The 72,089-nt window shown below is 37.7% G+C and overlaps 1 pseudogene; it reads right to left on the bottom strand.

Moving 5' to 3' along the window:
• Positions 1-52,571: 52,571 nt before the first annotated feature.
• LOC136317652 (major facilitator superfamily domain-containing protein 6 pseudogene) lies at positions 52,572-60,579 on the bottom strand (annotated as a pseudogene).
• Between the last annotated feature and the right edge of the window lie 11,510 nt (positions 60,580-72,089).

The following is a 72,089-nucleotide window of genomic DNA, read 5'->3' as shown; positions in this document are numbered from 1 at the left end:
GGTGGGGATGAGATGATTTCTAGAGCTAGGATTTTAAACTAAATTAAATCAATGCCACAAGGACCTTAGCTTTTAGCTTCATAGTTGGTATATTACCCTTCCTGGTAATTATTTTTGTTGGAATCCATGGGAGTCTGAAAGACCAGAGTAATAGGCTTTATTGAAAGGAAGAAAGAAACCCTGCCAGGCACTTCTCCTGGGGAAGAAGAGCATTGGTTACAGACTAGGGGTGAGTTATATAGTGTTTGGGAGAGCCTGAGGGGATACTGAGGCAAAAGTCCTGGTATGTCCAGAATGCTCCTCCTTGGGGGGCTTTGAGCATGTGTGTGTTGAATCAAAAGTCCTGGTATGTCCGGAGCCCCTCCATGGGGTGGCTTGTCAGCTTTTTGGAATTCCTCTGTCTCAGGGGCGATAGTCCAGTAAGGGTGAGTTCTGACAGATAAGTGAAACATCAGGAGGGCAGTTTGGAATACACATATCTATCATTTCTCAACTCTGTGGTTACATATAAAAGAAAGGCAGTTATTAATTTTATAATATATGGTGAGGGGTGATGAGGAGAAAGAGGAGAAAAAATTGGAAAATTATTGCTTCTTCTGGAGTGAACTCAAGAAGGGGACCTTGCCAAGCTCAGTCCCTCATCCAGTTAAGGAGGTTGTCAATTTCCATGCTGTAAGGTTTGAACCAGGCGATGTCTCTGAAAACCTGATTGAGGAAGTAAAAAAAAAATTTGCGAAGAAATAATTGTGAATTCCTTGCTGTGAGTGTCCAGTGGACAGAGTGACATGGTGATACATGGTCTCCTGAATGAGCCTCATGAGACGAGCTGGTCTGGTTCCTCTCAAATGGGAGGACATATGGAGATTTTTAGAGACAGGGAACCTGTTGGTGTAAGTTTTTAGAAGGACTGAATATGTGTGGTTGAAAAGGAAGGAGGTTTGTAACATTCAGGAGGAAACTTCTCGGGCTGAGGGGTGACTTCTTCCTGCTGTTATCCCTACCTATTTGATATTTCCCTCGTGAAGTTTTCCTTGGGTTATTGGGCAATAGGAGTGTAGGAGCATTTGATTGTAGGAAATCCTAGAGATTTCTTTCATCCTGGCCTGTAGGAACTTAATAAAGAAGGGGGCAAGTATTTGGAGATCAGGAATGCAGAGATAAGGAGGGTTATATAGCGGGGGTGAAAGTTCTTCCATGGTAAAGTTAGAGATATTTTTTCCCGGCAGCCCTGGAGAGAGCAGTTAGCTTGAGCTAAAAGAAATGTTTCAGAGACAAGATGGAGCTGGAGTAGGCGGATGTACCAACATCTACCTCCCAGAACCAAAGTGGAATACAAACTAATTTTAAGAACTATCATCTGGAAAAACCAACTTTGGACTAAACTAAGAGGACTCTTCAACCAAGGAACACTGAAGAAGCCACACTGAGACTGCTTAGTGTATCCCAAGGTTCTCTTTACCAAGCCACAGTCACAGAGCTCCAGGGAAAAGCTACCTGGTCTCATCTCTCCAGGCAGAGAAGAACAGAAGCTCCATATCCACACATGCTGCAAATGGCTTCTCCAGTCTACCTGAATCAGTACCAGCTAGAAGCAGCGGTCATTGGGACTTGGACATGAGCTGCAAAGTATAGAATGGTGACAACAATTCCAGTGCCATGCGGACTTTTCCTGGATGTGGACATTTCCTGGACTCCTGCTCCCTGTGACAGATCCTAACAGACTGAACTGTGGTTGGGTTGCATTTTTCAGGGACTTGGCATGGTGATGGGGCCAACTTGGACTTGGTGAACATTTAAGGACACTACTCTTTTATGGATTCTTGCTGTATTGGCCAAGAGTTTGCTTAAAGGCTTTTAATCACTGTAAAAAAAATAGAAGGCTGGATAAAGAAGCACATATACATGGGGCACATATACACCATGGTATACTAGTCAGCTAGAAGAAATGATGACATCGGATCACTTACAGCAGAATGGTGGAATCTTGATAACATTATGCGGAGTGAAATAAGTGAATCAGAAAAAAACAAAAACTGCAGGATTCCATACATTGGTGGGACATAAAAGTGAGACTAAGAGACACGGACAGGAGTGTGGTGGTTATGGGGGGTGGGGGGAGGGAAGGAGGGAGAGGGGGAGGGGTACAAAGAAAACTGGATAGAGGGTGATGGAGGACGATCTCTCTTTGGGTGATGGGTATGCAACAGAACTAAATGACAAGATAACCTGGAAATGTTTTCTTTGAATATGTGTACCCTGATTTATTGATGTCACCCCATTAAAATAAAACTTTATTTATTAAAAATAAATAAATAAATAAAAAATTAAAAAAAGCAATGTTTCATATTCATTTGTAGGCTCTTCTTTAGCCAAGAAGATCCAGCGATCTTGTCCCCTTACTATGTGAAGGGTTAAAAGACTGAGAAGCATTAAGAGGTGGATGCTATTCATTCTCGAAGTTCTTCAAGGATACAGGAGAGCTTTAGGATTAGGGGAACTGTAGGAGTTGAAAGATAGGATTTAGGAGGTTTTCTGGTATAGGGTTTCAGATTTTTCTGTTTCACTAGGGCAGGTTTTAGGATTGGTGTGTAGGGTTAGGTAGATTTTTCCAATCTTCTGATTGGCAAAGGTCTGTATGAGGTTCTGTAAGAAACTAGTAAACAAATGTATGTGCCAGGGTCCAAAAGTTAGAAAAATAAATAGGAGAGTGAGTGGACCAATGAAAGGTAATAGTCAAGACGCCCAGTTTGTGTGAAACCACTGATTCCATGTATACAAATTCGCTAGGCTTCCTAAAGCAACAAGAAGAGAAATTACCTGTATAGCTCGTTTGGTCCTTAGATTGATGGGTAGTGTACTAGAAATTGAAAAAGGCTCATGGGCTGGGATTAGGTTGATATTTGGGGTGAGATAGATTAGGGTACAGGTTTCTGTTCAATTAGTAGAAAGATACATATACTTGTGGTCCCTCATGAGTAGAAAGCACCTGATTGGTTGAGGCAGGTTGAGGGGTAAATAGAGAATGGAAGGACAAGGGGAATAGAGGAATGGTAAAGGAGGCATTCTTGAGGTCTAGGATTGTGAATGAGTGGTGTTTGAGAAAATGTGTGACAGTAACTTGTAGAGATTAGGGACCACTGGATGGAGGGGAATTACTGCCTCATTGATTAGGTGTAAGGCTTGTACAAGGCGATAAGCCCCTGAAGGTTTTCAAACAGGAAGGGTGAGGGTATTGCAGGGAGAGTCCATGGGGATGAGTAAGCCTGGTTTAAGAGGTGGGTAATTATTGGTTTAAGGCCTTAGAAACAGACACAGTTACACACTAAACAAAGACTTTACATAAAAGTTATGTATTAAGGAATTTAAATGAGCCTGCTTTACTTGTTTCTTTTTTTTTTTACTTGTTTCAATTCAAATTATACTAGAGATATTTTCTGAAAAACAAAGAGACAAGATGGATTATTCACTCACACAGTTCAATAGACAATTTTGGTTTTTTTAAAGCTTTTCAAGATGGCAGGATGTTGCCAGCATAGAGGGGAGAAAGAGAGAAAGCAGATGGATAGACGGTGTGAGCAGCTGGATGAAAAAGAAGAAGGGTCAGAATCTGCAGGAGGAGGAGGAGGAGGTTAAAGTATTGGTGTGGTGCCACATAGTCAGAAGAGTAAAAGAGATTTAGAGCTTTGAGGAGAGGGGAGGGGGCAAGGACGAAAGAGGCACAGTCACAATTTGTAAGGAAGGAGGAGGGGTTGGAGAGGAGACAGACAGAACTGCAGTTTGTAAAGGGGGAAGAGAGGTCAGAGATGAGAAAGGCACTGCAAGCCAGAGCCACAGCTTCTAAGGAGGTGGGAGGGGATGAAGAACACAGTGGAGAAGGGAGAGGCCCCCGGCCAGCAGGGGAGGAGAAAGAGAAACTGGTGAATGAGAAAACAGGATTTAGTGAAGGGAAGAGGTTTTCTGGATGGAAGAGACTCCAGCAAAAATGATTTGCTGAGGGAGTAGAGAGGGGTCCCGAGAGAGGGGTGCCCTCAGGGGTCAGGCAGGAGAAGGAGAGAGTTGGGAGTTCACGGAGAAGGAAAGATTAAGAGCAGAGGTTTTAGATGAAGTTTCTTTGGCCAAAAACAACATGCGTGTAGAACAGAAGGCACAGAAATTAAGGACAGGAGAGAAGGGAGAAGAAAGCCTGCACGTAAGGAATTTCTGATGCCCTCCCCGTCCGGTGGCAGAAATTGTCAAGATCTCTTAGGATATTGTAATCGAATGTCCCATTTTCAGGCCAATGGGAGTCAATTTCTAGTCTGTACTGAGGCCATGCCATGTTACAGAAGAAGATTAATTTCTTTGGTTTGAGGTCTGAGAGACCGAGTTTGGTGAGGTTTTTTATGAGACATCCTAGAGGGTTCTGGTCAGAAGGCTTAGACCTGAAGAGCCCATAATGGAGACAGGTGAGCAAGAGGGGCATCCCTGCTTTTTGTCACTGTCCCAAGAGGAGAGAATCTCTGTGTGGGGGAGTCATCCCTGAAAGGTCGTCACCACCTGTCAGGGAGCTCCGAGGACAAGAAGTCAGAGAGAGTGGAGAGGTTGGCTAGGCACCTAGTCTTTTGTGCAATCCACTGAGACTGAAAGGCAAACCCCTCAAAATGTGAGGCATGTCTGAGAAAATCGTCCGACCAGGAAGGGGTGTTTTTAGAGAGAAATTTGGAGGCCAACCAGGGAAGGGGAAGGGAGAAACTCCTTACCTTTCTGGTCCACCAGGGGTTCAGGACAGGGTTAAACTGCCGGCCAATCGACCTACAATTACAGGGCCAAACAGAATCAGAGAGTAAGCCCAGGAAGAGCTGCCGCTGCCCATTGCTTCCCTGGTTGTAAGTTTGGACAGCAAAGAGGGATCCGATCATCTAGGCAGTTAGTACCCTGTCCCGGGTTTCGGCACCAAATGTTGGAATCCATGGGAGTCCGAAAGATCAGAGTAACAGGCTTTATTGAAAGGAAGAAAGGAACCCTGCCGGGCACTTCTGGGGTGGGGAGATCGCCGGTTACAGACTAGGGCAGAGTTATATAGTGTTTGGGAGAGCCTGAGGGGATTCTGAGGCAAAAGTCCTGGTATATCTTGAATGCTCTTCCCTGGGGGGCTTCGAGCATGTGGGTGTTGAATCAAAAGTCCTGGTATGTCCGGAGCCCCTACTTGGGCTGGCTTGTCAGCTTTTTGGAATTCCTCTGTCTCAGGGGCAATAGTCCAGTAAGGGCGAGGTCTGACAGATAAGCGGAACATCAAGAGTGCAGCTTGGAATACACATATCTATCAATTTTGTATTGCATTAAGCAAGTAATATGTATTATCTGACTAAAGTTTGATACCTCAATTTAGAACTAGTTTGGATTTACATGTGAGAAAGGATATCAGTAATTTTCTCACATTTACCTAATCTTTCCGGATGGATTCAGGACATGCTTCTCATTTATTCCAGATGTGATAACCAAACTGTCAGCGATGTTTTCACCTTTTTTAAAATCTTTCCCAAGATGCAATATTAAACTATTAATAATTGCCAGTGTAGTCTAGGATAAGGGCAACACTTATTTAAAACTTCACAAGCATGCCTGCATTCTTGGGAAGGATAATTTGAACAGAAAATTTGATTATTTTGTTATATACATAACAAAACTATTAAATGTTTAAAAAATATCTAGCAGAACTTAAATTACAAATCGAAAAAAAAAGAAATTTCTCAGGATTGGTAATAAAGAAAACATAGCAAAGTAAAAAATAAAAAAATATTTAGAAATTTAAAATACTTATGAACTTAATAAAATCATGCACTTCAAAAATATTTCATACTAATGAAAATAATTTTCTTGCCTGACCAGGCAGAGGTGCAGTGGATAGAATGTCAGATTGGGATGCATAGGGCCCAGGTTCAAAATCCCAAAGTTGCTGACTTGAGCACAGGCTCATCCTGCTTGAGCGCGTGTTCATCTGGCTTGAGCACAGGCTTACCAGCTTGAGTGTGGGGTTGCTGGCTTAAACGTGGGATGACAGATATGACTCCATGGTAGCTGGCTTGGGTTCAATGTCGCTGGCTTGAGCAAGGGGTCACCTGCTCTGCTGTAGCCCCCCCCTTCATTAAGGCATATATAAGAAGCAATCACTAAACAGCTAAGGAGCTATAGCAAAAAGTTGATGCTTCTCATCTCTCTCCCTTCCTGTCTGTCTTTCCCTATCTGTCTCTCTCTCTGACTCTCTCTCTGTCTCTGTCAAAAAAGAAAATAGTTTTCTTCATAAAATATATGCTTTACTAGATGAAATGAGATAAATTATATTAATATTATTTATCAATTAGGTGTCACTGTATTACTGAAAAACAAACAAACCTAGAACTAAATTGTTATCACAAACTCAATAGACAGCATATTGAAGATAGAAATATTTAAACTTGGACGTCAGAGTAATGGCATGGTAGGAAGCGATACCGATAAATCTCCCCCAAAACTCAACAAGATCTTCAACCAGAAACAGAAAAACCTATCATTGGAGCTTCCAGATGTTTCACAATACACCCGAAGGTATGGTCGAGTGAAAAATTGGCTAAATAGATAATCAAACCCCGAAGGAAATAGGGAGTAAAAAATGCTCCACCTTCCTCACTAACCTAAACAGGGCAGCTTTCACTGGAAACTGAGAATATAGAAACTGAGGCAGGCAAAGGGGGTGAATAGATCCAGGCCGTGGCACAAATGGCCGAACCAGGCTGTGGCAGAGAGATCCAGGCCGAGGAAAAATTGTTCCTGTGGCAACCCGGACAATACAAGCTAACACTCGCGCAAACCCAGACAAAGAAAGACAAGCGGGGCAGCCATTTTCCCCGATCTCCGGGTCGGCGAGCGCAGATAGTGGGCGAGAGATTCCTTAAAAAACCCCAAGAGTGTGCACCTGTGTTGTCCCACAGAGAGGCAGAGTCAGAGGCCTTTGTGTGGGCCGAAAGCGGAATCTCCAGGCTGACCCAGCGCCCTGGGAAAGCTGCGCACGGGGACGGAGCGAGAACTAATTCCAATGCTGGAACTTTTCCATGCGGGAGGGGGATTCACTCAGAGGGTGAGGCGGCTGGCCTGATATCCTGGACGGTGCGCATGGAGAGTGAGCAAGAGATTCCTCTCAGCACCTCAGGAGTGGGCCCTCATGTTACCCCACAGAGGGGCAGAGTCAGAGGCCTCTGTGTGGGCTGAAAGCGGAATCTCCAGGGTGCCCCAGCACCCTGGGAAAACCATGCACAGGGATGGAGCGAGAGCCAATTCCAATGCCAGAACTTTTCCGTGTGGGTGGAGGTTTCACTCAGGTGAGACTGCTGGCCTGATATCCTGGTCTGCGTGCGCAGATAGTGAGCGAGAGATTCCTCTGAGTGCCTCGACAGTGCCCGCCTGTGTTATCCCACAGAGGGGCAGAGTCAGGGGCCTTTGTGTGGGCCAAAAAGTGGAATCTCAGGCCGCCCCAGCGCCCTGAGGGAGCCGCGCACGGGAAGGGAGCGAGAGCCAATTCCAAAGCTGCAACTTTTCAGTGTGGGTGGGGGGTTTCACTCAGAGGGCGAGACTTCAGGCCTGACATCCTGGTCTGTGCACACAGATAGTGGGCGAGAGATTCCTCCAAGTGCCTCGGCAGTGTGCGCCCATGTTATCCCACAGAGTGGCAGAGCCAGAGGTCTTTGAGTGAGCGGAAGCCCTGCCTGATTATGCTAGCAGCTCTGACTGACTAAGCCTTACCCAGAGCCCTGTGCTGAGTGGGAATAGAGTGGGGAGTTGCCAGCTCTTTGAGCCTCTTACTATCCAGGCAGAGGCAGCAGCAACCCCATAGCTGGATTATCAGGCTACTAATTGAGGAAGGAAAGACTAGGAGAAAGGCTCCAGGAACACGGACTCTCTCACTGGAGGAGCCTATAAATGCTAATGAGCCTCGACTGCCAATGAGACTGAAGCATAATACATGACATCACCATAGAGACTTATCAACTGCAAACCTCTACCTGAGCGTGCCAAAGGGGCAGAACCCGAGGTACAGTCACCGACCAGGAAGAGGAAGAGAAAAGAAAAAGAAGATAACCTCTCAAAATCAAGAATAACACGCAGACTTTATAGCCTAACCCATTTTATTATATTTGTTCGTTTGTTTCTCTTATCTTCATTCTTGATATTTTTTATTCCTCCTCCAATTTGGTCATTTAACTCTCTGCCAGTCTTACTCTTTCCTTTCCTTGAACTACACTACCCATAAGTGTTACATCTCCTATTATCTTTTCTTTCTTCTTCCTTTCTCTCTATGAGGATTGCACTCCAAAACCCTTAACTCTCTCTCTCTTTCCTTTTTTCTTCTTTTAGTGGTTCCCTCTTTCTTTCTCTCTCTCTCTCTCTTTCTTTTTTTCCTCTATATTAGTTTCTTCCTTTCTCCTTTACATCTCCTCTCATTCAAACCTCAATAACGAACAATATTTTATCTGGGACTCAAACTTATGTTTGTGGCATTTTGGTTTTTTTTTTACTTCATCTTTTTAACACACCAGCAGTGCTCACATCCCTGGCTCTCCATTTTATCTAGTTCTTGTTCCACTAAATACAATATTAATTTTTTAATTTGACCCCCATTTTCCTGTTTCCCTCTTATTTCGCTCATCATAACTCTTAATCAACTAACACCTAAAAGCAAATCATTTTATTCTTGACCCAATTTTTTTTCTTATTTGCTTTTTGTGGGTCCATATGCCCTTTTTTCTCTCTTTTCTTTTTTTTTTTTGCCCCTTTATTACTTCTCCCCATTTCAGGCCCTCCATGACAGGCATTGTTTGTTCTATTTAGTACAATATAACTGACAGTTAACCATAAGATTTTCTCAAGAAAGAGGAGAGAGGAGAGGAGAGAAAAAAAGGAGGGGGGGTTTCCTTTTTTTTAATTTTTATTTTATTTTTCTTTATTTCATTATTAATTTTCTTAAAAAACACTTCAATTTTTTATTTTTTTAACTTTTTATTCTTTATTAAATCTCATTAATACTATCAACAAAACCACCCTCAGATGCCATTAAAGAAGAGAAAATCAAATATCATGGATACAAAAGATAGAGAGGTAACACAGCTAGATGAGGAAAAATCTATGGAGAAAAATTTAATATATTGGAAACCTTGGAGCTAAATGACAGAGAATTTAAGAGAGAAATCCTAAAAATCCTCCGAGATATGCAAGAAAACACAGAAAGGCAATTTTGGGAGATCAGAAAACAACTCAATGAACATAAAGAATATATGTCCAAGGAAATTGAAACTATAAAAACAAATCAAACAGAGATAAAAAGCTCAATTTGCAAGCTGAAAAACGAGGTAACAAGCTTAGCTAATAGAACAGGCCAGATAGAAGAGAGGGTTAGTGAAATAGAAGGCAAGCAACTTGAGGCACAACAGAGAGAAGAAGAAAGAGACTCAAAAAAAAAAATGAGATAGCCCTATAAGAATTATCTGACTCCATCAAAAAGAATAACAAAAGAATAATAGGAATATCAGAGGGAGAAGAGAGAGAAAATGGAATGGAGAAAATACTCAAACAAATAATAGATGAGAACTTCCCAAGCCTGTGGAAAGAACTAAAGCCTCAAATTCAAGAAGCAAACAGAACACCGAGTTTTCTTAACCCCAACAAACCTACTCCAAGGCATATCTTAACGAAATTGGCACAAACCAACAGCAAAGAAAAAATTCTCAAGGCAGCCAGGGAAAAGAAGAATACAATATATAAAGGAAGGCCTATTAGATTATCATCAGATTTCTCAGCAGAGACTCTACAAGCTAGAAGAGAGTGGACCCCAATATTTAAAGTCCTGAAAGAGAGAACTTCCAGCCACGAATACTATACCCATCAAAGCTATCCTTTAAATATGAAGGAAAATATGAAGGAGAAATAAAAACATTCACAGATACAGAAAATATTAGGGAATTTATCATCAGAAAACCCCTACTCCAGGAATTACTAAAGGGGGTTCTCCAATCAGATACAAAGAACAACAAAAAAAAACATAGCCACAAGTAAAAGCTCCAAGAAGAACACAATAAAACCAAATTTTAACTGTGACAACAACAAAAAGAAAGGGGGGGAGAGGATGGAGATTAACAGTAGCAAAGGATGATGGAGTGCAAAAGTACTCATAAAATAGTGCACTACAATGAACAGGGTAGGAACCTTTTTCATTACTTAAAGGTAACCACCATTGAAAAAACCACCACAGAAGCACATGAGATAAAAAAAGATAGCAACAGAGGAAAGATGTATGGAATACAATCAAATAAAAACAAAAGATAGAAAAACAAAAGAGAAGGATCAAACAAGACACAAAACTTACAGAAAGCAATATATAAAATGGCAATAGGGAACTCACAAGTGTCAATAATTACACTAAATGTAAATGGATTAAACTCACCAATAAAAAGGCACAGAGTAGCAGAATGGATTAAAAAAGAAAATCCAACTGTATGCTGCCTACAGGAAACTCATCTAAGTAACAAGGATAAAAACAAATTCAAAGTGAAAGGCTGGAAAACAATACTCCAAGCAAATAACATAAAAAAAAAGCAGGCATAGCAACACTCATATCTGATAATGCTGACTACAAGACAGCAAAAGTACTCAGAGACAAAAATGGCCATTTCATAGTGGCTAAGGGGACACTGAATCAAGAAGACATAACAATTCTTAATATATATGCACCAAAACAAGGAGTACCAAAATATATAAGACAGCTACTTATTGACCTTAAAACAAAAACTGACAAAAATACAATCATACTTGGAGACCTCAATACACCGCTGACGGCTCTAGATTGGTCATCCAAACAGAGAATCAACAAAGATATAGTGGCCTTAAACGAAACACTAGAACACCTGGATATGATAGACATCTACAGGACATTTCATCCCAAAGTGACTGAGTATACATTTTTCTCCAGTGTACATGGATCATTCTCAAGAATTGACCATATGTTGGGCCACAAAAACAATATCAGCAAATTCAGAAAAATTGAAGTTGTACCAAGCATATTTTCTGATCATAAAGCCTTGAAACTAGAATTCAACTGCAAAAAAGAGAAAAAAAATCCCACAAAAATGTGGAAACTAAACAACATACTTTTAAAAAATGAATGGGTCAAAGAAGAAATAAGTGCAGAGATCAAAAGATATATACAGACTAATGAAAATGACAATACGACATATCAGAATCCATGGGATGCAGCAAAAGCAGTGATAAGAGGGAAGTTCATATCACTTCAGGCCTATATGAACAAACAAGAGAGAGCCCAAGTAAACCACTTAACTTCACACCTTAAGGAACTAGAAAAAGAAGAACAAAGACAACCCAAAACCAGCCGAAGAAAGGAGATAATAAAAATCAGAGCAGAAATAAACGAAATAGAGAACAGAAAAACTATAGAAAAAATCAATAAAACAAGGAGCTGGTTCTTTGAAAAGATCAACAAAATTGACAAACCCTTGGCAAGACTCAAGAAGGAAAAAGAGAAAGAACTCATATAAACAAAATCCAAAATGAAAGAGGAGAAATCACCACAGACACCGTAGATATACAAAGAATTATTGTAGAATACTATGAAAAACTTTATGCCACTAAATTCAACAACCTAGAAGAAATGGATAAATTCCTAGAACAATACGACCTTCCTAGACTGAGTCAAGAAGAAGCAGAAAGCCTAAACAGGCCTATTAGTAGAGAAGAAATAGAAAAAAAAACATTAAAAACCTCCCTAAAAATAAAAGTCCAGGCCCTGATGGCTATACCACCGAATTTTAGCAAACATTCAAAGAAGACTTGGTTCCTTTTCTACTGAAGGTCTTCCAAAAAATTGAAGAAGAAGCAATATTTCCAAACACATTTTATGAGGCCAATATAACGCTCATACTGAAACCTGGCAAGGACTGCACAAAAAAAGAAAACTACAGACCAATATCTTTAATGAATACAGATGCTAAAATACTAAACAAAACACTGGCAAACCGAATACAACAACATATCAAAAAGATAATACATCATGATCAAGTGGGATTCATCCCAGAATCTCAAGGATGGTTCAACATACGTAAAACGGTTAACGTAATACACCATATCAACAAAACAAAGAACAAAAACCACATGATCTTATCAATAGACACAGAAAAGGCTTTTGATAAAATACAACAGGATTTTATGTTTAAGACTCTCAACAAAATGGGTATAGAAGGAAAATATCTCAACATGATAAAGTCCATATATGATAAACCATCAGCTAACATTATATTAAATGGCACTAAACTGAAGGCTTTCCCCCTTAAATCAGGAACAAGACAGGGTTGTCCAATCTCTCCACTCTTATTTAATGTGGTACTAGAGGTTCTAGCCAGAGCAATCAGACAAGACAAAGAAATAAAAGGCATCCATATCAGAAAAGAAGAAGTAAAGGTATCACTTTTTGCAGATGATATGATCCTATACATTGAAAATCCCAAAGGATCCACAAAAAGACTACTAGAAACAATAAGCCAATACAGTAAGGTTGCAGGATACAAAATTAACATACAGAAGTCAATAGCCTTTCTATATGCCAATAATGAAACATTTGAGAATGAACTCCAAAGAACAATCCCCTTCACGATTGCAACAACAACAAAAAAAATACTTAGGAATAAACATAACAAAGAATGTAAAGGACTTATATATGAAAACTATAAACAATTGTTAAGGGAAATCGAAAAAGATATAATGAGATGGAAGAATATACCTTGTTCTTGGTTAGGAAGAATAAATATAATCAAGATGGCTATATTACCCAAAGCAATATACAAATTTAATGCAATTCCCATCAAAATTCCAATGACATTTTTTAAAGAAATGGAGCAAAAAATCATCAGATTTATATGGAACTATAAAAAATCCCAAATAGCCAAAGCAATCCTAAATAAAAAGAATAAAGCTGGGCCATTACAATACCTGACTTCAAACTATATTATAGGGCCACGACAATCAAACCAGCATGGTATTGGCAGAAAAATAGACACTCAGACCAATGGAACAGAATAGAAAACCCAGAAATAAAACCACATATATATAGTCAAATAATTTTTGATAAAGGGGCCAACAACACACAATGGAGAGAAGAGAGCCTCTTCAATAAATGGTGCTGGGAAAACTGGAAAGCCACATGCAAAAGAATGAAACTGGACTACAGTCTGTCCCCCTGTACTAAAATTAACTCAAAATGGATCAAAGATCTAAACATAAGACCTGAAATAATTAAGTGCATAGAAGAAGACATAGGTACTAAACTCATGGACCTGGGTTTTAAAGAACATTTTATGAACTTGACTGCAATGGCAAGAGAAGTGAAGGCAAAAATTAATGAATGGGACTACATAAGACTAAGAAGTTTTTGCTCAGCAAGAGAAACTGATAACAAAATAAACAGACAGTCAACCAAATGGGAAATGATATTTTCAAACAACAGCTCAGATAAGGGCCTAATATCCAAAATATACAAAGAACTCATAAAACTCAACAACAAACAAACAAACAAACAATCCAATAAAAAAATGGGAAGAGGACATGAACAGACACTTCTCCCAGGAGGAAATACAAACGGCCAACAGATATATGAAAAGATGCTCATCTTCGTTAGTTATTAGAGAAATGCAAATCAAAACTGCAATGAGATACCACCTCACACTTGTTAGATTAGCTATTATTAACAAGACAGGTAATAACAAATGTTGGAGAGGCTGTGGAGAAAAAGGAACCCTCATCCACTGTTGGTGGGAATGTAAAGTAGTACAATCATTATGAAAGAAAGTATGGTGGTTTCTCAAAAAACTGAAAATAGAATTACCTTATGATCCAGCAATCCTTCTACTGGGTATATACCCCCAAAACTCAAAAACATTGATACGTAAAGACACATGCAGCCCCATGTTCATTGCAGCATTGTTCACAGTGGCCAGGACATGGAAACAACCAAAAAGCCCATCAATAGATGACTGGATAAAAAAGATGTGGCACATATACACTATAGAATACTACTCAGCCATAAGAAATGATGACATCGGATCATTTACAGCAAAATGGTGGGATCTTGATAACTTTATACGAAGTGAAATAAATAAATCAGAAAAAACCAGGAACTGCATTATTCCATATGTAGGTGGGACATAAAAGTGAAACTAAGAGACATTAATAAGAGTGTATTGTTTACGGGGGGATGGGGGAGAGGGAGAGGGAAAGGGGGAGGGGGAGGGGCACAAAGAAAACTAGATAGAAGGTGACAGACAACAATCTGACTTTGGGTGATTAGTATGCCACATAAGTGAACGACAAGATAACCTGGAGTTGTTATCTTTGAATATATGTATCCTGATTTATTGATGTCACCCCATTAAAAATAAAATTATTGAAAAAAATATTTAAACTTTTATTTGCTTTTATGTAATATATGTTTCATTTAAAATTCTTGTTTAAATAATATAAGGTCTACCAATAAGGTCTGTCTGTTTTTTTTAAATATATTTTTATTAATGGTAATGGGATGACATTAATAAATCAGGGTACATATATTCAAAGAAAACATGTCTAGGTTATTTTGTCATTAAATTATGTTGCATACCCCTCGCCCAAATCTGTCTGTTTTTGGAATAAAACAAATACAAATTTTTCTTACTGTCAATAAACTTTATTAAATAATATAATTGCTGTTATTATTAATGATTTCTTGCCAGCATGAGGGCAATTTGTATATCCCATTTTTGAAAAATGTTTTATCTTTTGATGCGAAAAATTTAACCAGTGCTTGTTTGATATCTGCTTCATTTTTGAATTTTTTGCTCTTCAAAAAAATTTTGTAGGGACAAAAACTAGTGATAGTCGGAGGGTGCTACGTCCGGGGAATATGGTGGATGAGACAGATATGCTTCTGTACCATTTCTTCCTTGTTGAAATTCGTAAAAATTACAGTGGCATAAATTAACTTTATCAGTATCCATGGGTACACTATCGCTTCACACATAAGACTAACGTGAATCAACTTTGTTTTAGCTAATTTGCTACATCAGTATATGTACATTAAGTGATAAAAATAGAGAGGCACACATGCACCAAATAAACATGTGCTTACTTGTCAAAACTTGTTGTGATAGAAACAGCAGAACTTTTTGGTAAACTTTATATTTTGTTTAGAATTGTAGTAGTCTATAACTCATAAAATTATTTTTTAAATTACTAACATTTTCTTTTCTGTATTTTTCTTAACTTTGGCTGATTTTTAGTAGGAGCAGAGGAAATGAGAAAAATGAAAAGTGACCCCCAAAATTAGAGAAATGACAGTAGCTATTGGCTATGTAATAGAATATCAGAGAAGACTGTGAAATTCACAATGGCATATACAGGATGTCCCAAAAGTAGGATTACAGTTGTGAGTACATGAAACAAAGTTTAAAGTTACATTATTTAATAATTATTATATTATTTTCCATACTAACAACTGTAAATCTACTTTTGTCTCATCCTGTATAATAGAAAATATAAAAGGTTAAAGAGGACACAAGGAAAGTGAAAATACAAAAAAAAAAATTATAAGTATTTGGATAAAATTAGAAAGGCTGCTTGCCTTTGGAGACTATAGTGTCATTTATACGGATTTTCAGACTCTTTCAGTCATTTATTATACTTAAAACACTATCATAATTTAAAGTGGCATCTGATATCTAAATGTGGCATATTTTAAATCTTGATATTTTCCAATTTTTGTTTATATAAACAAGTTTTACAAATATTTTAATTATTATAATGGTATAGTTATGAATGTCAAAGAATATTTTTATTTAACTGTTGGTTAGCTTAATTTATACTTTTATAACATTTGGACATATGATATACACAGGCTTCCATTTATATTCTTACCCCAGACCGCATAAATGCTAGGAGAGTGGCCTTGCCTTAAATCGATAGGTAGACACTTAAAGAATTTTGGATTAACCTGAGGATTTAAAACACTGACATTGCCCAGAGATGAAATAGGCTGCAGGGGAAACACTGGAGCTCTCTCATTGGACGTGTTTGTACACAGAATAAATGATGGAATAGGGCAGAAACATGCACAGATTTCAATCACTTTAAGGCATTTGGATAGGAGCAACTGCAAAATGCTGCTAAAGTCCTAAAAGCAAATAAACTCATAATGCCTATGCTATTCCATTTGACAAGAGGACTGAGATCATATCACTAACACTTTGGTATGGCTGATCATATACATTACTAGCAATGCAGTACACATTGATCATGTACATTACTTGTAATACAGTACACATAAGTGAGCTGAAATATGAATGACAAAAAATAAAATAGATATAATGTATTCAAATTGTCTATCCAAAAAACCTTTTATTTTTGAGGCTGAAGCTGTTGAAGTAAATGTTTTATGGCAACATTATATATATTAAAACTTCATGAACACTTAAAGTGTCAAACGATGAGTTGATGCTTCTCTTGTCTCTCTGTTCCTGTCCGTTTGTCCTTGTCTGTCCCTTTCTGCCTCTCTCTAAAGGAAAAGCAAGCAAACAAAATAAACTTCAGAAAAATATTTTAGAAAAGAAAAATAAAGATGTTATTCAACAAAGAAATAAAGAATTGACTCCAAGAACATCAACATAAATGTTGTACAGAGGAAGGACAAGGAAAGCTACTCTGGAGAGCCTGAAAAAACTGTATGCTTGTTTTAAAATTCAGAGTGAAAACCGAAGGTCATTTATTCAAGCAGGAGATAAATTTTCTTTGGGACAAGAAAGTAAAATAGTAAATGTTTTATGTTCACACTGTAGCGGGTATTTTGGAAACGAGAACAAAATGGTGCATAAAGTATGAATACAAGAGGATTTATAATGTAGAATTCTAAAACTAAATAAGAAAGCAGAAAAAAACCCAGCTATTAATTATGATAGTGGGAAAAGAAGAAGAAAATTGGAGAAGACTGGATAATAGATTATTTCCACTCAAGTAAAACAACTAAATAGAAACTCTTCCTGTGTTTATTTAACTGCCTGTGGCTCCTTCCTGAGTTGGCTTATGGGCAGTAGGTTTTTGATTGCCTGTTTGTTTATATTGTTTTATTTTTAAACAAATCTAGTTATCTAAGCCTGCTGGTTTTGAAGCAACCATAATACTTGAAGATTTGTGCAGAACAACAACATTTTTTTTTTCTTTTTGTATTTTTCCAAGTTAGAAGCGGGTAGGCAATCAGAAAGACTCCCGCATGTGCCCGACCTGGATCCACCTGGTATACCCTCCAGGGGACGATGCTTGGCCCCTCTGGGATGTTGAGCCACTGTAATCAGAGCCATTCTTGTGCCTGAGGCATAGGCCATGGAGCCATCCTCAGTGCCCAGGACAACTTTGCTCCAATGGAGCCTTGGCTGTGGGAGGGGAAGAGAGAGATAGAGAGGAAAGAAAGGGGGAGGGGTGGAGAAGCAGATGGGTTCTTTTCCTATGTGCCCTGATGGAGAATTGAACCAGAATTGAACTGCTGAGCCAACCGGCCAGGGCCAGAAAAACATAAAATTTAAGGCTACTCTAAGAAATTGTCTTTGATATAAGATAATTAATGAGGAATAAAGCAAAAAATACTAGAAATGTTTGCATTTTCTACATGAATTGCATTATATGCCTTATTTGAAATCTACTAGGATTATATTCTTTTGTATTTAACAGAAAATTCAAAATTATAGTAGTTGTAAACATAAGTTTACTTCTTGCTTGACTGGTGGTGGTACAGAGGATAGAACATTGACCAGGGCCTCTGAGGTCTCAGATTTGAAGCCTGGAGGTCACTGACTGGAGCAAAGGGCACACTCACCAGCTTGAGTGCATGATTACTGGCTTGAACATGGGATCTTTGACATGATACCATAGTTGTTGGTTTGAGTTTAAAGGTCACTGGCTTGAAGCTCAAGGTCACTGGCTTGAACCCAAGGTGTCTGGCTTGAGCAAGTGGTCACTGGCTTAGCTGTAGTGCCCCCCCCCCCAGTCAAGGTGCATATGAGAAGCAATCAATGAACAACTAAGATACTGCAACTATGAGTTGAAGGTTCTTATCTATCTATCTCCTTTCCTGTATCTCTCTCTCTCTCTCTCTCTCTCTCTCTCTCTCTCTTAGAAATAAAACAAAACAAAATATTTACCTCTCTGTCACATAGTAGAAATTTTGAGGTGGGCCATATAAAGCTAGTATGAAAGTTCCACAGTAATCACAATCTTTGCATGTCTACATACTTTTTGCTTCCAGCCCTTCAGGTGTTACCTTCTATATCTTCAAAGCTCCATCATGGCTCAAGTTATGTGCTTTTGGAGACATAAAGAAAATAAAGAAGAGAGAGAGAATTGCAAGAGGAATGTAGCTTCTAGCTCCCTTTAAAATTCTTCCCAAAGTTTCACAAATTATGTTGCCTACATCTTATTGATTACTATTTAATCATATTTACACATTTTGCTACAAGAAGTTGAGGACTCTTTTACTGAGAAAAACAGAAGAGAATAGACACTAAACAGGTAACATTTTCTATAACAGCATATACTAAAACAGTGATTTCTCTGGTGGTAAATTTGAAAACTATAAGGGATACTAATAGATTGTTTGAGGGGTAGTTGAAAATGGAGAATAAATAAAGTAAAAGGATGGAAGGGATTTTTACATCTGGTTTTATTAAGAAAAGATATATTAAGCAATCAAGTATTTTGTGTGTGTGTGTGACAGAGACAGAGAGAGGGACAGATAGGGACAGAGAGACAGGAATGGAGAGAGATGAGAAGCATCAATCATCAGTTTTTCGTTGCGACACCTTAGTTGTTCATTGATTGTTTTCTCATATTTGCCTTCACCAGGGGGCTACAGCAGACTGAGTGACTCCCTGCTCAAGACAGTGACCTTGAGTTTTATGCCAACAACCTTTGGGCTCAAGCCAGCAACCATGGGATCACATATATTATCCCATGCTCAAGTTAGTGACCCCGCACTCAAGCTGGTGAGCCTGCATTCAAGCTGAATGAGCCCTTGCTTAAGCTGGCTACCTCGGGGTTTCAAACCTAAGTCCTCTGCTTCTCAGTCCGGTGCCCTATCCACTGTGGTATCACCTGGTCAGACAAGCAATTAAGTATTAAATATAATTTGAGATAAAATGAGAATTCCCTTGGTCAAAATTTATTTTACTAAAATTAACAATAAGGTTTTCTGAAAGAGAAGCAATCTTGTTTTCCACTATATAGTCCCCATTGAATATGGCTTAGGTAGTATATTATGTGTTAAAATAAGCAAATTATTTAGTAAACTCATTAGGGAATATTAGTTAACTAAACCTTAAAAACATATTTTTTGAGAGAATGGAATATTACATGTCTAAGGATTGTGAATGGGTAAGCAGAAAAATATGTAACATGGAGAGGACTCTCTGGGTATTGATAAGTTAATGAAATTTCTAGGTAACTAGAAAAGGATCTGATATTTATTAAACATCTATTTGTCAAATGTTTATCTCTTTAATAATATATTTTTTACAACATTCTTTATGTTAGTGGAGGAAACTGGGGTCCAGAGAAGTTAATTGTATATTCCTATATCATTTATTGCCTACTTATTGGAGACTTTTTTTTAATTTAAGTGAGAGGAAGGGAGATAGACTCCTGCATGTGCCCTGACTGGGATTCACCAGACAACCCCTGTATGCAACCAAGATATTTTTAGCACCCAAGGCAGAGGCTTGATGAAACTGTCCTCAGTGTGCAGGGCCAGTGCTCTTAAATCAATCAGACATGGATGCAAGAGGGGAAGAGAGAGAGAGAGAGAGAGAAAGAAGAAAGAGAGAGAGAGAAAGGGGGAGGAAAGTGGGATGCTGGGTCAATGTTCTACCTCTGATCCAACTGGCCAGGGCATGGAGATAAAATTTAAGCATAGGTTTTTAAGACTCCAGAAGCTCCTGGAGTCTTAACAGTAAACTTCTTGAGCCACAGCCAAAAGTGTAACAGAAAGCACTGAATGTCACATCAGATAAATGAATAGATAACTGAAAAATAGAAAAAAAAGAACTTCTAATAGAATTACATTTTTTGAACTATTGTTTAAACTAGAGCTATATTGTGGAAGGATAGCCCTCATAATGATAACAACATATCATAATTGATTAATTCAATGGAGAGATTGTGTAGGTATAGCCTTTGTGATACTAAAATAAATACCATAGATGATTCCTCCATTCAATAGTCATTAACAGGATACCTAATTGCTCCTACCATAGTCTCTGAATATAGTTATTGATAAACAGTAATCCTAGTCTTCGGTAAACTCAAGTTTTAGTGAGAATATGACTGCATAAAATGATTTAACACAATGCATTAACTACTAAAATAAGCATAAGAATGGCGGTACACACATATTCTTGAGATACTAACTAATTCTAATTGGGGCAATCATTAAATGTAGTAAAGGCTTCACAAGAGAGGTACCATCTGAGCCTGTTTTAAAAGATGGGTGCATAAGTGAAGAAGCAGTTTGAGAAAAGTATATATAAGACAAATGTGAAAAGACAACATAAAAGAATTTTAAAAATGGCAAAATAAACAATGGAAATGAAGGGGAATTTACTGCTTCTGGAACTAATACTATATTATAGTTAGGTAAGTAATGAAAAGCAAGGTCAACATGATGCATGATGATTGGCATTAGATTGTGAAGGTGTTTTTTTCTATGTTAAGGAGATTTGACTTTATCTTATGGTAAACCGGGACTAAGGGAAGTCTTAAAGAAATAATGTGAACATGTTTCTAGGGAGATTCCAAGATGGCAGCGGTGTAAGCTGATGCACAGACTGCCACCTCCCATGACCAAACTGGATTACAAATTAATTTAAGAAGAATCATTGTGAAAAACCAACTTTGGACACAAAGAACAGGACTTGAAAACCAAGGAGCACAGAAGAATCCACACCAATCCTGGTAGGGAGTGTAGGATCATGGTGGGGGCTCCCCCACTTCCAGGAGGCTGAGGCTGAGGGTCCAGAAGGGCTTCCATTGCAAGGAGAGAAAACCTGAGAGGTGAGGGTCATCAGTCCCAATACTGGAGCCTCAGCCTAGAAATCCAGGGACTGGAAGAGACAGCCTGACAGCATTGAGTGGGGAGAAGAGCAAGAGTTCTGTCTATGGGAAGTGGCTGGCAAAAGAAAGTGCAGCCTTAAAGGGCTAGCTCAGAAAATACTGCTCACAGCCACTTGCCTGGGGTGCCAGGGTCAAGGTGGGCTGAGAAGACTGGTCTTGCATGAGGAGAGAGTGGGGAGATTGAGACGGAGGCACAAATGGTGATGGGGAGAGGGGATCCTGAGCTGATCTGAGTCATCCTCCAGTGCCAAGGCAGGCACAGCTGGAGGAGGGGTCACTCCTTCTGCCCTGCACAAGCCAGGCATGGAACCATTTATCCTACCTCCAAAAAGCTCTCCAACTCCAATCAACATGAAAGTTTGTTCAGAAAAGAGGAAGTAAAGGGGAGGGGCAATGACTCAGGTTTCCAGGAAGACCAGAGCTACACCTCATCCTTCATACTGAGAACGCACCAACCCCAGATAGGCACTGGGCAGAACACACCTTTAGAATCTCAAATATCACACCTACTGCATTCCTTGATACAATTTCAACTAAAAAAACAACAACAAAAAAACAAAAAAACAAGATATGCCCATTCCCCCCCTCCTAAAGACAGAAGCCTCATGCTGGGATCAGCAAATATATAAGCACCCTGTTGGTATCAGCAAACACAGATGCTTCCTGCTGAACTCAGCAAACAAACAGCAGGGAAATTAAGAATTTCAAGCAGCTCTACTAGTTAAGGATAATTAAAATCCAAGCAACAAGCAGAGGGTGAGGAATAAAGTCCTAGAGGAGAAGCTGCATTCCATAAACCAACCTCAGACCCACAACTCTAACAAGCTTGCAAACCACACACAGAAAGAATGGGAAGACAGAGGAACATAAACCATATGAATCAAAAAGAAAAATCCCCAGAAAAAGAACTGAATGAGATGGAAGTAATCAAATTTCTGGATACAGAGTTTAAAATAATCACTGTTAGGATGCTTAAAGATATCAGAGCTCAATGGATGGACTTAATGAGCACATAAATAAAGAAATTGCAAGCATCAAAAAGGACACCAAAATCATAAAAAAGAATCCATCAGAAATGACAATTACAATATCAGAAATGAAGACTACACTAGAAGGAATCAACAGCAGGCTGGATGAAACAGAGGATCAAATCAACGAATTAGAGGACAAAATACATAAAAACACAGAAACAGCAGCAAAAGGAAAAGAGGCTTAAAAAGTCTGAGGAAAGTATAAGAGAGCTCTGTGACAATATGAAGAGAAATAGCATCTGCATAATAGGAGTACCTGAATGAGAAGAGAAAGAACAAGGGATAGAGAATCTGTTTGAAGAAATTATAGCTGAAAACTTTCCTAAATTGATGAAAGAAAAAGTCACACAACTTCAAGAAGCACAGAGAGTCCTGATAAAAAGAAACCCAATGAGGCCTATATCAAGAAACATCATAATTAAAATACCAAAGGTAAGAGACAAAAAAAAAATCCAAAAACAAAAACAAAAAACTGAAAGCAGCAAGAGAAAAGAAGTCAATTACTGATAGAGCAGCCCCCATAATGAGGACATTTGACTTTTCAACAGAAACATTTGAGGCCAGAAGGGAATGGCAAGAAATATTTAAAGTAATGCAAAACAAGAGCCTACAATCAAGACTTTTTTATCCAGCATGATTATTGTTTAAAATTGAAGAAGAAATAAAAATCTTTCAAAACACACACACACACACACACACACACACACACACACCCCTCAAGGAATTCATTTCAACCAAACCAGTACAGCAGAAAATGTTAAGGGGCTTGCTTATAGAGGATTGTAGATCTAAAATGGCAATAAACAACTACATATCAATAATAACTTTAAATGTAAATGGAATAAATGGTCCAATCAGAAGATATAAGGTAGCTGCATGGATAAGAAAACAGGACCCATACATATGCTGCCTACAAGAGACCCACCTCAGAACAAAAGATACACATAGACTGAGAGTAAAGGGATGGAAAAAAAATATTTCACTCAAATAGAAAGAAAAAAAAAGCTGGGGTAGCAATACTAATATCTGACAAAATAAGCTTTAAAACAAAGCCCATAGTAAGAGATCAAGAAGATCACTACAAAATGATAAAAAAGAGCATTACAACAGGAAGATATATCTATTATAAATATGCATGTGCCTAATATAGGAGCACCTAAATATATAAAACAGATGTTGATGGACAAAAAGAGCAAAATCAACAGCAATACTATAATAGTAGGGGATTTTAATACCCCACTAATATCAATGAATAGAACCTCCAGACAGAAAATTAACAAAGAAACAGTGACCTTAAATGACACACTAGATCAACTGGCTTTAACAGATATCTTTAGAACCTTTCACTCCAAAGCAGCAGAATATACATTCTTTTCAAATGCTCATGGTACATTCTCTAGGATAGACCAATGTTAAGACACAAAACAAGTCTTAATAAATTTAAGATTGAAATAATATCAAGCACCTTCTCTGACCAAAACAGCATGGAACTAGAAATCAACTACAATAGGAAAACTGAAAAACTTTCAAACAGTTGGAAACTAAATAGCATGCTATTAAATAATGACTGGGTTAACAATGAGATCAAGAAAGAAATAAAGAAATTCCTTGAAACAAATGAAAATGAACATACAACTCAAAATTTATGGGATATAGCAAAAGCAGTTGTAAGAGAGAAGTTTATGGCATCATAGGCATACCTTCAGAAGCAAGAAAAAGCTCAAATAAACAACTTAACACTGCATCTAAAAGAACTAGAAAAAGAACAGCAAGTAAAGCTCAGAGGAAGTAGAAGGAAGGAAATAAAAAAGATTAGAGTGGAAATAAATGACATGGAGGCAAAAACAAAAACAAAACAAACAAAAACAAAATAAAAAAACAAAAGCAATACAGAAGATCAATGAAACCAAGAACTGGTTCTTCGAAAAGGTAAATAAACTAAATTGATGAACCTTTAACCAGACTCACCAAGAAAAAAAGAGAGAGGGCTCAAATCAATAAAATTAGAAATGAGAGAGGAGAAGTAACAACCAACACAGAAGAAATACAAAGGATTGTAAGAAAATACTATGAAGAACTGTATGCTCAAAATGGGACAACCTTGATGAAATGGATAAATTCCTTGAAAAATATAATTATTCAAAAATCAATATGGAAGAATCAGAAAACCTAAACATTGATTATACCCAAAGAGATTGAAACTGTTATAAAAAAACTCCCAACAAACAAAAGTCCTGGCCCTGATAGGTTCACAGACAAATTTTACCAAATATTCAAAGAAGAACTAACTCCTATCCTTCTCAAACTATTTCAAAAAATTCAATAGAAGGGAAAACTTCCAAACTCCTTTTATGAAGAGAATATAATCCTCATTCCAAAACCAGGCAAAGACACTACAAAGAAAGAAAACTGCAGGCCAGTATACCTGTTGAACTTAGATGCTAAAATTCTCAAGAAAATATTAGCAAATCGGATCCAGCAATATATGAAAAAAATCATACATTATGATCAAGTGTGATTTATTCTAAGGAGGCAAGGCTGGTACAATATTAGCCAATCAATCTATGTGATTCATCACATAAACAAAAGGAAGAAAAAAAATCACATGATAATATCAATAGATCTAGAAAAAGCATTTGATAAAATTCAGCACACATTTATGACCAAAACACTCAGCAAAGTGGGAATACAGGGAACATACCTCAGCATAATAAAGGCCATCTATGACAAACCCACAGTCAACATCATACTCAATGGGCAAAAATTAAAAGCAATCTCCTTAAGATCAGGAACAAGGCAGGGGTGCCCCCTTTCATCACTCTTACTCAACATAGTTCTGGAAGTCCTAGGCACAGCAATCAGACAAGTAGAAGAAATAAAAGGAATCCAAATTGGAAAACAAGAAGTAAAACTTTCATTATTTGCTGATGACTTGATACTGTACATAAAAAAAAACTGGAACTGATAAATGAATTCAGCAAGGTGGTAGGTTATAAAATCAACATTCAGACATCAGTGGCATTTATTTACACCAAGAATGAACTGTATGAAAGACAAATAAAAGCAAAAAAAAACACAAAAAAACCCTTCACTATTGCAAAAATAAATAAATAAATAAAGTACCTAGAAGTAAATTTAACCAAGGAGTTTAAAGACCTGTACTCAGAAAATTATAAAACATTGATAAAAGAAAAATCAAGGAAGATACAAACAAGTATGTGGAAGCATATACTGTGTTTATGGCTAGAAAGAATAATCATCATTAAAATGTCTATACAACCCAAAGCAATCTATAAATTCAATGCAATTCCTATTAAAATACCAATGTCATATTTCAAAGATATAGAACATATATTCCAAAAATTTATATGAAACCAAAAAAGAACACGAATAGCCACAGCAATCTTGAAAAAGAAAAATAAAGTGGGGGATATCACACTTTCTGATATCAAGTTATAGTACAAGGCCATTGTTCTCAAAAGAGCTTGGTACTGGCATAAGAACAGGCATATAAATCAATGGAACAGAATAGAGAACCCAGAAATAAACCCACACCTTTATGATCAACTGATATTTGACAAAGGAGGTAAGAGCATGCAATGGAGTAAAGATAGTCTCTTTAATAAATGGTGTTAGGAAAATTTGGCAGGTACATGCAAAAAAATGAAACTAGATCACCATCTTACACCATTCACAAAAATAAACTCAAAATGGATAAAAAGACTTGAATGTAAGTCGTGAAACCATGATCATCTTGGAAGAAAGTATAGGCAGTAAGCTTTCTGACATCTTTCGCAGCAATATATTTGCCGATTTAACTCCATGGGCAAATGAAATAATGGAAAGAATGAACAAATGGGACTATATCAAACTAAAAAGCTTTTGCACAGCTAAAGACAATAAGAACAGAGTAAAAAGACAAACTACACAACAAGAGAACATATTCAACAATACTTCTGATAAGGGGTTAATAACCAAAATCTACAAAGAACTTGTAAAACTCAATACTGGGGAAGTAAAAAATCCAATCAAACATTGGGCAAAAGAACTGAATGGTACTTCTCTAAAGAGGACATACAGATGGGCAATGAGCAGATGAAAAAATGCTCAATATCACTAATCATTAGAGAAATGCAAATTAAAACTACAATGAGATACCACCTCACACCTGTCAGAATGACACTCATTAACAAAACAACACATAACAAGTGCTGGTGAGGGTGCAGAGAAAAGGGAACCCTCCTGCACTGCTGGTGCAGCCACTGTGGAAAACAATATGGAGATTCTTCAAAAAAGTAAAAATTGAACTGCCTTTTGACCCAGCTATCCCACTTCTAGGAATATATCCTAAAAATAACAAATCACCGATTCAAAAGAAAAAATACACCCCCATTTTTATTGCAGCATTGTGTATAAAATTGTCAAGATCTGGAAACAGCCCAAGTCCATCAGAAACAAGTGGATCAAAAAGCTATGGTATATATACACAATGGAATACTATGAGGCCTTGAAAAAGAAGGAAATCTTACCCTTCGCAGCAACTTGGATGGACTTGGAGTCTATCATGCTAAGTGAAATAAGCCAGGCAGAGAAGAAAAATATCATATGATCTCACTCATATGAGAAATCCGATGAACAGTTTGACCTGAGGAGCGGAAGAGAGGCAGAGAAGTGGTGAGAGTCCAGAGGGAAAGAGGAAGAAAGGAAGGGATCAAAGAAAGGAAAGACATTAGTGAAAGTATATAAACATAACACAGAGAGATATAGGGCAGGATAGTAAATTATGGAGGAAAAGGAGAAAGGCTGTGCGGGGAGGGGGCAAAGGGGTATCAAGGATAACAAGAGGGGAGGGAGGGAGATATATTTGGGGATACACTTGTAAGTATGTAAACACAGCAAATTAAAATCAATAATAAGTATTGATGTGACCCATAAGATTTTGATATTAAAGATGATCTTGCTGGCAGTGTTTCAGAAGTGGAGATGGTGAGCATGCACAAACGATGGCATAAAAAAGTTATGACTTCTGCCTGACCAGGCAGTGCTGCAGTGGATGGAGCATCGGACTGGGATGCGGAGGACCCAGGTTCCAGACACCGAGGTCACTAGCTTGAGTGCGGGCTCATCTCTTGTGAGCAAAGCTCACCAGCTTGGACTCAAGGTCACTGGCTTGAGCAAGGGGTTACTCGGTCTGCTGAAGGCCCACGGTCAAGGCACATATGAGAAGGTAATCAATGAACAACTAAGGTGTTGCAACAAAAACTGATGATTAATGCTTCTCATCTCTCTCCATTCCTGTCTGTCTGCCCCTCTCTCTGACTCTTCCTCTGTCTGTTTAAAAAAAAAAAAAAAAAAAAAAAAAGTTGGCCTGACCTGTGGTGGCGCAGTGGATAAAGCGTCGACCTGGAAATGCTGAGGTCGCTGGTTCGAAACTCTGGGTTTGCTGGGTTTGCCTGGTCAAGGCACATATGGGAGTTGATGCTTCCAGCTCCTCCCCCCTTCTCTCTCTCTGTCTCTTATCTCTCTCTCTCTCTCTTTCTCTCCCTCTCCTCTCTAAAATGAATAAATAAAAAAAAATAAAAAATAATAAAAAGTTATGATTTTTTAGATCTTAGGAAGTTATAGTGGATAAATGTGATTATTCACTTAGATTTTTGTTTCCTGGAATTGAAATTATCATTTGGACACAATAACTTAATTTCTCAGTGAATTATATAAAAATATGCTCTTTTTTTCTAGAGAATTGAGTCTGTATATAATTTATAATTATATTATATGAGTGGGCTCCCAGGTCTTAAATGGGTTCTTTTGCCAAGGAATTAGTTGAACTCTCCCCCACATCTAAGGGTGAATTTTTGATTGTCTGCTTTGCCATCTCCGAAGCCATTGCTGTCCCATGTCAATCACCTTATTTTCTTTGTTGTTCTGATTTCAGATTTAGCACATAGGAAGAACAGGTAGTCTGGAGAAGAGAGGATTTAGATGAGCTACCAGGTTTTGACAGGACTGCTTACTATGAGGTATACCGAAGGACTAATGTGACAAATATCAAGCACACATGTTTGAAAAGGTATAAAAGGGTAGATAATCACAAACTGTTCCCCACTCCCATCAAAAAATAAAAAACCACCCTTAACAGTCTAAGAAGTTAAGTGTGAAATGAAAACCTGAGATGTCAGAAGATAACATATAAAAAGTTTTAAAAATAATGTGATTTAAAAATATTAATGAATTTCATAGTATGACAAGTAGACACTTTAGATACTTAACAAATAAACAGTTGCTTGCTGAAGTTTTGAGTAAAATATGACTGATAATTTATAATCAGCTGCTGAAATTGGGAGCCTAAAAATTCTAATATTGTATCAAGATTTGTGGATTTTGGTTTGTTTGTTTGTTTGTTTGTTTTAAGCTAAGACTTTAGGGAAATCTGGGCATTAGGGAGTTTTGTCAGTATCTCTACCACTTGGTTTCTGCATCTACTCCATCTTTCCCCAGTTTCTCTCCAAAATCTGAGTGAGGGAGAACACAGACTCCCTCTACTGTGCCCTAACTTTTGATGGTAACTTTTATAAGAAACAACCTGTGATTCATTGTATTTAATATTATTTAAGAAAAGTGTTAGGTGTGGACATTTACATGGAAGACATAATACACACAAAATTTAGATGTTATTTTATTTAATACTGTCAAAATAATAGAGTTGAAATTTTGACCCAATGCAATAAAGCAAAAATATACAAAAATGACAACACAAACACCAGCTGCAAAAGATAACTATAAATAATAGCACAAAACATTCATGTTCTATAATTTATTTTAATTAAGTTTGATCATTTTTTAAGCCAAGCATCCTGCATGTGAAAAATATAATTTGTATATAATTTGCGGATCACTCTTCCATGCTAAGTCACGGATTGGAGTGAATTCACTACAAAATATGTCCCATCACTAAAATTTTTCAAAGATTTTAGTTTTACACTAAGTGCCTGTCACTGGTATGTCTGAGGCTGCTCCCACAGAAAACTTTGATCTCGAGGATTGATTTATTCCTAGCAAAAAGGCAGATAAGCAACATCACAGCAAAACATTAATAAAGAAGCCGCGCTTCTTTTCAGAAAATATGAAGAGTGTTAAATGTGTGTGTATGTGTTGGGTGCCTTGTGTGCCCAGTCTATGGAAGGCTTCGACAAATGGCAGATTGCCTTTCTGCTTGGGCGGGGCGATTGTTTGCTATTGTTTTCTGGAGAAGGGCTTGCCCAGCCTGTTTTGCAGAGAGAGTGCAGAGAAAGTGCAGAGAGAGGGAGAGAAAGAGAGAGAGAGAGAGAGAGAGCGAGCGCTGAGGGTGGTGGGGACCTGTAAGTCCCGCTGAGTTTGGAGAATGGGTCAGAGCTTTGGAGCCCTGGGTGAGAGGGAGGCGGTCTTCCCTGCCTGCTTGCTTATTCGCCTTTGTGAGACTCTAATAAATGGAATGGCCCACCGCTTTCTGGCTCCACAGTTCCTTTACCACCTGCCCAAATCTAATGAGAATCTGCTTAGCTATGGTGGCGGCTCCTAACAGTGTGTGTATCCCTGAACTCTATCCAAAGTTTGGTCAGAATCAAATGCTGTAGAAATTTAAGATACCTCATTTTACATAACATGTAAGCTTTAGGTTAAGTTTGCTGAGAAAATATTACAGATAATTTTTTTAGCCCAAATAATATTGCTGCAGTGTTTTTTCAATGTTTGTGGATCAATATTAACTTTAGATAAATGGATTCCAGTGCAATTGCCCTTTCTTACCTTACTGTCATTAAAAAGGCTAGAAGAAAGAACATTCTCCCAAAGAGGATTTAATAAAAATTTATTTAATTATTTTTGTATTGTTAGTTGTGATTATATATTGTGTATCTTTTTCAGAACTATATGTATGTATGTATGTGTGTGTGTGTGTGTATATATATATATATATTCATTTGAAGTCTTCAAAGCCCACTATGAAAACACAATACAATTAAACCCAGAAAAAAAACCACCCAAATTAAAATCTTAGTCAATTTAATGCTGAGACTGCATTTATTATGACTGATTGAAAAATTTGAACCTTATCTATTGTGATTTATATAAAGCAAAGCCAAAAAACTAACAAAACCTTAAAACTGAATAATTAATTCCAAATCAATTATTATTAAAGAGTGGAATGTAGGTTTGCCCATAATATCAGATCATGTTATTTTGTCATCTTAAAAAAACAAACAAACAAAAAACTGTTGATTATATTACAAATACTTGGTACAGCATATTGTCCATGGGAGTTTTGTGAAAATGAATAGTAAGAGAAGATGAGAAATAAAATTTGAGTTTTATATTCTTTAGGCCTATTAACTTGGAGTGGAATGATGCCATTTGAAAAGAAAAGTCAGACACTTTTTAAATTTTTTTTATTAATTTTAATTTATTGTGTTTACATGAATTCAAGTGTCCCACTGAATATAACACCCTCGCCCTCCACTTCATGTCCCCCATTATACCCCCTTTCCCCCTCCCCCTAATTCCCTCCACCCCTTCCCTCTGGGGTTTGCTGTCCTGTTGTCTGTATCTATGCATTATGTATATATAGTTTCACTAATCCCTTCACCTTCTCTGATCCCAACCCCTCCTCCCCCTTCCCTCTGACTGCTGTCCCACTGCTCCCTGTGACCCCGCCTCTGCCTCTATTCCATTTCTCAGTTCACTTGTTTCTTAGATTCCACATATGTGACACTTTTTAATTTAATTTTTATCATAGTAATACCTGCTCAGAGTGAGGAAAATAAATTAAATGGAAATATATTATATTTTTATATATGTTACCCTTCTTTCCATTCAATTCCAATGATCATTTCTCAAAGGCAACATGCTTTTAATAATCTTACCTGGTTTTTTTTCTGACCCCGACCTCTATATTTCTAAATATTATTTTATCACATTAATGAGAAAGGGGCTCCACGTGGCAGTCCTGACAAGCTCACTGACCAAAGGTAACTAACTACACAGGATGGTCTGACCACAAATTCCTAACTGGGAAGTTCATAGTGGGTGGTCATGTCTCAGGCCTATAGCTTCCTTAGCCAAGGTCCATTGTTCTTATTCATCTAGGATAACGTCTTTGAAATGTCAGAGTAATTTTCTTTTTCTATCCCTGGAAAGCACAACCTCTGCCACCAGAGCACAAGATAAGAGCATGAAACCCCAGAACTCTTCACTCTTCTTTGTTCTCTGCGTACCCTACCTATGTGCTGTAAATCTTAATCATTAGATATCCTGTACACCCCACTGTGAAAGAGGGATGTGTTTCTCCATTTTGTCTTTTACCCAACTAGAAGTTCCCCAGGATGCTTTCTCCTGCCTGCTTAATGTACCACCTGTGGATTTCTGTACATCTCTTATGTCTTGCCCTTTGATTCTAATGTATAAAATAAGCTGTAAAACTCTTATTTATTTTATTTAGAAAATTAAACTTAATATGGTGACATTGATCAATAAGAGTACATAGGTTTCAGGTAAACATTTCTATAGCATTTCAACTTTTGATTATGTTGTAGACCCACTACCCAAAGTCAAATTATTTTCCATCGACATATATTTGTCCCTCTTCAAACCCATCCCCCACCCTCTCCCCTCATGACTCCTTAACCCTGGTAACTACTTCACTTTTATCTACGTCCATGTGTCTCAGTTTTATATCCTATGTATGTTTGAAATCATATAGTTTTAAGCTTTTTCTGATTTACTTATTTCACTCAGTATAATGTTCTCAAGGTTCATCCATGTGGTCAGAAATGGCAATATGTCATCATTTCTTATGGCTGAGTAGTATTTAATTGTATATTTGTACCACATCTTCTTATTTTTTTTATTTTTATTTTTTGCTTTTCTTGGTATAATAATCTTCCCTCAAGCTCTGTTTTATTATGTTTGTTTTCCTGAAGAGAAGGGAAACAGGCTGATTTCACCACTAATTAATTTGTGTTTTTCCAAGCAAGTCTACTTTATCGCTGCTCTTAATTTCTTGTATAAGACACCAAATCTTCAAGTAAAATGATCCACATCTTCTTTATCCAATTTTCTATTGAGGGACACTTTGGTTGTTTCCATTTCCTTGCCGCTGTGAATAATGCTGTGATGAATCTGGGGATGCATGTTTCTTTACATACCAATATTTTTGAGTTTTGGGAGTAGATACCCAGCAGAGGGATTGCGAGGTCATATGGTAGTTCTATTCTTAATTTTTTGAGGAAGCACCATGCTATCTTCCATAATGGTTGAACTAATTTGTACTCCCTCCATCAGTGAATGAGTGTTCCTTTTTCTCCACAGCTTCTGCAACACTTGTTATTACCTGTCTTGTTGATAATAGCCAATTTAACAGATATGAGGTGGTATCTTATTGTAGTTTTGATTTGCATTTCTCAAATAGTTAATGAAGATGAGTACTTTTTCATATATCTGTCGATCATTTGTATGTCCTCTTGAAGAGTGTCTGTTCAGGTTTTCTTCCTATTTTTTAATTGAATTGTTTGCTTTTTTGTTGCTGTGCTTTGTTGTTCTGTATATATTTTGAAGACTAATCTCTTATCAGAGTTGTTATTTTCAAATGTTATCGCCCATTTTGTTGACTGCATTTTTGTTTTGTTGTCAGTTTCTTTTGCTGTGCAGAGCTTTTTAGTTTGATGTAGTTCCATTCATTTATTTTTGCCTTTACTTTCTTTGACTTTGGGGTCAAATTTATAAATTGTTCTCTACAGCTAAGGTCCATGAGCTTAATACCTATTTTCTTCTATTTAATTTATTGTTTTGGATCTTACATTAAGGTCTTTGATCCATTTTGAATTAATTTTTGTGCAGAGGACAAACTGTAGTCAAGTTTCATTCTTTTGCATGTGGTTTTCCAATTTTCTCGGCACCATTTATTGAAGAGCATTCTTTTCTCCACTGTGTGTTTTTGGTTCCTTTGTCAAAGATGATGTGTCCATATATATGTGGGGTTTTTTTTTCTGAAGCTGGACATGGAGAGAGACAGTCAGACAGACTCCCGCATGCACCCGACCGGATCCACCCGGCACGCCCACTAGGGGCGACTCTATGCCCACCAGGGGGCAATGCTCTGCCCCTCCGGGGCGTCGCTCTGCCGCAACCAGAGCCACTCTAGCGCCTGGGTCAAAGGCCAAGGAGCCATACCCAGCGCCCGGGCCGTCTTTGCTCCAATGGAGCCTTGGCTGCGGGAGAGGAAGAGAGAGACAGAGAGGAAGGAGGGGGGTGGAGAAGCAAATGGGCGCTTCTTCTATGTGCCCTGGCCAGGAATCGAACCCAGGTCTCCCGCACGCCAGGCTGACGCTCCACCGCTAAGCCAACTGGCCAGGGCCTATATGTGGTTTTATTTATGGGCTCTCAAATCTGTTCTATTGGTCTGTATATCTGCTTTACTGCCAATACCATTCTGTTTTGATTATTGTGGCTCTGTGGTATAATTTGAAGTCAGATAGTGTGATACCTAAGGCTTCATTTTTTTTCCTCAGGATTGCTTTGGCTATTCAGAGTTTTTTATGGTTCCATACAAATCTGGTGATGTTTTTGTCCTATTTCTTTTAAAAATAACATTGGGATTTTAATGGTGATTACATTAAATTTGTATATAGATTGGAGTAATATGTCCATTTTAACTGCTATTCTCTGGAGTACTTTAATTCTTGCTCTCTAGCATTGGTCATCAGTTTGACTCAAATAAAATAAAAATTCTTTACCAGTTTGGATGTTTTTTATATTGATAAATATTATTTTAATATAATAATTTTAAACACCATCTATTAAACTTTTATTGTAAAATCTTGGATTTCAGTTTTTTATACATTACATGCACATATTTTCTATACCTTATAGTCCATATAAAGTTATATCATATTTGTTTAATCAGTGATGTTAATATTATAGTAATGTAATAAATGTCTATCATATAATCTCTATACAGTCAAATGATAGTAATGTATAACCTCTTTCCTCTTTACTGGTAGATATATTTCCAGGAGCATTTTAACTTGATTTTTGAGTTTAAACTGCATGTTTTTTGCCCAGTTGTGTTACTAACATTGTGTAGAATGTTTTTACCATTATTTAATAATTTTATTTACCTCCATGTTCTGTGTACCACTGAATTTATGAATTCAATGTCTTCCTCTTTTATTATGTAATCTATTACTTTGCTGTTGAAGAATCTACAGTATCTTTCCAAGAATAAATAAATTCAAGGTCAATTTATGGCCTTTAGTCTACAAAATGCTGTTTCACACTTGATTGAGAGTTTAGCTGATCAGAGAATTCTAGTTGAACATATGAAGAACTGATACACATTAAAAAAATGTCTAGTGTGTGAAATACAGAATTCTAAGATGACCTTAAAGACTGTAGCTCTCTCACATATAAGGTCTGTATATAATCCTCCCCTTGAGTGAGCAGGACTTCTGAATATGTTGGGATATCATTCTCATGATTATGTTATGTCTTATGTTAAATGATAAAATCTTACAGAAATAATTAAGGGTTCTAAGCAATTTACTCTGAGTTAATTTAAAAAGCCACTATTCTGAATTTGCTTGATCTAATTGTTACTAATCAGGTAAGTTCTTAGAAGCAGGTAAAAGTATTGGTAGAGACAGATAGTCCTCTTATTGTCCTTGAAGAAGGAAAGAATTATATTGTGAATTACTTATGGAGGATAATATGTGGCAAAACCCTCTAGAAGCTAAGCATGATCATTGCTTTCAAACAGGAAGAAAAAGATGACTACAGTTCTGCAACCACAAGAAACTAAAATCTTTCAAATTCAGGGAGCTTGAAAGAGGACCCAGAGCCTCGAATAAGATCAGAACTCTGGAGAAATTTTGACTAGAGCCTCTTTGGACTCTAAGAACCAAAACCAATGAACCTATACCAAGATTCCTGAAAATGTGAGCTTAAAAAAATTACATTGTTTTAAGCTTCTAAGTTTTCATAAGTTTGTTGGCAGCAAAAGAAAACTAATGAATAATGTCACTTTTTAAAATCCAAGACAGTCCTCTGGGATTTGTTTCCTCAATAGAAAATGTTAGGATTGTCTTTATCTCTGGGAGTTCTGAAATTACATAATGTTATTGATATAATTGAACTTAACATTAATTTTGCTGGACAACTGGAAAAATTTAAATATGGAAAGGTTGTTATTCAGACCTTAGAAATTTTCTCATGGCTGACCAGGTGGTGCAGTGGATAGAGCATCAGCCTGGGACACTGAGGACTCAAGTTCAAAACCCTGAGGTTGCTGGCTTGAACACGGGTTTACCAGCTTGAGCAGGGGCTCAGAGCTTGAGTGTGAGGTCACTAGCTTGAGTATGGGATCATAGACATAACTCTGTGGTTGCTGGCTTGAGCCCAAAAGTAGGTGATTTGAAATTCAAGGTGGCTGGCTTAAACCCAAGGTCACTGTTTTCAGCAAGAAGTCATTGGTTCAGCTGGAGCTCCTTCTACAAGGCACATGAGAAAGCAATCAATGAACAATTAAGGTGCCACAACAAAGAATTAATGCTCCTCATCTCTTTCCCTTCCTGTCTGTCTGTCTCTCACTCTCTCTCTCTCTCTCGCTAAAAAATAAATAAATAAAAATTTTCTCACATATATATGTGTATGTATGTGTGTATACATAAATTTACTCTTCCCACCTTGGTTCTTCTATCATTCTGAAACTTCCATTGACCAATGTTTGGATTTCCCAGACTCATTATCTAATCTTCACATTTTCCTATTACTTTTAATCTTTACTTTTATATACCTCCCAAACCTTTTACTGATTTTATTAACCTTATAACTTTTAAAGAAGTCATTGTTCATTGAATATTTTCCTTTTATTACTTCCTATTTTTATTTTATATTTGCAATATAGTCTCTGCCTTTTGATAATATTAGATACTGCTTTGTTGTATGTGTGCCTTTTTACTTGTCTGTTAAGGTATCCAAACTTGCTATTGAAGGGTTTTTCAAATATATGAGAAACCTTCATATTTAAGAATTAAGCCTGACTAGGTGGTGGCATAGTGGATAGAGCATCATACTGGGATGCAGAGAACCCAAGTTCGAAACCCCAAGGTTGCCATATTGAGCATGGTCTCATCTGGTTTGAGCAAGGCTCACCAGTTTGAGCCCAAGGTCGCTGGCTTGAGCAAGGGGTCATTTGGTCTGCATAGCCCCAGGTCAAGCACAAATGAGAAAGCAATCAACGAAGAACAAAGGTGCCTCAACAAAGAATTGATGCTTCTCATTTCTCTCCCTTTCTGTCTGTCTTTCCCTATCTGTCCCTTTCTCTGTCTCTGTCTCTGTCTCTGTCTCTGTCTCTGTCTCTGTCTCTGTCTCTCTCTCACACACACACACCACACACACACAATTAAATACTAAGAACTTAATTGGAAACCATATATACATTGGTGTCTCACGATTGGTTTTCTCAGTCTTTTTCCCCAGACAAGAATTCTCCACCTGACCAGGCGGTGGTGCAACGGATAGAGCATTGGACTGTGATGCAGAGGACCCAGGTTCGAGACCCCGAGGTTGCCAGCTTAAGCAGGGGCTCATCTGGTGTGAGCAAAGTTCACCAGCTTGGACCCAAGGTCGCTGATTTGAGCAAGGGGTTACTCATTCTCCTGTAGCCCTAGGGTCATGGCACATATGAGAAAGCAATCAATGAACAATTAAGGTGTCGCAACGAAAAACTAATGGTTGATGCTTCTCATCTCTCTTCGTTCCTGTCTGTCCCTATATATCCTTCTCTCTGACTATCTCTCTCTGTCTCTGTCTCTCTAAAAAAAAATAATTATCCCAACTCATATCTAGAAAGTAGAAATCTAGATACCAGAAGTTTAGGAAGTAAAATGATTATGAGTTCTGTTTGGATTTCAATATTTAGCATGCTTGTTTTCATTAGTTATCCTATTTTTAAGACAGTGCTTCACCTTCATTCTCAGCTTTATGAAGTTATTTTCAAAGCAAATTTCAGTTTTTAGTAGTAAAAGGAAATATTGTCTGGTTATGAAAGTTGAAGAAATTGATCTGGAGATCTATATGTTCTTCATGAAAGTTTTCAAATAATATTTCTCTTCAACCATATCTTATCTGCTAATTTTCAATAAAATTTTCTATTTCTGAGTTTTTATACTTTCTGGGATTGTGAATTCAAAATAAATTTGCTCTGTGCTGGTTTTCTGCCTTACTGGTGGAAGTTTCAGCTTTCTCTATTGTGCTCAATTATTTAGGTCTATTAATATTGAAAAATTTGATGACATCATGCCTCTGTCATTTCTACTATCCCATTCATTTTGTTTATAAAATTGTATGCCTTTAAAATTTACTCATTATCATTTTAACAGCTTAGAAAATAGAGATAAAATATGTATGTTTAGTGTACTATGTTTAACTACTACAGTGTCAAAGTCTTCATTATTGGGTTTTGTTTTATTATTGTTCTTTTTTTTAATCCTTCAAAACACATAAATTTGATTATATTTCAAAAGTTTTATTTTGCTTTCTTATCCCAGGTATATCTTTCTTCCCCTCTAAACTTTATATTTTGGTTAAAATTTAATGCAGACATCTTGTTGTATGTAATGAAGAGGAAATTTATTTCAATCCCACTATTGTGTATAGATTCAAAATAATTGAAATCAGGATCTCAAAGAGATATCTGTACTCTGGTGTGTACTGCAGAACTATTCACAATAATGAAATACAATCTAAGTGTCTGTCAGTGGGTAAACAGTAAAATAAAGTGCAATCTATGCATACAATAAAATATTATTCTGTTTTAAAAATGAAATTCTGTTATATGTGACAACATGCATCCAACAATTAAGTTCCAAATAAATAGATAAAATATGTATGCAAAAATGTGTGATAAATTAAACATGTATGTTTAATTTCTATGAACACATGCATAAATGTTCTTATAGAACTTTTATTAATAACTTCCAATACTTAAAATTACCTTAAATGTCCTTCAATAAGTGGATGAATCAATAAGTGTGGCATAGCCATACAGTGAAATATTATTCAGAAATGATATAAATAAATGTAATATCAAACCACAAAATGGTACTGAGGAAAAATAATATAGTTAAATGAAAGACACAAATTGAAAAGGCTTCATATAACAAGATTCTAAGGATATGGCATTTCTTCCAAGGAAGTAAAAAGACTATAGTTTGGGGCAAGAGAATAGGTGACACAGACAGGCTTTTTGGGCATTGAAAGTATTTTGTATTGTATGATACTTTATTTGAGGTTACATAATGTTAAATTTTCAAAATCCATAAAATGGTATAACACAAAGAATAAAACCTATGTAAACTATGGACTCCAAATGATAGCAATGTATTCGTATAGGTTTGGTTTGTTACATCAACACAATAGTGTTGATAACAATATTAGGTTTATTATAGTAATGAGAGTAAGTAACTTTAAAAGGTATGCAACTTTATAAACAAAATGAATGGGATAGCAGACAATGACAAATGAGTGATATCATCATGTGATACAAATGATGAATCAACACAATAGTGTTAATAAGCAATACTAATGCAAAATATTAACAATAGGGAAAGCTGGCTTGGGAGTTGAGAGGGAGTTAATGGGAAATCTCTGTACTTTGGTTCCTTCTGGAAATTTCTTTTAGTAGTTTAGTTTAGAACAATGTCACATTTTCTAAACTCCACCAAATTTTTTGATTACAATGTTTCATATGTCATAGTTCTGTTGTCCTTAAGAAAATGACAGATTTATCAAAGATAAAGACTCTAGATCCCATTTCTATAATTCCTACTATATATTCAACAGTTTTTAAATAATACTTGTTGATTTGGTGGTACCTTGAATTTTTACTGATGAATGATCAAAAAGAGAACTCACTTATATGAAAAACATACCATACTGAGGCCCTGGTCGGCTGGCTCAGTGGTAGAGCATCTGCCTGGCGTGCAGAGGTCCCAGGTTCGATTCCCGGCCAGGGCACACAGGAGAAGCGCCCATCTGCTTCTCCACCCCTCTCCCTCTTCTTCCTCTCTCTCTCTTCCCCTCTCGCAGCGAGGCTCCATTGGAGCAAAGATGGCCCGGGCGCTGGGGATGGCTCCTTGGCCTCTGCCCCAGGTGCTGGAGTGGCTCTGGTAGCAACAGAGCGACTCCCCGGAGGGGCAGAGCATCGCCCCCTGGTGGGCAGAGTATCGCCTCCTGGTGGGCATGCCAGGTGGATCCCGGTCGGGCGTATGCGGGAGTCTGTCTCTCCCCGTTTCTAGCTTCAGAAAAATACAAAAAAAAAAAAAAACGACAACAAAAAAACAGAAACAAAAAAAACCATAGTGAATTAAATAATTTAAAAATTTATTTTACTTTTATAGCATATACACATTTGGATCATGACTAGAAACTTGATATAAACATAAGTATTTCTCATGTTTTCTTTTTTTTTTGTATTTTTCTGAAGCTGGAAATGGGGAGAGACAGTCAGACAGACTCCCGCATGCGCCCCACCGGGATCCACCCGGCACGCCCACCAGGGGCGACGCTCTGCCCACCAGGGGGCGATGCTCTGCCCCTCCGGGGCGTCGCTCTGCCGCGACCAGAGCCACTCCAGCGCCTGGGGCAGAGGCCAAGGAGCCATCCCCAGCGCCCGGGCCATCCTTGCTCCAATGGAGCCCCGGCTGCGGGAGGGGAAGAGAGAGACAGAGAGGAAGGAGGGGGGGGTGGAGAAGCAAATGGGCGCCTCTCCAATGTGCTCTGGCCGGGAATCGAACCCGGGTCCCCCGCACGCCAGGCCGACGCTCTACCGCTGAGCCAACCAGCCAGGGCCTCTCATGTTTTCTTAACAAAACCAAAAGTAAAAAAAATTTAAAAACTTGGTATGGCCCATAGAACCAGAATGCAAGTTTCTTTAGCAAATTATTCACATATATCTGGAGATAAAATGTATCAGTTTAGCTTACAACCAGGCAATTGCCTATAGGTAAGTCATTATAAATTCATGAAATGGTGTTACTAAAAGTTAGATTCTGATTCATTTCCAACCTCAGAAGTGAATGAAATGAGAATATTGATTTCACTCATAAAAATCACTATGATGAAAATTGGCAATTTCTCTACCTAACATTATGAGGTGTTTTTGGAAAAATAAAAAAAAGTTTTTTTTAGACAAATCCAAACTATTTTTAGTTAGACCACCATAGCTCATGAAACACATAGCATAAAAAATATTAAAATGCCTTAGAAATATGATTTGTAACTAGAACTCAATTTCAAGTAGATTACATTCTTTGTTTTACTCTAAACTTTGAGGTTGAGCTATCACCAATTTTTAATTTTAGCCTAATTAACTAGCATTTGGTGATGTTAACTTTGATTATAAATGATCATTAGTAAGAATGCATTTTGTGCCTGAACAGTCAGTGGCACAATGGATAGAGCATCAGCCTGGGATGCTGAAGACCCAGGTTCAAAACCCCGAGTTGCCGGTTTGAGCACGGGATCATAGACGTGACCCCTTGATCTCTGGTTTGAAGCCCTGGGTTGCTGGCTTGAGCCCAAGTTTGCTGGCTTCAGCAAAGGGTCACTGGCTCAGTTGGAGTCCTCCGACCAAGGCACATATGAGAGAGCAATCAATGAACGACTAAGGTGCAGCAACGAAGAGTTGATCTTTCTCATCTCTCTCCCTTCCTGTCTCTATGTTTGTCTGTCTGTCTTTTTCTTGCTAAAAAAAAAAAAATAGAATGCATTTTGTTTAATGGTACAAATGTCATTATGAAGAAAAACTATTATTAGAGTACTATCCTTAGTTATTTATATTGACAAGTACTAAATGTTAATTTCATGCAAGTCATCATTTTCAAATATTTACACTGCCTCCCCCCTCCTTTTGTGGCAGAGACAGAAAGAGAGAGAGAGTCAGAGAGAGGCACAGACAGACAGGAAGGGAGGGAGATTAGAAACATCAATTCTTCGTTGCAGTTCCTTAGTTGTTCATTGATTGATTTCTCATATGTGCCTTGACCAGGAGGGTGGGGCTACAGCAGACCGAGTGACCCCTTGCTCGAGCCAGTGACCTTGGGCTCAAACTGGTGAGCTTTGCTCAAACCAGATGAGCCCATGCTCAAGCTGGCAACCTCGGGGTATCGAACCTGGGTCCTCCACATCCCAGTCCAATGCCCTATCCATTGCGCCCCTACCTGGTCAGGCTACACTGCCTGTTTTGGTTAGGTGAAATTATATATATTATTTACCTGACATATCTTTTTGACTTAGTAATGGTGAAAACTTCAACTTTCTGGCTTATAATGTATAACATAAACTTAAAAATTTAAAAAATGTAAATATAAGCAAGAGATCCATGATTTATTTTAATGATAAACCTACATATTTTTTTCTTTAGAGGCAGTATGTTTTTAATTTTAAAAATAATTTTATCTTCTGTGTTATCAGCATTTAGTATTGACAAAAGCCTTTAACAACATGATTTAAAATATAAATAGTATATTACCTGTTCTTATTCAGTAGAATGAAGAAGAATGATTTCCGCATTAATCAGAGTGTTTCTGTTTAATAAAACCTGTTTAAGCAAGAAAGTATTACTTCACATCCATCATTCATTTAGTCATTGTTTGCCTTGTATCAAGATTTGAATCTGCAACAAAGAAATTATGGGTTTATTGCCAACACCGATTTAGTTCATTAACAAAGCAAAATCAATGTTATGCTGAAACAAATATGTAGTTCTATTTTTTTAATTACTCCATGTGTGTACAGTAATAGAATTTGCTTATTTACCTTGGTGGACAATACCTTGCTCATTATTCTACTTTTCCACTTCATTGTTTTTGACAGTTTCTAAGAATTCTCTTCCTAATGTGAGTATCACTAGACTCCATGTTCTATAAACTGGATTTATTCATTTCAAATTCTGTTACATTTATTTCACCAAATAAGAATAAGATAGATTTACCTTGGGAAAGAGAAAATCTAGTGTTATATTTATTTGTCTCAAAATAGCTGATGAACAAAACATACAGCTATGATATATTCATTATACAAGACAGCTCATGTAAAGAGAAATAAAGGAAAACTTTTTTTAAAAGTATTTGCAAAATAACAATGATATTGGTTAGATTTATACTGGCAAAAGGTTTAGAAAGTGCTCACTAAGGAATACCTACACAGCAATAAAAGTCAACTTGGATATTTTTTGTTTTGACCAAAAGATCATAAAATATTATATAAGAATATAGCTAAAAGAAATGCCCATTTTTTAAATTAGAAAATACAGTGTATTGAGATTTTTTTCCATACTTGTATTGAAAAAGATAAAAAAAATTTTATAGAAAAGTCTGTGAATTACATTACAATTTATTGTACCTAAATATAGATTTTTATAGCCAAAAGATTTATAAGTTCTGAAATCTCTAAACTCTACTGTGGGTTATATTTATATAACAAAAGATTAGTCCAGAAAAGGAAGGTTTTGTTACATTGTTTTGAAATAAGTTCTATTTCAAATATATATTAGGTAGAGTTTTGAATAGGCTATTAATTCTCAGTAACCTAGTTTATTTTTGCCCTAAGGGCTCATAAAACTATTCTTTGCATCTGAGCCCTATTGGATCCAAATATGCTCTGAATTTTAAAATGTATTCTGTATAATAAAATCAATACAAAATTATAATATTAAAATATTCTAATATTAATATAAGATAATCATAACACTAATATTTGACATTCATTGAAAGTTATTATATAACAAGTATTAAGACTATTACTAATTATTGTTTCTTCAAATATTTCTAATTTCCTGAAGATGTTTTCAGTGTTATTCCATGAATTGATGATTATAAAATCCAGAATATCAGGTTCGATTCCCAACCAGGGTACACAGGAGAAGCACCCCTCTGCTTCTCTACCCTTTCCCCTCTTCTTTCTCTCTATCTTTCTCTTCCCCTCCCACAGCCAAGTCACAACTAGAGCAACGTTGGCTCGGGTGCTGAGGATGGCTCCATGGTTTCAACCTCAGGCACTAGAATGGTTCTGATTGCAGCAAAGCAATGTCTCAGAGGGGCCAAGTATCACCTCCTGCTGGGCATGTTTGTTGGATCCCGGGTGGGCGCATGTAGGAGTCTGTTTGTCTACCACCCCACTGCTTGTCACTTTGGAAATATACAAAAAAAAATCCAGAATATTATAGATGAGGTTAAAGATTTGTTTCATAAATCTGGGAACATCAACATAACTATTCTATTTTCCCTAAAAGTCTAACTAGTGCAGCTGAGGCAATCACAAGTATTATATTGAACATAATAGTAAACAGGTGGAATATATTTCTTATTTATTCATTTTTAGAGAGAGAAAAGAGGAGAAGGAGTAAGAAGCAACAACTCCCATGTGTCTTGACCAGTCAAACCCAGGATTACAAACTGGAGAACTCAGTGTTTCAGGTCAATACTTTATCCACTGCCCCACCACAGGTCAGGCCAAGAGGTGGAACATTTCAACATGAGAGATACGTAAAATGAAAGACCAAAATAAATAAATAAATAAATAAAAATAAAAAACTTATAGACACAGATAACAATATGGGGGTTGCAAGTTTGAAGGAGGCTGGGGGAAGGTGAAAAAAGGTATAGGGGAGATAAATGGTGATGTAAGGTGACTTGACCTGGGTTAGTGAACATGCAATACCATATACAGATGATGCATTATAGAATGGTACACCTGAAACCTGTATAATTTAATTGACCAATGTCACACCAACAAGTTAAATATAATTTTTTTTAAAGTTGGAGATGTACACCAAATAATAAGTAAAATGGTTTTTTATAAAAAATAAATAAAAAAGGTAAGAAATTGAAATAAAGCTCCTGAAGTCTGTGGGACAACACTAGAAATTCTAACATTTACATAAATGGCATCAAAAAAGAGGAGGAATGGGAAAGAATGAAGCAAAATAAATATTTGAAGATATAATGGATAATAATTTTTTTAAAATCAAAGAAAACAGTACACAAAATCATGATTTTCAAAAAAATCTAAGAAAAATAAGTAAAAAGAAAACCATAACTAGACAAGTCATACACAGATTTCTCAAAACAAAAGGTAAAAATAAAATGAAAGAAGCTAGAGGGTAAAAATCAATATATTACATAAAGGGAGGAATGCTATGAACAATGGCACATTTTTCATTAGAAACAATAGAGACAAAATAAAATAAACAGGTTTTACAGTGTTAAAATACAACATCTTTAAAGTGCTGACAAGGAAAAACTATCATCTTAAAATTTTACAATGAATTTCCAAAAATGAAGATAAAAAAAGTTATTTTTAGAGGGAAAAAAAATATTTGTCTCTAGTAAACCTGTGCTGAAAGATTTAATAAAGTAAGCCATTTAGAATGAAGGCAAGCAATACTGTATAAAAATCTAGGGCTCTGTGAAGTTAATAGACATCAAGAAAGGTAAATATGGCCATGGCCAGTTGGTTCAGGAATAGAGTGTCTGCCCATCATGTGGATGTGTGTGTTCAATTTCTGGTCAGGGCACACAGAAGAAGCGGCCCTCTGCTTCTCCACTCCTTCCCCTCTTGCTTCTCTCTCATTCTCTTCCCATTCTGTAGCCTTGGCTAGATTATAGTGAGTTGGCCCTGGTTGGTGAGGATAGCTCCATGGCCTCTGCCTCAAGTCCTGAAAAGAGCTTGGTTGCTGAGCAATGGAGCAATGTCCCAATTGGCAGAGCATCACCACCTAGTGGGTTTGCTGGGTGGATTTCGATCAGCTCACATGCTGGAGTGTGTCTCTCTTTCTCCCCTCCTCTCACTGAATAATAATAATAATAAAGGGTAAATATGACAATAAGTATAAATAAACTCTAAAAAAATCTATACACATGTCCATATCTATATGTATACATATATAATTAACTCATCAAAAACTATTGACTAAAGTAAAATGTAACAATGCACTATGAGTTTATAGCATATTCAGAAGTAGAAAACATGCCTTAATGTAGGTAGAGTGCAGATCATTTACCTAGCAGCTGTGGCTGACGCACTGCTGTGAGAATATTCTAATTCCCGGAACCCTCCCGGGCAACCCAGGAAGGGAGCTAACTGCTGTACGGAAATGACTCAATGATAGCCAGGCAGCCTCCTGACCTTTTTTGGCCATTTGCCCTACTATAACATCCTATTGGCTGAACCCATGTATATAAGCTAGTTTACTTCCTGAATAAAGTATATCTGCGTCACTGAACTTGGTCTCCAGAGTCGGGTCTTTGCGTCTCCATTGTCCTCAACCCTGGCAGGCCTTGTCCACAACTGGTGCCTCAAACAGGGACCCAGCCAGTAATCAAAGGATGGTGAGTGATCCTCTCCAATGGGAAACCTTCTCCCTCACTCTCGAGCTTCACAGGCTCGAGCCCTGCAAGCCCTATTGCAGAGTAGGTGAGTTGAAGTTTGTGAAAAGGATCTCTGTACTTACTGGGAGATTCTCTCTGGTTTCAATCCCTGGATTGAAAATGAGCCCCTCTGGAACTCAGATACTTGGGACCGAGCTTTCCAGCGCATTTGTTTGACCGAGGTACATGAAGGACAAACCTTCCCTCTTGGCCTCACTCCTGCCTTATTAGTAATACACTCCTGCTTGACTAAGGCTCCTGCTGAGGACCCTCTGCCAGTCCCTAAGGTCCTACAGGCTACTCCTCTTTCAGAGGAACCCCTACCTCCATATTCGCCTCCCTTGTAGTGGAAGAAAAGGGTTGGGCCACCGAGTTTGATGGACTTGCAGCCGAGCGTGCAAAAACAAAACTAGATACATTAGAAACTGCACCATCAGCTCTGCCACCAGAAGAAGTAGAAGTCGCTACTTCTGCATTCCCTGCCAGGGCTGAATGCCCCACCCCAGCCTCTCAGATGCCATTTTCTACCCCAGCTTTAACTCCAACATGTGTTCCTGCTGCAGACACATGGGCCAGCCTATATATCCCCATGTGTCAGCAAAGAGATAACCCTACCGCCACACGACTGCAAGCATGATATCCACATGACCAAAAAACAGTCGTTACTCTCAGAAAAGCTACCCAGGAAGATGGCCTTTATTCTCTCTATGTTCAGAAATTACTTGAAAATATCAGTGTTGATTTAAATCGTCCCCATGATTGGAAAACTTTAGCCCGAGCAGTCCTTACCATGGGAGACTTAATTCAAGGGAAAGCTTTATACAATGAGCAATGTGAAATAATAGGTGAAAGAAATCAAAGTGCTGGTATTAACCTCTTTCGGGAAGCCCTCAAAGGAGAAGGGCAATTTGCCTCCCCCACTGCACAGGCTACAGGACCCCTCAGTATTTTGATCAAGTGCACCTATGTGCCACTAGAGCCTTTACGCAAACTAATGCTCATGGAAGGTCCTTAAGGCTTTCCAAATTGCTTCAGGGTCCCAATGAACCTTTTACAGATTTTCTAGGAAGGGTCCAAGAAGCTGTAAAGCGTAAAGTTATGCACGCTGATGCGGCCGATGCTCTAACTAAAGAATTGATGTGGGAAGGTGCCAATGGAGAGTGTAGACAGGATCCTTGCCTTGGATCCTTGCCTGCCAAGATGTGGGCAGCAACTCAGCGGCAGTCCTTACTACCGCTCTTGCAGCCCAGTTAAGCATTTCCCATCAGGGAGACCAACAGACACGAGGGGCCTGCTTTGAATGCAAGGACACAGGACATCTTCTACGCCAGTGCCCTAACAGGAAAGGAAAGAAAGATAAAAAAAAAAAACAAAAAAAAAAAACAAACACCCTCTGTGTGCCCCATGGTAAAAAGGGATTTTACTGGAAGTGAGATTGTTGCTCAACTACCACAACAGATGGAAAGCCTCTAGAGCCTTTAAATGGGAAGTGGGGCAGCTCTCAGCCCCGCCCATAAGACAGCAACTCCACACAGAAGTCTATTGCATTTTACCCTTAACACAGAATAAGGCCTTTCTAACTCTGCGAGTAGAGGGCCATCCCATCCTTGGGCTCATAGATTCTGGTGCTGATGTTTCTGTAATCAGAGAGGAAGATAAAAAGAAAAGCTGGGTCATGCAGCTCGGACTTTTAGTACAAGGTGTTAATGGAGTATGACCAGTCCAACAAGCCATCTGGCCACTCCATTGGACAGATCCTGACGGAATGACTAGAGTTTTCAGTCCTTTATTTATGACTGAATTGCCACATACACTTTGGGGATGGGATATGCTGTCTTTACTCCGTGTCTCTATTACCAGCCACCCCCCCCCCAACTCTAAAGGCCACTGCTCAATTAAAAACTCCGGAACCCATCAAACTTACCTGGGATGCTGACCAACCAATTTGGGTTGAGCAGTGGTCATTAACAGCCTCTAAATTAAAAGAATTACACAAACTAGTTCAGCAACAATTAGAAGTCAAACATACTGAGCCTTCCACCAGTCCTCATAATTCGCCCGTTTTTGTAATTCAGAAAAAGGCATCTGGAAAATGGAGATTCCTTCATGACTTAAGGGCTATTAACAAGCACATGGCAAAGATGGGCACTTTACAACCAGGCTTGCCACGGGCTGCCCATATTAAAATTCTAGACATCAAAGATAGTTTTTTCTCAATCCCCCTCCATCTAGAGGACAAGCCTTATTTTCTTATTTTGCTTTTACTGTGCCTTCTATTAATCATGCCCTTCCAGCTTAAAGGTATCAATGGGTAGTCCTACCGCAATGCATGAAAAATAACCCCACCATTTGCCAGTACTATGTAAGCACAGCAACGCAACCATTACAGGAACAGTGCTTCATCTACCATTATATGGACAACATATTAATAGCTCATGTAGATTCTACAGTCTTAAAAGAATGTTACCAGCTGCTCTTAACTAATCTGAATGCCACTGGGCTTTCTGTAGCACCAGAGAAAGTACAGACCTTGTCACCTTTTACTTTCTTAGGGTATCACATAGGGGAAGAAATAACACCTATTTCCCCTATGCTCACAATCCTTCAACAATGCTCTTTACATGAATTTCAAGAGCTATGCAACCACATAAACTGGATACGTTGATACCTATCTATTTCTACTGCTGAATTAGACCCCCCTATTCTCTCTCCTTGAGGGTGAAATAGAGCCTATTAGCATCTGCGGTCTAACTACAGCAGCAAAACCGATTATAACGAATATCAACACTGCTAATAGCTCTGTGTCAACAGCTAGATTAGAACCTGTTCAGCCAATCTCAGCTATTGTCCTAGCCACAAAAGGCACTCCTACCAGTGTCCTGTTTCACAACAAACCACTTTATTGGGTACATTTAGCATATAGTCAGCTATTTAAAATCACCCTCAGCAAGACTGCAATCTGCATTCTTGGCCAAAAGCTGCTGCGAGCTTGTGTCACTTTTTATGGCCAAAAGCCTGATGTACTTATTCTGCCAATTCCTTTCGACCATATACAATTTATCTTAGCCAATAAATTAGAAATGAAGACACTCTTAGCTAACTATACTGGACAAGTAGACAATCACCTCCCCAACGATCGACTCTTACAGACCCTACAAAGAATCCCCCTACAAACCACCCCTCATTTGTATCCAGCATCTACCCCTCTTCTTCACAGCATGCTTGCGTTTATAGATTTCAGCCAGTCTTACTGTGGACTAGTGTTCAAAGCACAAACAGAAGGAACTAAATTTCACAAATTTAGCTATGAGGGATCCGTACAAGTAGGTAAACTACTAGCCATTTACTATTTGCTACATCTTTGGCAACGTGCCCCCTTAACATTTTTTCAGATAGTGCTTATGCAGTACAAACAGTCAAAGGCCTTGCCCATTCCACCTTCCGGTCCAAGCAGACATTACTAGATAGGGCTCTCAGCCAGCTTAAAGAACTGTTAGAGGAGCATCAAAACCCTTGGCTCCCATTCTGGCTTGCCTGGCCCCCTACCGGCAGGCAACACACAAGTTGATCATCTAGTTTTAACAGTTTCCCCTATTGAGCAAGCCAGACAACTTCATGCTTGGTTTCATATGTCTGCTCATTCTCTCAAATCTCTTTCCCCATCTCACTCACCCAAACTGCAAACACCTTGTTCGCATATGTAAACAATATGGGCCTTTATTACACTTAGGCCCCCTACAACCACAGGGTGTCAACCCTCGAGGCTTACAACCTAATGCTGTGTGGCAAACAGATGTCACTCAATTTGGCAAACTCCACTACGTTCACGTAGCAGTAGACACCTTCTCCAGAGCTGTCTCAGCCACGGCCCTAGCAGGAGAAAAAACTACACATGCAATTCATGCCCTTTGACAGGCCATACTTTGCCTTGGTGTACCTTGGGAAATTAAAACTGACAATGGGCTCTGTTATACCAGCAGCCAATTTAAAGCCTTTTGTTCCCAATGGCAAATTATACACCACCTTGGTATTCTTTATAATCCTCAAGGACAAGCCATTGTAGAATGGCGACACAGAGACATCGAGCTTCAAAGTCAAAAAGAAAGGGGAGATATGCCCCAGGCCTCACCTGGAGAAGTGCTCCTCTGTGCTGTATTTACTCTCAATTATTTAACTTTTGATTCTGAAGGAGTAACTCTCGCTTATAAACATTGGGGAGGCCTTCCTAGCCAACCAATCCCATTGCCACTAGTGTGCTGGAAGGACCCAGTCACAGCTCAGTGGCAGGGATCGCACCCCCTTCTAATGAAAGGAAGAGGTTATGCTTGTGTTTTTCCAGAAAATAGCTCACATCCAATTTGGATCCCAGGAAGGAACATACGGCCACTCCTGGTGTCCCAAGATGATCCACCGATGATGCCTCCAACACCTGCGAACCCTCCGGTTCAGGAGACGGGCAGCCTCAATCTTGATGAACGGCTGCCTGGAGGAGGTCCTCAGTGCTCCAGGAGGAGACCTCATAACCAAGATGCTCATAACATTACCTGGGGAGATATGAAGGCACTAGATTAGCACCTGACGGACCCCCAGGTCCAGGCACTCTGTTCCTCCTCACATATACCATTATCACAGTGAACTCCCAGGCATGAGGAGATCCTCATGTCTGGGCAGCTGTCCCCACCCTGGCATAATTATGCCTGTTGAAGTTAATAGCCTACAGTTTCCAGCAGTATATTCCAGTAACTGCTCCCTTAGTCTCCCTTGTGACAATAGTGGCCAGGAATCCCAACAGTGGAACGGCACTATATGGGGTAACTTCAGTGACCCAATGCTACTTAAGTTTACTCTGAATAATAATACCGTCCCCTCGAAGGGGGGGGTCCTCCTTTGAAATCATAGTACGGGAAACTTTGCTGAAAATGGTACTACCAACCAAGGCTCAGTACTTGGCCTACAAGCCCTCCTCCCCCTAGCTACCAACAGCTGGGCCCGCCACGCTAACCTTGCCTTCCCAGGGTCACCTCTTTGCCCGTTCCTGTATGACGAACATCTAAGAACACTCCCAAGAGAAGGAATTCCCTGGAGAGACTGCCACATTGCCTCTGGCTCGGATGCACAGACCATCAACCTCGGAGTTTGGCATTGGAAGCTGAGAGACAGAATGTAACCATATGCAGTACGCAGCCCATGGCAAACCATCCATTCCATATTTGGATGCTGAGACCTTTGTGGGAAAGGGGCGTGCATGGACCTATGTCCATTTTTTACAGTCAAAATGGAACTGTGTTTAACAGCACCTAGAAGGTCTCTGTAACACAATAGGAGGAAAATGATATCCTGACCCCTAGGAGGAATCCCCTGTTTAAGACCCACGTTCTATTTCCTAACTAGTCAAACATTACAGAAGCTTGCCTCATTGTTTGATTCAGCTAATCTATTAGCATATAGTATAGTAGGTATTATAGTTGTTTTAGTTCTACTAGGGTTCCGTTGCATAATGTGTAGCATTCAGAATCTACAATAGCAACAAGCAGTCATCAAGCAAGTTCAACTGGCCTTAATTAAAAGAGAAGGGGGAGATGTAGGTAGAGCACAGAGAATTTACCTAGCAGCTGTGGCTGACTCAATGCAGTGAGAATACTCCAGCTCCTGGAACTTTCCTGGGCACACCCAGGAAGGGATCTCGCCCGCTATACATAAATGACTCAGTGCCACTCAGGCAGCCTCCTGACCTTTTTTGGCCATTTGCCCTACTATAACATCCTATTGGCTGAACCCATGTATATAAGCTGGTTTAATTCCTGAATAAAGTAGATCTGTGTCACTGAACCTGGTCTTTGGAGTCAGGTCTTTGCGTCTCTGTTTTTCTCACCCTGGCAGGCCTTGTCCACACCTTAAGATCAAAAAGAAGAAATGAGGCTTACAAACATATATTTGTAAGGTTTTATTGATTATAAAGTAGAAGAATATTTTTCTAAAAGTCGACTGTAATAATTACATATATATATTTACATACACACACACACACACACACACACATATATATATATAGTATATAAAGAGAGATAAAGAGAGGGCAAATCTAATACAAGCACACAAAAATGATAGAGACAAAAGGAAAAATCCAATGAAGGAAATATCATAGAATGCTAAGAAATATCCATATTTACCAATTAGGAGCTACAATACATGGAAAAGTGGTTGAAGGGTCAAATGAAGCAACAAGAAATTAAAAACCAATATCTTAAAAACTTAAACCAACCATATGAATAATCATATTAAATAAAAAAATAGAAAAAATACACTAAGCATAAGAAGTCTAATGCAGCTATATTAATATTAGAAAAATGCATATTAAAGAAAAAAAGTTACCAGAGGAATATTTCATAGTAAGAAAATGTTAATACATCAGGAAGACAAAATTATATCAGCAGTCACCTCAAAACACTTTCTTTCTCTCCACTTACTTAGGGTAACTGCTGGTTTCAACTCTTACTGCCCTGACAGAGAAGTCCTGTAGTCTTCAATTTAACCAACCAAGAATAGAGAGTCCTCACTGAACTCTGTTTCCCCTCTGTTATTCCAGGGGGAATATGGAAATTTAGCTGTTTCTGCCAATGTGTCCTGTAGCTACTATGCACGTGTATTTTCATGTTAATGAGTTCGGGTATTTAGAAGCCTATGTCGTGCTACACAAGGTGAAGCATGTCCTGGACTCAGGACACCTTTACCTTTTTCCTGGAAAAGAAGCTCAATTTTAAGCAGGATGTGAGATGAGACCACTGTGACCCCAAGCAGCAGGCTGAGCCTGTTGGTCTTCATTCTTCTTTGCACGCTAGTCCCTGCTGGGCTGAGTGGAATTGTCCTGCATCTGAGACACTGCTTTTTAAGGAGATGGCTGGTTTCTAGGTGGGTTGCAGTGCTTCTCGTGTGGGACAGGTTGTACTTTGTCAGCTGGAGAACTGGCCCGATTCTCACTGGTCCCTTGTAAAGGCTCTATCTCAGAAGCATGGTAGCCTCTTGTTAGCTGCATCATCTCTTTAATTTGGTTGAATGCATAGACAAAGATTACTCAGGGAGCAGAGCTGACTCTGCCCCATGTAAGTGGGTTTGTTCACATTCTCTCATTTTTCTCGTGTTTGGATTTCCTGGACAGAAGTCCAGGCTCAATGTGCGGCAAGACATTCTCTTTGTCTTTTGCTGTACAAGTTAATGGTTGCTGTGGAACAAGACCTGATAGAACAAGAATTTTTTTGCCAACATTCATCTTGTCTTCTTCCTCATCTGGCACTAGGAACCACTGGATCAGATCAGAGAGCAAGAGGAACCCCAGACAGGGCATGCTGATTCCTCAGAAAGTTGCAGCAGCCCCCAAATAATTGACTAACATGCTTCTGCTCATGGCACCACAAACTTTCTCCAAACCCAGGTGAAGGCCTTCCAGCTGTCCTGAGCAAAGGTGTCATCATATCAGAAGAGGCTGCACTGAGATAAGAAATGCAGGCTTCCCAGCCAGCTGCATGTGTCCTTCCTTGAACAATTGCCATAAGAACAGTCAAGGCATTTTCCAGGAAGGAAATATAAATATAACAAGTGTATTGAAAAGCATGCCAATCAATGCAATAAGGTTGTGACTAAAAAAAAAAAAAGCTGTCAGCTTAGACACATGACTCAGTACTGAACGAACCCCAAAGAAGGTTGTGGTTCAGTTTGGATCCTCCAAATGCCCATAGAGAAATGTGATCATAAACCCATATTCAAAACCTATAAACCAAACCACCAACAATACCAAGCTGTACTGTATACTGCAAAGCCCAAGCAGTCTAACTAAGTCCCAAAAGTTGAAGGCCAATGAGTGGCTTATTGTGGGTGGTATCTCTTCAGAGGACTCGTGGAGCTGTTCCTTTCCACTTGAGGGATCTTGAGCACCCTTTTTCCCTTTATTTTCATTATTTTTGCATGGTTGTAGTGAAACTGGAACTGAATAGTGAAAGTAAACGTCATGGTCATGAGAACTCCAAAGACGCTGAAGACAATCTGGCACTTCCAGTTCTCAGGAGACCTTGCTAATCTTGGAGGGACTTCCCCTTCCAGTGCTGGTCAGTTCCTACTGGGGTAAACAACTCACTCCCAAGCTTGCCTTTCCAATGCAAATCAGTCTAGAACCCATAAGCTCAAACATGTCATCTGTGGGGCTATCTCACTGAGGATTACTGTTCCCCTGGCCTAATCACTGCAGGACCAGCTCCCAGATAACTAGAGGCAGCCTGTGTGCCCTGAAGCCCTAAATTGCTCGAACTAGCCAAACCTGAGCTTGCTTGTCCTGCTTGGCCTTCTTCATCCTGCTGGATCACAGTCAAGGTTCTTGCGCACACTTTTCCCCACTTTGTCTGCCACCCGACTGACCCCAGTGTTTCCTGATGTGATCCTCCTTGGCCACGTATGTGCCCTTTTCGTGGGATCTGTAATGTAATCGCTGGTCTTTTCTGTTGACCTCACCATACCAGAATAATAGCAAAACTTATATTTTAAAACAATTGGCACAAGAAACAAAGTGGAGTAATTTGCCACTAGAGTATCTTGGCTTCCTAACTAATTCCATCAGATGCAGCTGCCATTTGGGAAGATATCTGTACCTATGTTCCTGTAATGGGGTCATAACTACTGTTTGTTGAAATACTGTGTGTTGTTGTGGGTTCCCAGCCTAAAATTAAAACTTGAAAGCTAAGTCTTCCCAGAGTTTTTTTCTGAGGTCAGTTCCTTGCTTAGATTTGAGATGTACTCTCAGCAATACAAAATTAGCTAAGTTTAGCAGAAGCCCCTCCAAAGGAAAGGAGATATGACTTAATGTCAACTGCCTTGAGGTGGGCTAATCAGTTGACCAGGCTCCAATGATAAATTGGTAGATCAAACTGGGTTGCCATTTCCCATACATTTCAACCATCCATGCTGAGTAGAAGGAGAGTGCTTTTCAAAGACACTCTCCACGTGTGTTGTGAGATGCACACATATGAAATCAGTGTGAGAACATGCACTGCAGGGACCATGACATGGCATTCGACAGAAGATGTTGTTCTAGACACATCCTTTTGTGTTGTTGTTCAACTTTGTTATAATTCATCCCCTTACCCAGTAGAGTACAAGTAAGCACACTGTTGGAGATCAGTATCACAGTATTTAAAGAAAAGGGATATGAGGTTAGAACACTTCATCTCTGCCGCTCCCTAGATTTCTGAGGAGGTCATACAGTTGGTTGAGGAAGGAAAAACAGTAGGATAAGGTACATAGGCCTTATTAAGTGGTACCACATACAAGAATGTCAAGGGCCTTATGCTCAAAAATATTGAAAAGGTTAAGTGTTGCTCTTCTAGATGTGAGACTCTCACCTCACAAGATACTAAGTGGTCAATGGGACACCCTAGAAATATCACTGCGTATAGACAGGACCACTTAGGATCAGCACCAGGAGTTTATTTGGTAAACATTCTAAGGGTGAACACATGGACAGACAGGAGACAAAAACAAACAAACCAAACAAAAGGAAAAAAGACAATCAAAAGGGACCAATACTTCAGACGAAAGTTTGAAACTGGAGGGCCAGTCCACTAGGGAGGGGAAAGAGCCTCCTTTCAGCTTCCCTTGGCAACTGGCAGATCAGTATAAACCCCTGACGAGGTCAGACCTGGAGAGAACTCAGCTGGGCTGCCTTATCCTGTAGAGATAGCTGACAGGCTAAGCCCCCTGCACTCTAAGGAAAGGAGGCCTTGAGGAAGGGAGAAAGCCTCCTTTCAGCTTCCCTTGGCAACTGGCAGGTGATGTAAACCCCTGACGAGGTCAGACCTGGAGAGAACTCAGCTGGGCTGCCTTATCCTGTAGAGATAGCTGACAGGCTAAGCCCCTTCTGGGTCTATGGGTGCGTACTTGGGAGATACAAACCCAAAACAAAAGGCTGATATGTTCCAGAAGGAAAACTTATTTAAAACGCCTAGGGACAGTCTGGCCTAGAAAAACTAAGCCATGTCGGTGGCCAAGGAGGGAGGGAGCAAGGTTTATACAGGTTAGTCAGGGGTCTTGGGAAAAGCAGCTGACGTGACTGCCCTTATAAGCACAAGGTAATATTTCTTCATATGTGGATTGGAATGGCGCCACAGCTCCTCCAAATTGTTTACATTTTGGCTCAACCGCCTATTATCCGCATTAGCTGTAAAAAGAAGGCCTCAGCTGGTTCAAAGGTCTGGACAGGGCTTCAATCAAGCCAGTTCCTCCTCCCCCCATGGGTTTCATTGCCCTTGCATGGCGCCTGATCTATCATTGAGAATGTTCTGTTTTGAGCCCTAGTGGGAAGTTGGATGAGGAGAATTTGAGTTTTAAAGGGGCTCTGGATTTAAAGGAGCTGTGAACCTAAACCTAATGCAGACAAGGGGGTTAATTGTGCTGCCTCAAGGAGAAGAAACTACAGCTCCGTAAACACCAATCTCTGGGAGGTGAACTGAGAAGCCTTCAATCCAAAATAGCTGCTAAACAGGAATGCCACTGGGTTCCTATTTTTCCTGTAATTGTTTGGAAAAATCCACACTATGAGTTACCATCCAGAAAGAGAAAATAAAACTTGTGGCTTAAGGAAACTAAAAACCTAAAACAAAAAGGCACCAGAAAGATAGCTACAGTCTCTATGCCCCAGAGTCCACTGAAATTTTCAAACTAGCTAAACTGAAACATGTTTATCCTGCCCTGCCTTTTCTTCTTTGCAGAAACCACAGTAAAGTTTTTTGTCCATGTTCCCTCCCACCCCTGCTTTCTTTGCCTCCTGAAGCAACCCTGTGCTTTCTTTTTTTAAATTTTTATTTATTTATTCATTTTAGAGAGGAGAGAGAGTTAGAATGAGAAAGAGAGAGAGAGAGAGAGAAAGGGGGGAGAAGCAGGAAGCATCAACTCTCATATATGCCTTGACCAGGCAAGCCCAGGGTTTTGAACCAGTGACCTCAGTGTTCCAGGTCGATGCTTGATCCACTGCGCCACCACAGGTCAGGCAACCCTGTGCTTTCTTATGTAGTACCTTCCCCACTCTGTTTCCTGGTGGGTCCCGTCTCTTGGGATTTGTGAGTGTAACAAGTTGTCTTTTTAATGCCAGTCATCTTTGATATGTTGGTTTTACCATTTCTGAATAATAACAAAACATATATTTAAAAATAAGCACAAAGTCAGATGTATTGATCAATGTAACATAACAGATTGTATGCGTTGACCCACATATACAGATAATAGATTACCAAAAGTGTCAAATAATCCAATGGAGAAAAGTTAGTCTTTGTTTAACAAAAAGTGTTGAAAAATTGTCTTGCCATATGCTGCAAAATAACCCTTGACCCTTAATATTACAACATTAAAAACATAGCATAATATGAATTATGAATCTAAATGTACACAATGAAATGAAAAAAATTCTATAATAAAACATAGGAGAATGTCTTTTGGCTTTGGGTTAGCAAGATTTCTTAAAGAGGACACAGTAATAACAAACCAGAAAGGTGACTGAATTGGAGATCATTAAATTAAATACTTCTGTTGATCCAAAGACAACATTCAGAAAATGATCAAACTAGAAATTGAAAATTTTTGCAACACATGTCTCACAAAAGACATATTGAGAATACATTGAAACAGCAATCACAACAAAGTTACTAGCAATTCAATAATTAAAAAAAGACCATCAAATCAACATAATGATATGAACAAAAATCATTGAACATATACTTCACATAAAAAGATATTTACAGCCTGCCAAGGCGGTGGCACAGTGGATAGAGCATCGGACTGCGATGCCAAGGACCCAAGTTCGAGACCCCGAGGTCACCAGTTGAGCGCTGGCTCATCTGGTTTGAGCAAAAGCTCACCAGCTTGGACCTAAGGTCGCTGGCTCGAGCAAGGGGTTACTCGGTCTGCTGAAAGCCCGTAGTCAAGGCACATATGAGAAAGCAATCAACGAACAACTAAGGTATCGCAATGTGCAAAAAAAAAACAACTAATGATTGATGCTTCTCATCTCTCCGTTCCTGTCTGTCTGTCCCTAGTCTATCCCTCTTTCTGACTCTCTCTCTGTCTCTGTAAAAAAAAAGATATTTATAATAGTAATAGTAATTGCTGCATAAAAAGTACCCACTTTTATTAGTCATCAATGCAAATTAAAATGATAATAAGATTCTATAATAAACCTATTAGCATGGAAAAATAAAAACAATATTCACAAGAACAAATGTTTTTTCTGAAAATCTAGTTAAAGTGAAAATCTTAGCCATTGTTATTAGGAGTATAAGTTGACACAGTTATTTTGAAAAATCATATGGCTATTGTTTAAAATGCAAAACATAATAAATTAGTTCCTTGACCTAACAGCCCATTCTTTATTAAATGCCAAAGAAATATCAAATTTTGTTCACAAAATTTTAATAGAACATTCATAGAAGCTTTATTTATATTTTCCAGGGCTTAAAAAAAGATATATTTTGACTACTTATATGAATAAAAAAATCAGATACATTTCAAAAATATTATGCTGAATGAAATAAACTACATATAAAAGAGTATATATTATTATTTCTTTTAAATGAAGTTCAAAAACATGGCAAAATTAATTTATAGTTCTAAAAATTAGTTCAGTGGTTGCTTTGAAGGGACTGGGATTGATTGATGGAAGAAAAGCATTAGTAAACTTTCTGGAACAGTGAAAATATTTAGTGTATTGATAGATGTGGACTTCACAGCTGTATGCAGTTAGCAAAACTTATTGAACTGAATGTACATATAAAATCCACGAATTTCTCCATATGTAACTTGCAATTCAAAAGAGTCTTTAAAAGAATGATAGAATGTTATGAAAAATATTTACCAGTAAATTCCCAGACTTGGTTGAATGGAAAAATCCCTTGATAATACTTACCAAAACTGACAAGTGAAAAACAAAATTAAGTATTGCATGTTAATAACTTGATTGTATAATTAAAAAAGTTATTCCAGGGAAAATCTAGTTTTTTATGGCTTCACTGTTTAATTCTATCAAAATTCAAGAAATAAAAATAATTTCTTTTTACAAAATCAGTGTAATTCAACATATTAACTATGTTATTATCTCAACAGATACAATGAAAGCATTTGAAAAATTCAAATCCACTTATATTAAAAACTTTCAACAAAATGGGAATTAAAAAAAATCTTATTTAACCCATTAAAATGAATCTACAAAATTATACCATCAACATCATACTTATCAGTGAAAAAAACTAAATGTAAATCAAAAACAAAATACTGGAATCCCACAATTATTTCTATATTGTGTTGATGAGTAGAGCAATGGCAATTAAGCAAGAGGGGGGAAAAAGATGTGGAAATCATACAGGTGGGCAAAATATAAAAATTTTCCTATTCAAAGATGACTAGACTGTATACCAAGAAAATATATTTATTTTATTTTACTTTACTTTATTTTATTATTTTTTGTATTTTTCTGAAGTGAGAAGAGAGGAGGCAGAGAGACAGACTCCCGCATGCGCCTGACCAGGATCCACCCAGCCTTCCCACTATGGAACAATTCTCTGTCCATCTGGGCATTGCTCCGTTGCAACCAGAACCATTCTAATGCCCAAGGTGGAGGCCATGGGGCCGTCCTCAGCACCTGAGCCATTTTTTCTACAATGGAGCCTAGGCTGCTAGAGGGGAAGAGAGAGATAGAGAGAAAGGAGAGGGCAAAGGTTGCAGAAGAAGCTGGGCACTTTTCCTGTGTGCCCTGACCTGGAATCAAACCCGGGACTTCCACACGTCAAGCCAATGCTCTACCACTGAGCCAACAGGCCAGGGAATATTTTTAAAATATTTTAGTCATTCATTGTAGAGAGGAGAGAGAGAGAGAGAGGGAGAGAGAGAGAGAGAGAGAGAGAGAGAAGGGTGAGGAGCAGGAAGCATGAACTCTCATATGTGCCTTGGTGTAGCAACCCCAGAGTTTCAAACCAGTGACCTCAGCACTTCAGATCAACACTTTATCCACTAGACCACAGATCAGGCCAGAAAATCTTAATTTATAAAAATATACCAGAATCTGTATATAAATTTAAGAATTTTACATAATAAAAGTCAATAAAATTTAATTACATTTCTATATATAGTACTGTGTTATCAATAAATATTGAAAAAAATTAAAGATGCCAATCCAAATTACATACACAAATGGATGTAGAATTACCACAAGAATATTTATAAAGGAAAATGAGGTATGGGGACTTATCTACATAACATCAAACTATGAAAAAAAATTAACATTATACAGGAAAATTGACATTGGTACAAGAATGAACAAATATATCAACTCAAGAGAATAGGAAATCTGGAAATAAACCCACATGTATAGATTCAAATGCTCTTCAAATAAGGCACTGACATAATTTAATGTAAGATAAAATTTTTTCTTAAGAAATTGAGTGACATCAGAGAAATGGTGCCGTGAGGAGAGATACCGATAAATCTCCCAAAATTTCAACAAGTTCTTCAACCAGAGACAGAAAAATCTATCCTTGGAGCATCTAGAATTCCCACACACTGAACACGAAGGTATAATCGAGAGAAAAATTGACTAAATATATACTCAACCCCGAAGGAAATAAGACAGAAAAAGAAACACTCTGCCTTCCTCACTAACCTAAGCAAGGGCTGCTTTCACTTGGAACTGAGACAGAAGGCTAAGGATGTGGAAGGAGCCAGATGGCAGCACAGATATCCAAGCTGAGGAAAGAGTGTGCCTGCAGTGACTCAGCCAATGTGAACTAACACCCGTGCCGGACCCTGACAAAGACGGGCGAGTGGCGGCCATCATTAGCCCCGATATCCTGGTCGACGAGCGTGGACATTGTGCAAGAGGTTCCTCCTAGCACACCGGGAGTGGGTGCCCCTGTTACTGGACAGAGGGGCAGAGTCAGAGGCCTTTGCGTGTGCTGTGACCAGAGTCTTGGTGTGGTTCCTGCACCCTGAACAGTGGTGCAGGGGAGTGCGCAAAAGCGGACTTCCCTACATCCGAACTTCTCTGGGTGGGCAGGGTGCCTCACCCAACCATTCAAGCTAACAGCCTAGGGAAGGAAAAAAAATAAGAAAACGTTGGGAAGAGGGGCGTGCAAGCAGCTTGCAGTCTGACTCAGGAGCAGATCTTCAGATCCAATTGCTGGAATTAGCTTAACCCACAGTCTGCTCACCTCTCAACTGACCTATGGGGCTTTAACTGACAAGGTCTCTTTCAGTTCAGCAATCTAAGACAAGAGGCATGATATTTTTAGTGCCTCTTGCTATGCTATGCACGTAGGGGTAAGGGCAACTTCTGATTGGCAGAGCTTTCATACTCCAGGCTATATGTTAAAAAGAGTGATTTGACAGCTTGTAAGATCTCCTGTTTTGCAAACAATGACTAGGGCATCTTCTACCAAGCCAAAACAGGTTACAAAGTGCAAAAAGCCTGGGGATAGTGGTCCTACAGAGTGCGGAGACATACTGGACATGCCTAGAGGCACATACAAAGGCACCTTGAGAGCAATTGGCTCCCAGCCCTGCCTGATTATGCTGGCAGCTCTGACTGACAGAGCCTTACCCAGAGCTCTGCACTGATTGGGGATAGAGTAGGGATTTGCCAGCTCTTTGAGCCTCTTACTCTCCAGGCAGAGACAGCAGCAACCCTATAGCTGGATCATCAGGCTGCTAATTCAGGAAGGAGAGACTAGGAGAGAGGCTCCAGGAAAACGGACTCTCTCATAGTCGGAGCCTGCAAATGCTAACAAACCTCGACTGCCAATAAAACTGAAGCCTAATATTTGACATCACCATAGAGACTTCTCAACTGCAAATCTCTACCTAAGCGTGCCACAGGGGCAGAGCCTGGGGTACAGAGTCACCAAACAGGAAGAAAGAGAGAAAGAAAAAGGAAGAAGATAGCCTCTCAAAATCAAAAAAAATCAAAAGACTTTATAACCTTTAGATTTTTTTGTTTCTTTCTTTCATCTTCTTGTCTCCATTATTTTCTTCTTCTTTCACTTTGCTCATTTTATTCTCTGCCCATCTTATTCTTTCCTCTTCTTGAAGTACACTACCCATAAATGATACATTTCCCATTTTCTTTCTTTTCTTCTTCCTTTCTCTCTATGAGGGTTGCACTCCAAAACCCTTAACTCTCTCTATCTCTCTCTCTCTCTTTGTTCTTTTTTTCTTTTTTCTTCTTTTTGTTTTTTCCTCTTTCTTTTTTTCTCCTTCTATATTAGTTTCTTCTTTTCTCCTTTAGTTTTTCTCTCATTCAATCCTCAATCACAAACAAATTCTCTTATTAGGAATTTCTTATTTATCAAATTTTTTCTTTGTGGCACTTTGGGTGTTTTATTCTTCACTTTTTAACAAATTAGCATTACCCACATCTCTTAGTCGACCATCACTTACAAGCAAATCATTTTATTCTTGACCCAAATTTTTTTCTTTTTTTGCATTTTGTGAGTCCCTATCTCCGTTTTTGCTCCTTTATCACTTCTCCCCAACTCAGGCCCATTGTAATAAGTAGATTTTGTTCCATTTAGCACAATATAATTCACAGTTCACAATTTTTTTTCTCGAGGAGAGGAGAAAAGAGGAGAAAAAGAGGGAAATGATAAATTTTATTTTTTCTATTTTTCTTTTTTTTAACTTTTTATTCTTTATTAATTCTCATTGGTACTATCAACAAAACCACCCTCAGATGCCATTAAGGAAAAGGAAATCGAATATAATGGATATAAAAGACAGAGATGTAGCACAGATAGATGAGGAAAAATCTATGGAGAAAAAAGGTAATACATTGGAAACCTTGGAGCTAAATAACAGAGAATTTAAAATAGAAATCTTAAAAATACCCAGAGATATACAAGAAAACACAGAAAGGCAATGTAGGGAGCTCAGAAAACAACTTAACAAACACAAAGAATACATTACCATGAGAATTGAAATTATAAAAACAAATCAAACAGAGATGAAAAACTGAATTCATTAACTGAAAAGTTAACAAGCTTACTGATAGAACAGGCAGATAGAAGGTAGGAATAGTGACATAGAAGAAAAGCAACTTCAGGCAAAACAGAGAGAAGAAGAAAGAGACTCAAAAATTTAAAAAAGAATGAGAAATCCCTACAGGAATTGTCTGACTCCATCAAAAAGAATAACATAAGAATAATAGGTATATCAGATGGAGAAGAGAGAGAAAATGGAAAGGAGAACATATTCAAACATATAATAGACGAGAACTTCCCAAGCCTGTGGAAAGAACTAAAGCCTCAAATTCAAGAAGCAAACAGAACACCGAGTTTTCTTAACCCAAACAAATCTACTCCAAGGCACATCATAATGAAATTGGCACAAACCAATGACAAAGAAAAATTCTCAAGGCAGCCAGAGAAAAGAAGAATACAATATATAAAGGAAGGCCTATTAGATTATCATCAAATTTCTCAGCAGAAACTCTACAAGCTAGAGGAGAGTGGACCCCAATATTTAAAGTCCTGAAATAGAGTAACTTTCAGCCAGGAATACTATACCCATCAAAGCTATCCTTCAAATACGAAGGAAAAATAAAAACATTCACAGATACAGAAAAGATGAGGGAATTTACCATCAGAAAACCACCACTCCAAGAAATACAAAAAAGAGTTTTCCCACCAGATACAAAGAACAAAACAAAACAAAACCACAAGTAAAATCTCCACCAAAAACACAATAAAACCAAATTTAAACTGTGACAACAAAAACAAAAAAAAGAGGAGGGAGAAGATGGAGATTAACAGTAGCAATGGATGATGGAGTACAGAAGCACTCATAAGATAATGTACTACAATGAACATGGTAAGTACCCTTTCCATTACTTAATGATAACCACCCTTGAAAAAACCACCACAAAAAACATGGCTTAAAAAACATAGCAACAGAGGAAAGAAGTATGAAATACAAACAAACAAAAACAAATGATAGAAAAACAAAAGAGGAGAATCAAACAATATAGAAAACTGACAGAAATCAATTTATAAAATGGCAATAGAGAACTCACAACTATCAATAATTACACTAAATATAAATGGATTAAACTCACCAATAAAAAGGCACAGAGTAGCAGAATGGATTAAAAAAGAAAATCCTACAGTATGCTGCCTACAAGAAACTCATCTAAGCAACAAGGATAAAAACAAATTCAAAGTAAAAGGCTGGAAAACAATACTCCAAGCAAATAACATCCAAAAAAAGCAGGTGTAGCAATACTCATATCTAATAATGCTGACTACAAGACAGCATATACTCAGAGACAAAAGTGGTCATTTCATAATGATTAAGAGGACACTGAAGCAAGAACACATAACAATTCTTAATATATATGCACCAAACCAAGGAGTACCAAAATATATAAGACAGCTACTTATTGACCTAAAAACAAAAACTGAAAAAAATACAATCACACTTGGAGACCTCAATACACCGCTGATGGCTCTGGATCATTCATCCAAATAGAAAATCAATAAAGATATATTGGCCTTAAAGAAAAAACTAGAGCACCTGGATATGATAGACATCTACAGGACATTTCATCACAAAGCGACAGAGTATACATTTTCCTCTAGTGTACATGGAACATTCTCAAGAACTGACCATATGTTGGGTCACAGAAACAACACCAGCAAATTCAGAAAAATCGAAATTATACGAAGCATATTTCCTGATCATAAAGCCTTGAAACTAGAATTCAACTGCAAAAAAGAGGAAAAAAAAAAAACCTCATAAAAATGTGGAAACTTAACAACATACTTTTAAAAAATGATTGAGTCAAAGAAGAAATAAGCACAGAGATCAAAAGATATATACAGGCAAATGAAAATGACAATATGACATATCAGAATCTCTGGGATGCAGCAAAAGCAGTAATAACAGGGAAGTTCATATCACTTCAGGCCTATATGAACAAACAAGAGAGAGCCCAAGTAAACCACTTAACTTCACAACTTAAGGAACTAAAGAAAGAAGAACAAAAACAACCCAAAACCAGCTGAAGAAAGGAGATAATAAAAATCAGAGCAGAAATAAATGAAATAGAGAACAGAAAAAGTATAGAAAAAACTAATAAAACAAGGAGCTGGTTCTTTGAAAAGATCAACAAAATTGACAAACCCTTGGCAAGACTCAACAAAGAAAAAAGAGAAAGGATTAATATAAACAAAATCAAAATGAAAGAGGAGAAATCACCACAGACATCATAGATATACAATACAAAGAATTATTGTAGAATATCACAAAACACTATATGCCACCAAATTCAACAATCTAGAAGAAATGGATAAATTCCTAGAACAATACAACCTTCCTAGACTGAGTCATGAAGAAGCAGAAAGCCTAAACAGACCAATTAGCAGGGAAGAAATAGAAAAAACTATTAAAAACCTCCACAAAAATAAAAGTCCAGGCCCAGACTGTTATACTAGTGAATTCTATTGAACATTCAAAGAAGACTTGGTTTCTATTCTACTCAAAGTCTTCCAAAAAATTGAAGAAGAAGCAATACTTCCAAACACATTGTATGAGGCCAACATAACCCTCATACCAAAACCTGGCAAAGAAGGCACAAAAAAAGAAAACTACAGACCAATATCTCTAATGAATACAGATGCTAAAATACTAAACAAAATACTAGCAAGTTGAATACAACAACATATTACAAAAATAATACATCATGATCAAGTGGGATTCATCCTAGAATCTCAAGGATGGTTCAACATACATAAAATGGTTAACATAATACACCATATCAACAAAACAAAGAACAAAAACCACATGATCTTATCAATAGATACAGAAAAGGCATTCGATAAAATACAACACAACTTTATGTTTAAGACACTCAACAAAATGGGTATAGAAGGAAAATATCTCAACATGATAAAGGCCATATATGATAAACCATCAGCCATCATCATATTAAATGGCATAAAATTGAAGGCTCTTCCCCTTAAATCAGGGACAAGACAGGGTTGTCGACTCTCTCCACTCTTATTTAACGTGGTGCTAGAAGTTCTGGCCAGAGCAATCAGACAAGATAAAATAATAAAAGGCATCCATATCGAAAAAGAAGAAGTAAAGGCATCACTTTTTGCAGATGATATGATACATGGAAAACCTCAAAGACTCCACAAAAAGATTACTAGAAACAATAAACCAATACAGTAAGGTCGCAGGATACAAAATTAATATACAAAAGTCCCTAACCTTTCTATATGCCAACAATGAATTAGAAAACGAACTCAAAAAAATAATCCCCGTCATGATTGCAACAAAAAAAATAAAATACCTAGGAATAAACATAACAAAGAATGTAAAGGACCTATATAATAAAAACTACAAAGCATTGTTAAGGGAAATTGAAAAAGATACAATGAGATGCAAAAATATTCTTTGTTCTTGAATAGGAAGAATAAATATAATCAAAATGGCCATATTACCCAAAGCAATTTAGAAATTTAATGCAATTCCCATCAAAATTCCAATGACATTTTTTAAAGAAATAGGACAAAAAAATCATCAGATTTATATGGAATGATAAGAAACCCCGAATAGCTAAAGCAATCCTAAAGACAAAGAATGAAGCTGGGGACATTACAATACCTGACTTCAAACTACATTATAAGGCCACGACAATCAAAACAGCATGGTAATGGCAGAAAAATAGACACTCAGACCAATGGAACAGAATAGAAAGTCCAGAAATAAAACCACATATATATGGTCAAATAATTTTTGATAAAGGCGCCAACAACACACAATGGAGAAAAGAAAGTCTCTTCAACAAATAATGCTGGGAAAACTGGAAAGCCACATGCAAAAGAATAAACTCGACTACAGCTTGTCCCCTTGTACTAAAATTAATTCAAAATGGATCAAAGACCTAAATATAAGACCTGAAACAATAAGGTACATATAGGTACTAAACTCATGGATCTTGGTTTTAAAGAGCATTTCATGAATTTGACTCCAAATGCAAGGGAACTGAAGGCAAAAATAAATGAATGGGACTACATCAGACTAAAAGTTTTTCCTCAGCAAAAGAAACTGACAACAAAATAAACAGACAGCCAACTAAATGGGAAATGATATTTTCAAACAACAGCTCATATAAGGGTCTAATATCCAAAATATACAAAGAACTCATAAAACTCAACAACAAGCAAACAAACAATCCAATAAAAAAATGGGAAGAGGAGATGAACAGACACTTTTCCCAGGAAAAAATACAAATGGCCAACAGATATATGAAAAGATGCTCATCTTCATTAGTTATTAGAGAAATGCAAATCAAAAGTGCAATGAGATACCACCTCACACCTGTTAGATTAGCTATTATCAACAAGACAGGTAATAGCAAGTGTTGGAGAGGCTGTGGAGAAAAAGGAACCACTGTTGGTGGGAATGTAATGTAGTACAACTATTATGGAAGGAAGTATAGTGGTTCCTGAAAAAACTGAAAATAGAACTACCTTATGACCCAGCAATCCCTCTACTGAGTATATACCCCCAAAACTCAGAAACATTGATTTTTCAAAGATACATATAGCCCCATGTTCATTGCAGCATTGTTCACAGTGTCCAAACATGGAAACTACCAAAAAGCCCTTCAATAGATGACTGGACAAAGGAAATGTGGTACATATACACTATGGAATACTACTCAGCCATAAGAAATGATGACATCAGATCATTTACAACAAAATGGTTGGATCTTGATAACATTATACGGAGTGAAATAAGTAAATCAGAAGAAAACTCAGAACTGCGTGATTCCATACACAGGTGGCACATATAAATGACACTAAGAGACATGGACAAGAGTGTGGTGGTTACTGGGTTGGAGGGGGGAGGGAAAGGTGCACAAAGAAAACTAGATAGAAGGTGACCGAAGATAATCTGACTTTGGGTTATGGGTATGCAACATAATTGAATGACAAGATAACCTGTACATGTTTTCTTTGAACATATGTACCTTGATTTATTGATGTCACCCCATTAAAATTAATAAAAATTTAAAAAAGAAATTATGCTGAGATACCTCTATATAAAAAGAAAAAAAGCAACTTTGAATCCTAACTTTCACAATAACATCACAATTTATCAATAAGAAGTCACTGATCCAAACATAAATGTTAAAACTAGCAAGCTTCTAGAAGAAAATATGGAACATTTGTTTTTAATTTAGAAATGAAATTTAATGGGGCAAAGTAGATCAATAAGAGTACTCAAATTTAAGTTGAACATTTTTATAGCATTTGAACTGTTGATAGTGTTGCGTGCTCATCACCCAAATCAAATCATTTTCTGTCACCATATATTTAGATGCCTTATTCCTCTCCCCTCAACATTCCTTCCCTTGGTAACCACTTCACTTTTATCTTTGTCCATGAGTCTCAATTTTATACTCAACTATGTGTGGAAGCATGTAGTTCTTAGCTTTTTCTGATTTACTTATTTTATTTAGTAAAATGTTCTCAACAGATATGTAAAAAGATGCTCATCTTTGCTAGCTGTTAAAGAAATGCAAATCAAAACTACTATGAGATACCACCTCATAACTGTTAGATTGGCTGTTATCAACAAGACAGGTAATAACAAGAACTGGAGAGGTTGTGGAGAAAAAGGAACCCTCATACCCTGCTGGTAAGAATGTAAACTGATACAGCCATTATGGCAGAAAGTATGACAGTACCTCAAAAACTTAATAGAATTGCCATATTACCATGCAATCTCTTTACTAGTTATCTACCCCAAAGGCTCCAAAACAGTGCTATACAAAGAGACATGCATTCCCATGTCCATTGCAACATTATTCACAGTGGCCAAGACATGGAAACAACGAAAGTGTCCCTTGATAGAGGATTGGGTAAAGAACATGTGATACACATATACAATAGAACACTACTCAACCATAGGAAATTATGACATATTGCCATTTAAGACAACATGGACGAACCTTGAGAACATTTTTAATATACTGAATTGAAAAAAATTTCTTCGAGCAAACAAATAAGTCAATAGTCATATAAGAAAAAAAATGGTAAATCAATGTTATGGAAATTTAATTATTCTGCTCATGAAAAGGCTATATTATGAAAATAAATATGCAAAATTTAGACTTGCAAAATGTTTTATAATATGTATCTGCCAAACAAATTTAATACAGAATATAATAAATAACTCTTATATTTCAATAAGAAAACTGAGAAATTAGCTTTAAAACTTGTCAGCCAAAACTTGAAAAGACTTTTCACAGAAATAATATAAAAATCACCAATAAACACATGAAAAATGTTTTAGGGTTATTAGTCACAACAAATACACACTAAAACCATTATACAGTTAGAAAAATTAAATAGAAAATTATTGACTATGTCAATTATTGATGAAACTGTGGATAAATGTAACTATCATATATTGTTGGAAATGTAAAATGGAACTACTATTTTGGAAAATCGTTTGTCAGTTTATTAAGAAGATAAGAATGTGTCCACCTTTGAAGCAAACAGTTTTATTTCTGTATGTTTACCCAAGATATCATAGGTCTAGAAAAAGACATTATAAATATTCATAGCACTTATTCATAGTAACCAATTTTACTTTTATATGTTTACCCAAGAATTATATGTCTATAAAGATTATTTAAAAATATTTATAGCACCTTATTTATAATAGCTAAAAAGTAGAAATGATTTTAGTGTTTATGAGCAGAACAATGGATTAAAATTACATAGTATATTAATACAAATAAGATATTAGATAAAAATAATGGTACATAAAAAGATGAATTAATACAACAAATATTATGCTGAGTAAAAACAAAATAAACACTTTGTAATTCTATTTATATTCAGTTCAAGAGCAGATAGAAATGAGATTTTGAATTCTGGCAGGTTTTTGACTTGGGGGGACAGCAGGAACTTTGGGGGATGATACAAATATTACTAAGTATGTGTGTAACATAAGTGTATGCATTTGTCAAAATTAACTGAGCAGTATACTTGAGCTCTGTGCATTTCGCTGCATACAAATTATACTACAATGGTATGTAGATAAAAAGTGGAATACTGCTCAGGCATAAAAATGATAAAATATTTCCACTTACAACAATATAAATGGATTTTGAGAGTACCATGCTGAGTAAAATTAGTTAGATGGAAAAAGGAAGAAAAAAACTGTATAATTTCAGTTTAGAATCTTAATCCCATTTAGAATATTAATAAAAAGGAATATACAAAGTATGTTATTGAAAGTGTGAGCTAAGTTATTCTAAAGGAATGCTCATTTTATAAAGTGGAAAATTACAATAAACAATACTGAAGAAAAAGAAAATCGATTGAATTACATTAATCATAGTAGAGTCATAAAATGTATATTTTTTAAACAGTATTTTTGGAGCATGTGCTAGGCGCTGGGTAAACAACCGTAAACAGAAAAAAAAACTACTTTGACTCCAGGTAAGTTGCAAACATTAGAGATATAAAAATAATAAATATGCAAAAATAATTTATATATTAATAAATAATATAAGGGAAATACAATAAAATAAAACACTAAATTGATTGGCACTGGGAACCACTGTGGTTTATTTGTCAATTATATAATCTCTGATGAGATATTATTGCCATATCTTGAATGACACAGCAATATATATATACATTTGAATATATATATATATATACATTTTTTCTTTTTCTTCTTTTTCAAGTGAGAGAAGAGAGAGACAGACTCCTGCATGCACCCCAAGTGGGATCCACCCATCAACCCTCATCTGCAGCCTATTCTCTGCCCATCTGTGGCCATGCTCACAACCAAGCTATTTTTAGCACCTGAGATAAAGGCTCCATGGAGCCATCCCCAGCACCCAGGGCCAATGTGCTCAAACCAGTTGAGCCATGGCTGAAGGGAGGGGAAGAAAGAGAAGGGGGAAGGGAAGTGGTGGAGAGGTAGATGCTTGTTTTTCCTTTGTGTCCTGATTGGTAATTGAACCCGGGGCATCCAGATGCCAAGTTGACTCTCTACCACTGAGTTAACCAGCAAAGGCCTAAAATATCTATTCTTGAAAAACAAATTTTTGGCAATGCAAATACAAATTTATACCATATGAAGGTTTAAATTATCAAATAATAAAATGATAAAAGTATAAGTGATCAAATAAAATTTCTTTGTAAGAGAGTAGAAAGCTTGTTGTGGAGGTTTGCATAGAATTTAGAGAGGCAAATATATGGAAGAAAATTAATTACATGATGAGAAGACCCCCATGGTGAAACAAAGAGAACGTACTGTCTGCAAGATAGTGCATATCATGAACAGTAAGTTAGGTAAGACGGGAGACCAAAAATTAGGTAAAAGCTTAAGCTCAAAGGGAAAGAATAATTTTTTTTAATTATACTGATTTTCTAAAATAATATTCACATAGTTGTGTGTGAATGCATTCAAAGACTGACTAAAGCTGTTTGCAGAGAAAGTGATTTTCTAACAATAAGTCTCCTAATATGCAAAGTGGAAAACCATTTAGTATCTAATGTTTTTGTTCAGTGCTTCTCCATAAACTAGTGAAAATCCTAGTAGGAAATATACATTAATACAGAAAATGACTAATGAGCAAAACATGCATGTGATTTTGGTGGTGATTTTGCAGAACATCACGATTTTTTCTTATGGTATAATTTACATGTAGTGAAATGCTTGGATTTCGAGAGCAGTGTCCAATTAATCTTAAGTGCATGCACCGATATATAAAACAAATGTTCAAAATTATGGAAACATAATGTCAAGCAAGTCTTGCCATTAGAGAATGTGCAGTTTAGTGATAGAGATAACTAAATGTCTGTACTTCAATGCAGAATGTGATGCTTTTCCTGACAGTAGTCCAGAGAGAAAGATTAATATATTTTGACCACTTACTTGAAACAAATACTATGCTATGTATTTTATATACAAATAACTCTGTGCAGAGATGATCAAGGATAAAACATGGGCATTTAAGCAAAATGATGAATTACTCCTAGAATTCAATAACAGTAATGGGTACAGAGAATGACACAAAACTGTGAAAGCAGTTAAGTGTAGTTCATACTAAATGAAATAGTAGAAAGTTAAGGTATATGAGGACATACAACTGAAAAGCTTTTTGTGCTAGAATGCAAACGTTCTTGCTGAGTAAAGTGATGTGAATATTCTTATAATCCTGTATTTCCCACCCTTCATAGTATTAAACATGTAAAGGACAGTTTGGTTTAACAAATGCAAACCGCTCCAGTTTCATGAGATCAATGCTCCTTGTAGGTGGAGCGCAGACCACATTCCTAGCAGCTGT

The sequence above is a fragment of the Saccopteryx bilineata genome, chromosome X (assembly GCF_036850765.1).
Source record: "Saccopteryx bilineata isolate mSacBil1 chromosome X, mSacBil1_pri_phased_curated, whole genome shotgun sequence".
In the NCBI taxonomy this organism is placed as follows: Eukaryota; Metazoa; Chordata; class Mammalia; order Chiroptera; family Emballonuridae; genus Saccopteryx; species Saccopteryx bilineata.
This window is presented reverse-complemented; position numbering and strand designations above follow the sequence as displayed.